The 69,392-nt window shown below is 54.3% G+C and overlaps 2 protein-coding genes and 2 long non-coding RNA genes across 5 annotated transcripts; all 4 read right to left on the bottom strand.

Moving 5' to 3' along the window:
* Positions 1–3,995: 3,995 nt before the first annotated feature.
* Positions 3,996–10,446, bottom strand: BPIFA1 (BPI fold containing family A member 1). Of its 2 annotated transcripts, XM_079126241.1 has the most exons (9): positions 10,404–10,446; positions 9,282–9,475; positions 8,963–9,122; positions 7,745–7,852; positions 7,272–7,421; positions 6,025–6,109; positions 5,378–5,441; positions 4,918–4,993; positions 3,996–4,151 (listed from the first exon to the last, which is right to left on the bottom strand). In XM_079126241.1, exons 2-8 carry the CDS (start codon positions 9,463–9,465, stop codon positions 4,953–4,955), a joined length of 792 nt encoding a protein of 263 aa, XP_078982367.1. In that variant the 5' UTR covers positions 9,466–9,475; positions 10,404–10,446; the 3' UTR covers positions 3,996–4,151; positions 4,918–4,952. The 2 variants fall into 2 exon arrangements, with proteins under 2 accessions (XP_078982367.1, XP_078982368.1); XM_079126242.1 differs by lacking the exons at positions 3,996–4,151; positions 4,918–4,993 and having other exon boundaries at positions 5,396–5,567.
* Positions 10,447–14,443: 3,997 nt separating this feature from the next.
* Positions 14,444–25,170, bottom strand: BPIFA3 (BPI fold containing family A member 3; the record flags this gene model as incomplete). Its single annotated transcript, XM_079129726.1, has 7 exons — positions 14,444–14,590; positions 15,057–15,131; positions 15,476–15,560; positions 16,466–16,615; positions 17,385–17,492; positions 19,160–19,310; positions 25,047–25,170. 7 exons carry the CDS (start codon positions 25,168–25,170, stop codon positions 14,444–14,446), a joined length of 840 nt encoding a protein of 279 aa, XP_078985852.1.
* A 14,246-nt stretch (positions 25,171–39,416) lies between these two features.
* Positions 39,417–43,174, bottom strand: LOC306654610. Its single transcript, XR_013761987.1, has 3 exons — positions 42,971–43,174; positions 40,598–40,687; positions 39,417–39,554 (listed from the first exon to the last, which is right to left on the bottom strand). It is a non-coding gene; the product is annotated as an uncharacterized lncRNA (long non-coding RNA).
* A 10,065-nt stretch (positions 43,175–53,239) lies between these two features.
* LOC306651798 lies at positions 53,240–57,313 on the bottom strand. Its single transcript, XR_013761210.1, has 4 exons — positions 57,197–57,313; positions 55,143–55,224; positions 53,818–53,854; positions 53,240–53,318 (listed from the first exon to the last, which is right to left on the bottom strand). It is a non-coding gene; the product is annotated as an uncharacterized lncRNA (long non-coding RNA).
* Positions 57,314–69,392: the final 12,079 nt, after the last annotated feature.

Here is a 69,392-nt window from a genome sequence, read left to right as displayed (position 1 = left end):
TACATTTCAGCCTGAAGGACTCCCTTTAGGGCATGTTCTCTAGTGTTAAAAGTTCTTTCTGTCCCCCCCCCCCCCCCCCCCCCCCGTGGAAATGCCTAGCCTTAACCTATGCTTTTGAAGGATAGTTTTGCTGGATATAGGATTCTTGGTTGACAGTCCTTTTCTCTTAGCATTTTGAATAAGACATTCAACTACCTTCTGGTGTCCAAGGTTTCTGATTAGAAATCAGCTGTTAATCTTATTGAGGTGTGTTCTTGTACTTGATGACTCATTTTTGTCCTATTGCTTCTGAGATTCTCATTGTTTTTTGTCAGTTTTCTTATAAATTATCTAAGTGGAAATTTCTTTGAATTTATTCTACTTGGAGTATGTTGAGGTTTTTGAAAGTACAGATTAATGTTTTAATCAAAACTGGAAAATTTGAGGCCATTATATCTTCCAAATGTTCTTTACTCACCCTTCTGTCTCTCCCCTCTTCTATGATTCCCATGATGTGTATGTTGGTGTGCTTGATAACCTTTGAATCTTTGTTCATTTATATCAATTTTTTTCTCTTCTTTCTGTTCTACAGACTGGAGAATATCAATTGATCTACCTCCAAGCTTGGTGATTCTTTTTTTGGCCTGTGAAAATCTGCTGTTTCATCTTTTTAGTGAATTTTTCACTCCAGTTACTGTACTTTTCAACTCCAGTGTTTCTGTTTGATTCTTTTTCAATTATTTCCGTTACTTTATAGATATTCTCTATTTTTTTTAGACATTATTCATTCAATTTTTAGACATGGTTTCAATTTTTAGACATGGTTTCTTAGACATATGTTCTCTGAACATTTTTTGGGGTGGGGGTACCAGGGATTGAACTGAGGGCCACTCAACCTCTGGGTCACATCCCCAGCCCTATTTTATATTTAGAGACAGGGTCTCACTGAGTTGCTTAGCACCTTGCTTTTGCTGAGGCTGGCTTTGAACTCCTGATCCTCCTGCCTCAGCCTCCTGAGTCACTGGAATTATAGGCATGTGCCATTGTGCTTGGCTCTCTGAACATATTTAAAATAGTAAATTTAAGTTCTTGTGTAGCAATTCCAACACCTGGGAGTCTTTGGGGACAGTTTTAATGGATAAGGGCCAGGTTTTCTTATTGGTTTGCATGTCTCACACCTTTTTGCTGAACACTGGATTTTTAAAAAATATAATGTGGCAATTGCCAGAAATTGGATTCTCCATCTTCTCCAGAGTTTGTTGTTGTTACTGGTTGTTGTAGTTTGTTTAGAGACTTTCCAGAATTAATTCAGTAAAGTCTGTATTCTTTGTCGTATGTGGCTTCTGTAGTATGTGCTTGGTTAGTTAAGCAGCCAACTAATGATTATGTTGAGAAAGGTGGTCTCCTGTGTGCGATCTTTCAATCTTCGGTTTAGTCTCATAAGAAAGAGACTTGGGCCTGAGATACCTCCTTACCACGTGACGAAGAGCCCACGTGGTCTGTGCATTGTGTGGTTATGGCTTTTCCTGTTTCAAACTCAATGCGTACTCCTTGGTTCTGCTTAAGTGTATGTATGGGTGTCATGGATGACGTCTGGGGGGCTGGAGGGCCCAGTGCAGGGAGCCCGCCTGCTCTGGCTGGGTTTCCTGAGGACCTCTGGGAGGACTGTTTTCTTGTAATGCCCAGCAACTGCTGGTGTTGAGAGCGAGACTGTGGAGGGGAAATTAGACAATGAAAGGGCACATGTGGACAAAGGCCAGGGAGGTCTTGTGCAGCTTGGCTGTGGTTTGTTTGATAAAGGGCCACTTTAGACCCAAATGCCTCAGGCAGAGTCATACAATTAGGGATGGGACCAAGGTGTAGGTCCCACCAGAGACCAGTGGCCCTGTACTCCTGTTGAGATAAGAAGGGAATCCAGGGGCATTCAGACTTTCTGGGAATTTTGGATACTGGTGTTTACATGATGATGTTCTTTGGGAAAATATTAGGGGAAAGATTAAACTGATGACCTTGGGGTGGGGTGGGGACAAATGCAGTGACCAAAGGTGTTTTTCTCCTTGTGGTGATCATGTGCTGGGGTGGGGCCCTTTGGGCCATTTTGGGTGCTGGTGACTGGTTCCCATTCCTGAGTGAGTCATAGGGCTGCCATTTGGCTGCTTGTGGCATAGAGTGTCACCATCTCCTGAGGAGGTATGTCCCCGCGTAGCTAAGGACAGAGCTGTGAGAGTGGGATGTGTCCCTTTGGCCTGACACCTAAGGTACTCAGACGCAGTGGGCGTCGCTTTGTTGACCCAGCACTTGCTGCAGCAGGGATGTTACAACCCCCTGGTCCCGATGGAGGGGTCCAGCTGGGCTGGCCCCCGAACGCTGAGGTTCTGCCTTCCACCCGGGGGTGCCAGACGCCATCACGGTCCCTGAGGCAGTGGCACGCCTGCTGGGGAGCGGGTGCTGTTCTTCAGTCAGCTGATTCCTTTCTCCCATCCCTGCGAGGACTGGGGACCAAGGCCAGGTGCACCCCAGGGCACTCGTCTGCAGGGAGACCTCAATTCCCCGGCAGGACGCCACCAGCAGGTGGGACTTGACCTTCAACAGGCCCCAGAGGAAGGAAGTTTTAGTCATCCATTACATCGATGACATTCTGAGAGTAGGGAGGCCCGAAAAACCGGTGGAGGTGGCTCTGGGCTTGTCACCAACACAATGACCAGCACTCATTCGGGCAAGGTGAATGCCAGGACTCAGCACAACGGCGTGATTCCTGGGGGCCCTCGGACAGGAAGCCAGCGGTCAAGCCGACGTTTATGGCCTCAGTGACGCCCACCAATGAAAAAGGGGGCCCCTCGTGGGTAGGCTTGTCTGGGAAGTGGGGGCAGCGTGCGCCCCTGGGTGTGCTTCCAGGCTCCTGGGTCAAGGTGACCTGCAGAGCTGCCGGTTTTGAACGGGTGCCTTGCAGCGCAGTCCCAGGAGGTGCTCACCCAGTCACGGCCCCGGCACTGCGGCCCAGGGAGACTGCAGGCGTCCGTGACCTCCACACAGGCCTCCTGGATTCTGTGGCAACAGGAAATGGCAACTGGGCTGCGTCAGCCCCTTGTTCTTCAGATGTGCGTGTTGGCAAGGTGGCCGCCAGGGGCACCCATTGAATGGCCACCCCCTGCTTGAGACTGGGCGCTGGTGCAGACCGACTGTCTTAGGCCGAGTGCCACGCGTAAGGTAGGACCTGGACAGCCTTGGCTCGGGTGCTCACAAACGCCACCAGCCTATTGGTCAGGTGCAACAGAGCTCCGTCACCAAATGGGAAGCAAAGCATCTGAGATGGCCCAGCCCGGACCCCTGGGGTCTCGGAAGCCTCCGTGAACACATAGCCGGTTTGCCAGACAGGTTGAGGGACCCAAAGGGGACCAAGATTCAAAGACGTAACCTGGCTCATTGATGGTTCTCCAAGACTAAAGGTCACTGGGTCCCCGGGGCCACAGCTGCCATCTGGCCATGACCGAGGCCACATCTTGCTACTGTTTGCTGACTCAGGCCATCTGGTCAGCTTAGCTACCTGGTCAGGAAAATGGCACCCGAATAACTGGACTCCCTCAGGATCCCCGTGTGGGGAGAGGACTATGGTGGCAATTTGCTCCCTAGAAGGGACAGATGTTTGCCACTCATGGATGCTCACAGCAAAGGATCCTTGAAAATGGAACATGAACAGAACTCTTGTGCTAATGCAAGCTGCACGGACAGGTGGCTGCCATTGCGTCAATGGATGGACAGGGAAGTGCCCCTCAGACACGGGAGTGGGCTGGGCCCAGCAGGTGATCCTGGAAGATGTTGAGATTAAGATGTGGCGCCATCTTGAGATTCTTGCTAGTGGGTCCAGATTGTTCAAAGAAAAGAAATTGGGTCTGGCATGTTGATCACACCAAGTCCGAGCTCTGTCGTACCTCCCAACCACCCAGGCCAGGGCCTTCCCAGCCTTCGAGCCCTCAGGTGATGCTGAAGAAGGAAAAGACACCCCGGTGCAGAAGATGAGCGATTTTATTTGGTGAGGAAGATGGGACGTTCTGCATGCCGGGGGCGGGGAAAGAGGGGGAGCAGGCTCCCTAGGAATGAGGCATCTTCTAGCGTAGGGGCCGGCCTTCCATGAGACCTGGGCAGGAGTGGGTGGACTGCAGCAAGGAATGGGTCTGTTGGGAGAAGAGCCCAGTCAGCAGGGAGACTCAAGGTCATTGACTGTTTTCTTTGGTACTGGGGATTGAACTCAGGGGCACTCAACCTCTGAGCCACATCCCTAGCCCTTTTTGGTACTTTATTTAGAGATAGGGTCTAGCTGAGTTGCTTGGCACCTTGCTGTTGCTGAGACTGGCTTTGAACCTCCCCTCCTCCTGCCTCAGCCTCCCGAGTCCCTGGGATTACAGGCAGGATCCACCATGCCCTGCTAAGGTCATTGACTCTTATTGCTATTGATCCATCAAGCTGACCCTCCAGAGGGACAGGAGGAGACTGAGAACCTGGGGCTAGAGGTTTGGCCTCAATCACAAGGGTGGTCCAAGCCTGGATCAGGGGATCCTTGTACATGTATTCGAGAGAGTGTGCGTCCATGTGCTCATGTGGACTTGAGTGTGTTGAGTCTGCATGTGTGTGCTCAGCTCTTGCCTCTTTCTTTTTTTGCTTTGTGACCGATGAGGGTGAGCAGTTCTGCTCCATCATGTGCTTCCCCCATGAGGCACTGCCTCACCATGGCAATGACTGTCAATCAATCATGGATTAGAAACTATGAAACTGTGGGTCAAAACAAACCTTTTGTCTTTATAAGTAATTACTTCAGGCATTTCATTACAGTGATGGAAAGCTGACTAATATAAATGTCATTTGTCCCAAGACTCCTGCTGCCTTCTACCAGAAGACTAGCAGACTGTTCCTAGATCATGTGGAGCAGAGAGCCATACTAACCAGCAGAGCAGAGAGCAGGTTCCTTCCTATAATGCCTAGATTTTCAAGACAAATTCCAGTCCATGGATCAGCTTGTCTAGAAAATGAAAAAACAAACAAACACACAAAAGAAAACTTCAGAGTCGTGGTTTCAAGGTGAAGGAATCCAGGAAGAGCCACATTCCTCTCGAGGTGGAGGGCCAGCAAGTGGGAGTTCTGGATTCTTGGCCATGCTCAGGCTGATAGGAAGAGGGACAGGCCCCCATCCACTGGCCAGTTCAACTAGTCTCAGTGTCAGGGTTAATGGGTGCAGACTTTCTACCTCAAAATTATCTGGATAGTTCAGGGAACAAAGAAACCCCAAACAGGGTAAGTTAAAATCAGAGGGGCCTAGCTGTCCTATGGCACACAGGGACAAAACCCCTTGGGGGACATTGCCGCTGTGGCAGAGGGGGAGAGAAAGCTCAGAAGCGGGACTTACCAACGATATCATGCACCAGGGTGACATCCAAGTGTTTGAGAACGCCATTGACCAGAGGGCACACCTGACCCACGGGCAGAAAGGGGAGTTAGGCCCGGGGCCCCTGTGGGGCACCTGGGAGCAGCCTTGTCTCATAGTGGATTCTCCGGGGAAGGTCCTCCATCACTTTTCTGTGTTTAAGTGTTTGGTTCTGAGCAGGTGTAGGGACGAATGTCACAGGCACATGAGGCAGAAGAGGAAACTAAAGGCATGAGGGACTTCGAGAAGTGTCCCGAATCTCACGCTGACGCGCATTCACTCTATGACGTCGCCTTTGTGGAGTGTTCTGGAAGGTGGTTTCTGGTCATAGGACACAGCGTAGCCTAGCCTGGAAGACTGCGGGTCTGCAGCCATAGAGGGCTGGTTGGGGAGCTTCCCAGGGCAGGGGCCAATCCATTTCAGCTGCAGTGTGGACAGACCCAGGGCCTGGTCCAGAGCTGAAGCCAGTCGATACATTTGGAGGGACAGAAAGAAACATGGACGGATGGAGCAGTGGACAGATAGATTGTTCTCCAGCCCAGGAACTCAGAGTAGCTCACCCCAGGACGCTTCTAGCCTGAGAACCTCTGAGGCCCACGGATCAGGGGGCCCCACTTCAGCCCGCTCACCTTGCCCTGCACCAGCTCAGGAAGGACTTTATTCAGGATCCCTGTGAGAGTGTCCACGAGGTCCTGAACAGGGAGGGAAGCAACTCTGGGAGAGAAAAAGTGTTGGTGAGACTCGGGGTTGGCTGGAGGAGTCTGCAGAGGACACTCTCAACACTCCAACCAGGCCCGCCACTCGTGCCACGGGCAGGCGAAGCAGGCTCCTACTGAGGGGGGCCAGGCCCTTCGGATGTGGAGGAGGAGCCCACAGTCCCAGGACACAGCAGATGTCCCACAGGAACATCAGAGGTTGGGCCATGCTCAGTCTGGAGTTAGGAGGACTCGTAAGATGACACGTGTGGAGTGCAAAACCTGTTCAGTAGACATTGGCCATGGAGGGACGACGCCTGAGTGCTGAGGGTGCTCTCAGGCTTCCCAGGTGACCCAGGACTGAAATAAGACCCTAGTGATGTTTCATGTCTATTTTAACCCTTAGTGGGACAAAGCACTGCCACACCTGTTACCTTGGTGGGTTTTATTGATAACCCCAGTGGAGTTCCACATTACAGATGAGCAAGCCGACACCCAAGCTGGAGAAGCGCCACTCAAGTTCAGAGGCCCTTCATCTCCCCCGGGCCCCCGTAATAAGTGGGGCTCAAACTCAGACTTCTCGTTGCCCAATCCAATGTAAAATTAGTCATGCTGGTTTAACAAGGGATAAGTGACTATTCTACCTATCTATTTATTTATCACTTTGTCCATATATCTATTCATCCATCCTTCCCTCCACCCATTTAACCAGCTAACCATCCATCTCTCTATTCATCATCCACACATCCATCCATCCACCCACTCACCCATCCATCCACTCACCTACCCCCCCACCCATCCATCTACCCACTCACCCACTCACCCACCCATCCATCTACCCACCCATCCACCCATTCACATATTCACTTACCCATTTTCCACCCACCTATCCATCCTGCCACCCATCCACCCATCCATCCACCCACCTATCCTTCCACCCACCCACCCATCCACCCATCTGCCCATCCACACATTCACCTACCCATTTATCCATCCACCTATACATCCACCTGCCCACCCACCCATCCATCCACCCACCCACCCATCCATCCATCCACCCATCTATTGTCCCATCTATCCTCTTCCTTATCCATTTTATCCCATCATTCCATCTTTTCAACCATCCATTCATCATTCTGCTGTGCTACTCCAGGGGAGAGAAGTCAGCCCTCTGGCCTTACCCATTAAGCAGGGAGATCCGCAGGCTGCCAGGGGAGTGGGTGCAGTCACCGAGAACCAGGTGGAGCCTTCCCTGACGGTCTTTCACAAACGTGAGATCTGCGGTGATGTTCAGCTTCACGTCCAGCTCCAATAGACTTCCCACCAGGGGCCTGGAGAGGGACAAGCCACCAGCATCTGGCCTACCACATTCCAAGTGGAGGGTGTTCTTTTCTTCTTCTCCTCAGGAGAGGCAGCCTCACCCCACTCCCGCTTGCCCAGGGCTGCACTCATCTCGCTGCCCAGGAGGAGACACCAGGGCTCAAAGAGGTCAGGTGAGTTTCTCATGCGACCCAGGGCTGCTCAGCATAATGGCAAATGAGCTGACGTGGCAGGCTCAGGTCTGTTACCCTCCCACACCCCTCTGTAGACCCCCCAGGGCCTTCAGGGACTCCCTTGGTGAGTTGCCCTTCCTTGCCCCTTGGGACCTACTCACGTATTCACTTTCAGTATCATGCCCAGCGGGATGGTGACGTAGAGCCGATGGCCGTCAGGGCTCTGCACAAGCCCGAGTTCCAACAGCTGAGGATTAGTGACCTTTATGCTGTTCAGGGAGCGACATTGGAGGGAGAAACATTAGCTCCCTGAGCCTCAAACCTGGACGCCACCTTTAACCCAAATTTACCCATCCCAGGGGAGAAGCTGCCCACTGGGACCACGGGAGAAATCACGGGTATCTTGCAGCCAAAGCCATATGGGTTCTGAGTGACATGCCACTTCTCCCGGCCACTGCCAAGACGGGACCCTGACGTAAACGGCACCCTCTTCACCTTTAGTCCGGGAGGGGACCGTGTCGGGCTCTTTGCCTGCTTGGTGCCAGCTCAGGGACTTACAAAGGAAGAGGCTGACTTCGTGGTTGACGGGAAGATGAATGGATGGAAATGTGGGTGGGTGGATGGCAGAGGAAGGGGGTAGATGAAGGAAAGGCGGGCGGGTGGGCTGGCTGGCTGGATGGATGGATGACAAAGTAAATCTGCACCAACATTTATGGGTAAGAATCACTCAGACTTAAGTCTGTCTCCTAGTCAGGGCGCCAGCTCTTGGTGGGCAGGAATCTTGGAAGTGGCTTTGACCCAGTCCTATCAAGTCCCCAGGCTGTGCTGGCTCACGGACTGAGCTTCTTGCTTAGTGAGCTCTTGGGCGTCTCAGGGGAAGCACCACATCAGATCTTCCCACGGACACCGCTTTGCTCTTTTAGTCACTCTGGTGACACAGTTGAGGCGGGCAGCTTACGCTCTCCTCCTCCATCAGAGGCCACTGTGTTCTAAGGGTTCCGCAGGTGGGGAGAAAGAGATGACCGCGGCGTAGTGGAAAAGGGCTGGGCTTTGAACGGGGCGGTTAGAGTAAGATTCCTTGCTCTGCATCTCATTGAGCGAGCACAGGTGTGTCCTGGTGCCTCAGTTTCCCCATCTGTGAACTGGGGATTATTACGCTGATTTTGAGGGCTGTCCTGAGGGTTATAGATGGTGCGGGAGCCCAGGCCATGCTTCAGGGATGGGGAGCCATTGCTGGTAGGCGAGGGCCAGTCTCCCTGCCAGACCGAGTCCTGGCTCCACGCTCAGGACACCACCCACTCCCTCCTTCAGGGCTGTCGCCAGGCTGGCGGATCTTCAGCTGCTTCTGGGGACCAGGGCCTTATTTTACGCCAACTCACTAGAGGATGTTGTTCAGGATGGGGATTGAGGAAGTGAGTTTCCCAAGCAGGCCTCCAAGCAGGCCCCCGGAAGTGCCTCCTCCAGTCTTCAGGATGTCCAAGAGCGGGAGGTTTTCCAGAGTGCTCAACAGACCCCCAGACAGCAGGCCATTGCTGAGAGCTGGAAAAGGGTAGGAGGGCCTCTGAGGGTCCTGTGTGACAGCTCCAGACCCTCAGACCCTCCCCCTGCTCAGCCGTGCCCCTTCTCTGACCAGAGGGCTGGATGCTCACGCACACACACACATGGACATGCATCTGAAAGAGCCCATCACAGACTTACCACCTGTCAAGCTTCCAGCAAGATCCGTGGGATTCGAGGGCAGGGCTGGAGTCACAGCCAAGGGCAGAGTCTGGTCCAGAGGCAAGGGCAGGCCCCGGCCCAGCGGCACGGGCAGGCCTGCAAGCTGGGCGGTGGCCTGGGCCAGCAGCCCACAGAAGACAACGAGGCCCCCAATTTGAAACATCTCTTGGTATCTGTGGACAGAAGGATGAGTCCAGTGTGGCACAAACATCAGAAGAATCTACCCACTGCCTGCCTAGTCCCCCTAGTGGGTGGGTTTCTCATCGTCTCCTCCCCAGAGCACCTGGGGGTGACCAGCACTAATGGCTAGCACTGCTGGGCATTCTCTCTGTGCCAGGTGACAGGTGGACGGCTCCACCCTTGGTGACCAATCTCATCTTCAGCTTCTCCTAAGACATGGGCCCTGATCACTTGCACAGGTGAGGAAACACAGATCTAGTAACCACAGGCAAGGTCACCAAGGTCACCAGTACACAGTTGAGAGAGGGTCTGAAGCCATCTCTGCCTGACCTCGAGGCCGATCTTTAAGTGATCAGATTCACTCAGCAGCTGGGCTTGCTTACATGGCTTGAATCATTGCCCCTCGGTCCAGCTCCTCACAGAAATTCCACCCCCTCCCTTTTTGCAGTATGGGTTGGAACCCAGGGCCTCGCACATGCTAGACCACGCTCCCCCTCGGAGCCCCACCCCAGCCCAGGTCCTGCTCTTCAGACCAGGCAAATGGAGAGGAATGGATCTACTTTGTCACCACCCTGGCTAAGGGGGTGGTTCTTTGGTCTGGTTTGTGGATACCCTTGCAAGTCACATAATATCAGAAGTCACCCAGCCCCCAGCACCTCAGTCCACACTGGCAACCTCGAGTTGATACTCCTGCCATAGAGCTCTTGATTTAGGGTGTGAATAGTGCCCATTTTATGAGCATTCCTGGTCCCTCAGGAAAGCAGAGGGGATGGCCATCCCCAGCCTCTGAGCTTGGCCAGTTGTTTCCAAGGTCCCCCACAGAATGACCCTAAATGCAATCTGCCGGTGTCCGCCCCAGAGTGAGGAAGTTGGCATCCCTGCCATCCAGAGCGGTGGACGGACAGGAGGGGCAGGCCTCACCTGGGCTTCTCAAAGTCTCAGCAGCTGTCCTGGTCTCCTCTTCCCTCTCCTTGTTGCTTCTGCCAAGGAGGCAGCCTCTTTTATAGCATGTGAATCAGGAAATGGGAGATTGGATGATGGGTTTCTAGATCATTCCGAATTCTCAGGGCTCTCCAAAATAAATAATTGCCAATCACATTAGCAGGTGAGTCAGTTGAGCAATTTGGTCCACAAGTTAAACAGAGAAAAACTTGAGATGGGAAGTTACTCAAGACTTTGTGGTTTCACGCATGGAGCCGAGGTTGGGGACCCCCGCTCCCAGGTGACCTGGAAGATCGTGTTTGGAACAATGGACGGGGCAGCCAGTTAGAGCCCAGGAGGGAGCTCAGTCTCCTCTCTTGACCCTTCTCCTTCCCTGGTCCGATTCTTTCTCTCCAGTTGGAGAACTCTTCCTCCTCCTGCAATGTCAAGGGCCAAACTGCAGCAGACTTACCCATCTCCCAATTCCGGGGTGGGGGTCTTCCATTTTCTGAGCCCCTAGGGCATGGTGGTAATGTGACTGTACATCCTCACCAGAACTGGGAGGGGAAGGTTACTGTTGCTCCTTTAGGGAGACCCAGTGGGGACACGTGACCCAGAGAGCTTGTGGCCGAGTTAGACTGGATAACAACAGCAATTAAAAAATGCTAGCAGCTAACACCTGCTGAGGTTTTGCCATGTGCTGGGGGCTTACGGCCCCGGTTGAAGGGGCAAGGGAGTTTTTACATGAGGAAATGGGGCTCAGAGTGTGAGGTTGACACGTCCAGAGTCGCCTAGTTGAGACGGGCATGACGTTCACACCCGGTCCCTTCTCTTATCCTTGTGCTGAGAGATAAAGATGCTGTCCCCACACTGTTGGCTGTTTGGACTGCCCACAGTCGTGAAGCCCATTGTCCCATGCTTCCCACTTTGATGTTCTGGAAAAGTCTCTTCAGGCTCCCAGGCCTGAGGAATCCTGCAGCATCTTAGTCTTGGGTCTTTCTGCTGCCCTTTCCCAAAAGAAGTTACGGGTATTTGTCTCTGCCACCTGGGCTTTGGGGACTTTGCAGATGGACAACCAGAGGCATGGAGAGGCTGAGGTCTTGGACCCGGAAAGCAGTTCTTGACCTGCAAAACCTACCCCCTTATGAGAAACGGAGAGCCTGCTGGAGCTCTGGAGCTCCTGTGCTGATCCCGCGGGGGACTGAGGCTCAGGGAGGGCAGTGGCCTGCCCAGCGGGGAGGAGGTGAAGTCCAACCGTTGTTTGCGGCTGTCCAGCTTCAGTACTTTTCAAGGGTGAGTTTGTGTGTCAGCCTCTGGTTCAGAAAGCACCTGCCCCTGCTCTCTGGAGTCCCCTGGGGGACTGTGGCATCAGACAGCTGGGTCCCAGGTGTGTGAGTCTGGGCAAGACACTTCCCTTCTCTCCTTCTCTTCGTACTTTTTCTTTAAAAATTTTTTTTGGTGGTAAAGACCCTTATCATGCGATCTGTCCTCTTAGCAGATTTTAAGTGCACAGGACATTGTTCACAGGTCTCTAGGACTGGGTCAGCGCTTCCCCTCTCTGAGCTGGGCTGCCTCGCCTCTGACACAGCTAACAACACCCACCTGGGCTACGGCAGGGTTAAAATTTGATGGAACAAATGTAGTCCCCACTTTGTGCCAGACAGAGTCAGTGCTGGGTAACGGGGCGAGGGGGTGGGAGAAGGTTCAAGGCACAGACGGGCAGGGCCTGGACAAATGTTCTGAACATCTGGAGCTGAATTTCTGCTTAGACCACCCCCGCCCCATGGTGGACCCCAGTCATCACACAGAGGTGCATTGATCGACAAGGGCTTCCAGGAGAAAATGTGATCAGCTGACGGCTCCGTGAAGCTTAAAATGAGAAGAAAACTCAAGAACCCCAGAGAGGCATCCCGAGGAAGGCCCTGAGCCAGCCCAGGAGGGGTCAGGAGGAACACACAAAGGCTGCCTGTGCCAGGGACCAGACAACCTCACTGGCCCAGCCCTCCCGTGTTTATCCTTTGGCTCATGAGCAGGAAGAACCCCACCAGCTGTCAAGGGGAATCGCTGGCGCTGAAGTTGCAAATCACCGACCAAGCGTTTCAGATTAGGGAGTTTTAATTGAAAGATGGAAACAAGAAGTTCTCTGGCCCTATTCTCATCTCTGAGCCGTTGATACTTCCTTGTTTGAACTTTCCAGTCCAACTGAACACCTATTTCCTCATTTTCCCGTGTGTGTGTGTGTGTGTGTGGGGGGGGTGTTGGGAGGGAGGGAGGGCAGACCCAAGGGGGAGCCACAGCAGCTAAGAGCCAGAGCTCTGGAATCTGCTTGTCCACAAGCCACGCGCTGTGTGACCCTGGGCAAGTGACTTCTGAGCCTCAGCGTTCTCATGCATCAAATGGGACAGCAGTGTTGTGTTTCATGGGTTACTGGGAGCTATTAATGAGATGCTAAAGCACACACCAGGTGCTTAATATGTGTGTTACTATTATTAATGTGTGGGTTATTTCCCCTTGATTTCTCCATCCTTGGATGGAGAAGGGTGGGAATCAATATAGATATAAATATATATGTATTTTTTTGGTACTGGGAAGTGAACCCAGGGGCACGCAACTACTGAGCCCCTTCCTCTGCCCTTTTTTTGTATTTTATTTAGAGACAGGGTCTCACTGAGTTGCTCAGGGCCTCACTAGGTTGCTGAGGCTGGCTTTGAACTCGGGATCCTCCTGCCTCAGCCTCCCGAGCTGCTGGGATTACAAGCATGCAGCACTGGCACCCTGCGGGAATCAATATTTAATAATTGAATAGACAATAGCCAAATAATTAGTAATGAATAAATGCCATTGATAAACATTTCCCACCCACCTAGCACATGCTAAGCCTGTTGCAGATGACTTTCCATGAACTCTTCACAGGCATCCTGAGTGAGAAATTATTAAAATATAAGATGCCTAAGAAAAACGCGCATGCTCGAATAGCGCAATGAGTGTCCAGGAACTGAACGCCGCTCCCTGTAACCAGCACCCGGTCAGGAGACAGTCTGTGACCGCAGCTCCAGAAGCTCTCCTGGTGGCTCACCCTGGCCCTGAGGAGACCACTATCCTGACCTTGAGTGTCATGGATTCGTGTTGCAGTTTTGGAGCTTCGTATCCTTGGGAGATGCGACCTTTCCTCTCTGTGTCTGGAGTCTTTCACCTAATTTTATGTTTATGAGGCTCATCCACGTGACTGTGAAGTTGTAGGTGGCTTCATGGCCATTGTCGGCATCAGAGAGCTGCTGTCCCGCCGGATAACTGTGGTTTGTTCCCTTTGTTGGCCGACATCAGGGGAGTGTGACTTCCGGGCAGCTGAGCGCTGGGCTCTGGGGTCAGGCGCAGCCTGCCCTTCGGTGCGCATGCGCATTCACTCCTGCTGGGGACGCAGCGCAGCGGAGCTACAGCCAGCCTCCCATGGGTAGCTGGCCTGAGTTCCCTCCCACCGGCTGCGTGCCCGGACTCGGGTCGCTCTTCCTCCTGCAAGAGTTTAATGACCACCTTGCAGATGGAGAGGCCCTAAAGGTAAAATGCGTTTTCCCAAGCAGAGCTAGTGGGTCCTGAGACCAGAGTCATCCACTCATTTAACCCCAAACCTGTGCTGAGCTCACACCGTGGGCGGCTGGGGACCCACTGGTCCTATGTCTTGTAGGGTCTGTACCCTCGAGGAACTCCTAGCGGGCTGAATCTGATTTGAACCCAGGTCTGTGTGGCGGTTTCTGCCTTTCCACGGTCACCCTTTCTCTATAATCTCCGCTTTGGAGGTCTCGCCGTCACATAATAGGTGCTCAGTGAATATGGGGTGAATGAGGGCGGGCGATCTCGGGCCCTCTGGCACTGAGTGAAGACGGCAGAAGACAGGGCCAGAGAGTTTCCTTTGCGCTTTCTGTGCCAATGAGCAAACCTACAGATATTTGTTTTCCCCGGCCACACAGAGGGGACAGTGCACCCTTCAGAGCTAGTTTATTGTGGAAGAGGACAGGATGTGCACAAGGCCTAAGGTCAAGTTTCTAGGGGCAGCAGAAGCCCCATGCTGACGGGGACTTCAGGTCCCGCAAGGTGGAGTCTCCTTCCAGTGGATGGCAGGCAGCTGGAAGACCCTGGAGCCTGGTCTTGCCTGCATTCACGATGGTCAAGTTGGTGAGCAGTGGCTTGTTCTGTAAGAAGACGGGGCAGACTCAGTCCCAATTGGCCCTCCCAACCCACACTGCAGGGGACTTCCCTCCACCCAGGCTGACAGGAGTATTCCGCCGCTTTTTCCAGATGACTCCTACTCATTCACTTCTTGCCCTCTACTTAGGAGACCAGACCTCCCTGGTGGCCAAGCTGAATATGGCTGCCTCCGCAGGAGCAGGGCTGGGCGGGGCTTGGGGCGGAGCCTGCACTCCCTCCTGGATTGGCTGGAGCTCTTGGGAGGAGCCAGAATCTGTGGTGTCTTGGAGGTTTGGGTGACTGGGCAGGGTTACCTGGTAGGGGTCCCCCCTTCTGTCCCAGCTCTCTTGGGGGCCCATAATGGTCCTCATAACAGGGTCAGCACACGCAGACACCCCTCGGCAGGCCTCTCGGGGGGTGCGGGGGCCCTTGTAATACTTGCCAATTCTGAGAAATCCTCCATGGATGGACCAGACAGTCAACCACGAGGCCCTTCAGCAGTTTCACATCCAGCTGTCTGAGGATCTCGCCCATCAGAGGACATACCTGGGCCACCAGCAGAGGGAGGGTCGGGCCAGGGGCTGGAAAGGAGCACTGGGCTCCTGTGACCTCCACTGGAGTTCCAGCAGGATGGTGGCAGCCTGGCTGTCACGCAGGGCCGTGCTCTGAAACCCCAGTTCTTGTGACGGCTCTGTGGGAGGGGCTGATGCTCCCCATGCCGGGAGGGGATGTGAGGCCCCCGGAGGCCGAGTCCGGTGCCCAAGGCCACACCGGTCACACTGAGATGTTTCATTGAGGTTTTCAGGTTTCTAGGTCGCTAGGTCACTTGCGTACCTGCCTGATCCCCAGATTCAAGGGTGCCCCGGTGCAAACGTGTTTCGCAGACTCACCTGACTTTCCACCAGGTGCGGGATGATTTTTTCCAGGTTATCTTTGAGGCTGTGGAGGAAGTGTTTCATCTTGGGTGGGATAGCCCTAGGAAGGGGGGTAGATCACAGAACAGAACAGGTCAATCCGGCATGCCACTGTCTGCGTAAGTATTGCTGTCAGCTATAGCCCAAGGGGAGCTCAGAGAGGTGATGTGACTCGCCCAGGGTCACACAGCAGGGAAGTGTAAATTCAGTTAGAACCACCTCAGGAAAGCACCTGGGAGTTCATGGTCTTTCTCTACGCTGTCCTCCCAAGAACATCCGGCATAATCTAGACATTCACTGAACATCAGATGAAGAAATGTGCAGACATTCTTTGAGCTACTAAGTGTCCAGCTTTCTGGAACGACAGATACATCATGGCACATCTTGCCCTCAAGGGACAATCTCTTGAGGATAGCAGACTTGGTCAGGCATTGAACTTCATTAAGGTCTAATTAAGCCCTAACTTTTGTCTTGTTCACCCCCGGGCCCTGGGCCTTAGGCATGGTGCCTGGCACAATTATAGATTCTCAGGAAATACTCAAATGATGAGCGATGGGGGGAGACTTTAGAGAAGACAGGAAAGGCACTGGAGGCAGTAGGGTTGGCATGTGCAAAGGCACTGTGGTAGGAAAATGCATGTTGTGGAGGAGTGGGTCCTTTCCAGAGCCTGGAGGGTGAAGGGCTGTAGAGTCAGGCAGGGGCCAGGGCAAGTGGGGTTCAAGTGACATCTGGGAGTTTGCTCTTCATCCTGAGGGTGTCAGAGAACCCGGGGAGGTTTCAAGCACTGGCTGGGGGTCTATGATCAGATTTCGGTCTTAGAAAATTCCTCGTGGAGAAGGGAGCAAAGGAGGAGAGGGACCCGTCAGGGCATGTGGCAAACGAGCCTGCCCTGAGGGGTGGCAGAGGTGTCACCGCACAGGGACTCGGGCGGAGGAGGTTGGGGAGGGAGGCTGCAGTGGGCCTCACTCGGTCAGGACTGTCGTGCGGACGCTGCTGGGCTCCACGAGGCACTGGCCCATCACCAGGTCCCTCCGGCCGTACTCGTCCTTCTCCAGCCAGAACTCCACCGTGAGGCTCATGTGTTCGTGCGTCTTCATGATGTTGTTGTTGAAGGGCCTGAGGGGGCGGGCAGGAAGGGAGGACACAGGGAGTGGACACAGGGAGTGGAGGGCACCCAGGAGCCAACAGGGGCCCGCCAGGTTGGCCAAGGCCAGCATGCCCACCGCCAGGCCTTCCTCTGGCCCTCCAGTCCTTCCACAAGACCAGGCCCAGTTAACTCCGGGGCCAGCGATCAAGAGCACGTTGGCTCTCAGCCAGGGACTTTGTCCCCGTTTGGTGCTGGGTGGGACCTGGGGCCTCCGCACGCTGGACACTTGCTTCCCCAGGGAGCCACAGTCCCAGCCCCAGGTGCCTGAAAAGTCCTCGGCAGACCAGTGTAGGAGCCTTCGAAAGTTCAAAAGTGGAGCGTTAATCTCCATTTTAAAAATCCTTCCCTCTTAGCTTGAGCCCCCCTTCCTTGGGGCAGCGGATGTGACAGGCTGGTGTGGACCAGAGGGTGGTGAGGGTGGATGAGGGGGCGATTCAAGTGGCCCTCCCCTCCCCTCTGCTTTTGTCAAGCCCCGGATGGTGAGCTCACATAGGTTTAAATGAGCAACCAACCTGCCTCCACTGAAAATGATTATCATTTCAGTTGGAAAAAATTAAGGCTCAGAGTGGAGTGACTTGCCCCAAGTCACACAGCATGTGTGTTCAGAAGCTGGAATGTGAATTCATATCAGAATGATCTGGATTTCCTAGGCTACCAAATCCCACCCACCGGAACCCCAGCTCCCGGTTCCCAGTGAGGACCACCAGCACCTTGCAGATGCCACTCTGTAGGACTCACAGTCTCAAGTCAATGTCGAATTCAAGTGAGATGTTCGCCAAGAACCACTCTTTATGGAAAGAAATCTGGATCCCGCCACAGTCCAGCTGAACATTGGTGATGTTGATACTGCACAGGCGAAGGGCAGAGATCCGAGCTGGTGAGGGGCCTCGGGGCAGGCAAAGCCTTGCCCTGCCGCCCCGGGTTTGGAATCAGAGCCTGTTGTAGCTGCTCTGGGGAATGAGCGGGGCGTGGAGCCCTGTTCCCAGAGCGCCCTGAGCAGTTCCATGCACATCTGGTTGGTGCCACCCACAGCCCAGCAGTGATGAGCTGCAGTCGGGACCCGCTCTGCTCTCCCCGCTTGGTGGAGGGCCCACCGCTCTGCCTGGAGCCCAGACCCTGGGGCTGACTGGCTTCTCTCTGCCCCTCACCCCATTCCACCCCCCGCAAAGTCACGTTGGCTGCGTTTGCAGAACACGTCTCTAGTCTGGCCACTGCTGGCGTTCCCTCGAGGTTCGGCCCCTCTTCCTGAGGAGGCTTCTCTTCCTCCTTGGGCTCCCTCTCCACGAGGCAGTCCGAGGGGGCCTCACCAGCCCCCCAGTATCCACGGAGTCTAGTGCTCTCGGACTCCCGGCCCTACAGGGTCTGTCCCTCCCTGTCGCCACAGCCTCGTCTCCTGTACCCACAGGACTCTCCTCAGCACATGAGTCCCTGTCCTACCTGGGCCCTTGGTGGCTACCGCCTGCTCGGCCACGTGCTCCCGTCACCAGCTCTTGTTGCTCCTTTCAGGTTTCTGCTCAAGGGCTACCTCCTGAGCAAGGTCCCCTGGTTCAGTCCCTCACTCACCTGCTAAATCCCACCTGCGCGGCACCACCCACTCCCTGAAATTAGTGATTTTCATCTGGTGGTCCATCTCAAGATCCCAAACAGCGGCCTCCCTCCACCTGGTCTGTAGATGCTTTCCCAGAACTCGGCCCAAGCCCTGGGACGTAGTAGATGCTCAGTGAACAAGGATTCATTGATTAAAGGGATGAATGACGGGAAGTGACCATGGCACCTATACCATCGGGAGGCCCTGCTGTCGACTACTGGTGCTCATTAAAATGGAGAGATTAAGTCACAGAGAAGGTGGCCCGAGGGCAGAGGACACTGCCCAGGTATTGCTGGTGAGCAGCCCTGAGAGTTGGAACCAGAGAAGCCTGCTTCTGCCTGAGGGAAGGAGTGACAATGGATGTGAGTGGGACAGGTCCCTTTCTGCCAGGTGAACTGAGGCGACTAAAGACCGAGTATCCGCGGCGTGCCCCAGAGAAGTTCACGCATGATTCTCCCAGCGTCCCCTGGAGGCAGGGACGATTATCGTACCCATTTTACCGATGAGGACTCAGGCTGAAGCTCAGAGTAGGCAAATGCTTTGCCCAGAGCCACACAGCTCTCAAGCACTGGAGTGGGGACTCAAGTGCCTGACAGAAGACCCAGCATCATTTGGCAACCCCGATGTTTGCCCAGGCTGGACCCTGGACCCATTTCACAAATGAGTCCAGAATGGCCAGGCAACGCCCCTGAGGTTGGTGGATTTAAATGCAGCACGTTTACTGCAGACCTGTCATGTTAGTTACCCTGCTCTGCCACCTCCCCAAACAGTCCCTTGCATGGGCCCCATGTCCCTGTCCTGGCCCTGGCCTGCTGCTACTGCCGCCTTCCCTTCTGTCCCTCCTATAGGCCTGTCCCCATCCTCCCGCTGCCCTCTGACCCCAGCGCCATGAAGGTTCCCAGCCCAGGACGGGATTCCGTCTCACCTGATCTCTTGCTGTTGCTGGATGTTCATGCCACCGATCAGCCAGCCCACCATCCCCGGGGCCATCTTCCCCGAGACATTCAGACTGTCCAAGAGGTGGATGTTCTGGATTCGGCCCTCTGCGTCGTGTTTCATGAGGCCCTGGGCAATAACTGGAAAAAGACAGGGGACCAGTGACATTGCACAGTGTCCTGGAAAAGTCGGGGGGGGGGGGTGTGGAGTTCGGAGGCCCGGCCATCGGCCTGCTGGGTGACAGGCTCAGTCATCCTCTGCCTGCTGAGTGAGGGGTTCCTGTCGCCCACGCCAGTCCACATCCTTTATCTGTGAAGTGACACTTTTCAAGACTGATGTCAGAGACAGACAAAAGCTGCAGGGGTCTCTCAGGTGCTGGCCGAGTGGAGGGCTTTCTGGGCCAGAGTCCACCTGCCCCGTGTCTGAGCCAGAGCAGAGCTGACCCCCTGGTGCAGATTGCAATCGGTGTTGGGTGAAGAAAACGACAGGGGGGTAAACGTGGGGAGAGTCACCGCACGTCACCTTGCGCCACCGTGGAATGAATCTCAGGAGCCTGCAGAGCTTCCGGCAGAAAAGAACGGATTCCCCAAGGAGGGACTTGTCCCAGCCGTGCACATGGCTCTAGAGCCTGCCCAGGATGGGCAGGCCCACTCAGGCCGCTCCACCTGCGTGGGTGTGGCACAGAGAACCCTGGGGAACCACAGCAGCTGTGCCCTGCCCCTCCTCCAGGGCCAGCCTGGGGCTCCTTCCCTGCCCCTGTCTGTCTGTCGCCTACACACAAGAGTGTCTGCAGTCACAAATCTGGGTTCAGATCCTGGCTCTGTCACTTCCCCGAGTCCTGCTCTGCTGTTTGCGTGGGAAGGGAAGGACTAACTCCGCCGCCCAGCGTCCTGGCCAGCAGCCCTGAGACCCTCACGCACTCCTCCGCCCGAGGTGTCCCCGAGCATCTCCCGGGTGCGCGGCACCAAGGACACATGCCTGCTAGTAGGAGAGACACACACTGAACATCTTCAAGGGAGCGTGGACTCTAGGGGGCTGGGACCCTTAGCAGTTCTCGTTAAGGGTGAGCGTGGCAGTCGGCAGGCACCCACAGCTGCGGACCCGATTCCTTCCCTCCCTCCCTCCCTCCTTCCTCCCCTCCTCGCTCCCTTCTTTCCCTCCTTCCCCTTCATCCATTTATCCACCCATCCATCCACTAACTACCCAGCATCCTATTCAGCCACCCACTCGTCCATCCGTCCATCCATCTCAACCCTGATTTGCTTCAGACGCTCCCTCCATTTCTGACCCACATGAGGCCATTGGTGACCTGAGTCCTCATCACCCGGGACTCACCCTTGGAAACCCTCTAAGGTTCAAAACTGGCGTGTGACCTGGACTAAGCGGAGGATCTTACGTCCCATGTTCAAGGGGAAGGGTTCCTTCTCCTGTTGGAAAGGAGCAAGACAGCCCACAGCTCCCGTGGCCACTGGCCATGCTGGGAACCGGCCTGGGGAGGAAGCGACGATGACGCAGAGCCGAGGCGTGGACGGAGTCCAGCCTGGATGGAAGCTTGGACCTGGAGCCCGTCCCAGATGACCTTCCGTTTTGTGAAATGACTTTTTGCATTGCTTACACCGGGTTGAGCTGGATTTCTGTTTCTAGGTACCCTGACAGGTTCACGGGGGCGACTGTGGTGAGCCACGCGTTCACGCTGGAGAAGCAGCTCGCACACGCTTTACTGGAGCCTCACAAAAACAGCCTTGTAAATTAACATCCGAACAGCACCTGCTGTACGGATGAGGATGTACCAAGGCTGCACACCAAGGTATTTGACAGTCTACGTGAAACAGACACACTTATGGCAAGTCATAAGATGGCACGTTTGGATGAGGGAACATAATCCAAAAATTCTAAGATTTTTTTTTTTTTTGTACCAGGGGTTGAGCCCAGGAATCCTTTACCACGGAGCCACCTCCCCAGTCCATTTTTAAATTTTTTATTTTGAGACAGGTTCTCACTAGGTTGCTGAGGCTGGCTTTGAACATGCAGTCCTCCTGCCTCAGCTCCTGAGCTGCTGGGATTATAGGTGTGTGCCACCGCATCCGGCAAGGAATTTCTTAAGAAATAGAAACAATGATTGAATATCTCATCTCACAAAAACTTCTTGCCCAAATGGTTGTATGGAAGAGTTTAACCAATTTTTTTTTTTGTTAAAAGGAAAGAAAGAAAAAAAGGAAGGAAGGAAGAAAATTAAAAAAGAAAAAGACACTAAATTCATTCTCTAAGGCCAGTAGAACTTGTCTAGCCTCAAGGACAGTACAAAGAAAAAAAATTGCAAAGTAGTTTTACATATGAAAAATTGTATTTAAATCCTAATTAAAGACTGGGAAGGACAGGGAGGATGGGAACAGAAAGAATTTAAACCAGAGGCATCAGAACACAGGTGGGAAGAATTAATACTGGTTTTTGTGATAAAGCAAGAGAAGTATTGGTTACAGCCATCTGTTTCAAAATACTAGAAAAGTATGAAACTTCCCAACATATAGATTTTTTTTTTCCTTTGGCAGTGCTGGGGGTTGAACCCAGGGCCTTGTGCTTGCAAGGCAAGCCCTCTACCAACTGAGCTACCTCCCCAGCCCTTCCCAACATGTAGAAATGATGAATGTTTGAGGAGATGGAAGTGTTTACTCCCCTGATTTTATCATTACACTTTATATACATATATGCATCATTGTACTATACTCTGTAATTGTGTACAAATACTACATCTCAATCCAACATTATAGTAAATGGATTTCTACTCTAAATAAAAAGAAAAAGAAGGAAATTTTCTAAAATTCTAAAACACCTATTAGGTAATAAAATCTGACAGTACTTTGTTATTCATTTCAGAGTTGCTGGGATGATTCAACAGCAGAAAATTGATTAATACAATTTATTACTTAAGGACTAGAGGGAAAACTGGTTATCGAATTCAGAAACACATGTTAAAGATCAAGACTGACATGATTAAGAAAAATTCCTAAAACCATGAATTTAAGAAACTCTGTTAATGCAATCAAAATTTTATTCCAAAAACCTGCAGAAAATATGCTGTGGTGTGGAGAATTCTAGATACATTCCCATTCCTACAGAAGGCCCTGGCTACGAGAAAAAGGTGCAGGAAGAAAAAGGGACCATGTGAAAACAGATAAAATTGTCACTGCAGGTGACAGAATTATCTGGAGAATCTAACTGAAGAAACAAGACAATTTATTTGAACCGTAAGAAGTCAGCAAGGCTTTTGTATATCGTTAATTTTTAAAAATCAAAAGTTTCCCCCCATCTTGACCTGCAGCAACAATGAGAAAACAGAAAATTAGCATTTACTGTGGCAAGAAAAACTACATATTGTCTCAGAATGAATTCAACAAATCATGCTCAAGACATTAGTAGGACTTTAAAATCCTATGATGGCACAGAAAGTAAAATTAAAAAAAAATTAAGTGGTATAATAAGTTAATGGCTGAGTGGCCAGGACCTCGGATGGCAAATTTTAATTCTAAATTAACCAACAAATTAAATGGAACCCTAATCAAATCTCCAGATCAATTTTTTTTAAGGAACTCAATACACTCTAAAATTCATTTGGAAGAATAAAATTCTATCAGCTAAAACTGCAGTCTCTGAAGTATTATGTTATCGATGTAGAAATGAATGTATGCAGACAACATAGAGAACCCGGAAGTGACTCTCACATTTGGGATCTGGTCTTTTAAGAGATGGGTGGGGAGCGCTGTCTCATTCTATGCACAGATTGGAGTTTGTTGTCTGCCTCACAACAGATATGCAGAGAGTCTGGGTGGGTTAACATCTCTAACACAAAAGGAAAACTACAAAGCTACAGAAAGACCCAGCCTGGTGGTGCATGCCAGTAATCCCAGCGGCTCGGGAGGCTGAGGCGGGAGGATCACAAATTCGAGGCCAGCCTCAGCAACTAGTGAGGCCCTGAGCAACTCAGCGAGACCCTGTCTCAAAATAAATAAATAAATAAATAAAATAAAGGGTGTGTGTGTGCTGGGGATGCGACTGAGTGTTTAAGTGCCCCTGGGTTCAATCCCCAGTACCAGAGAGAGAGAGAGAGAGAGAGAGAGAGAGAGAGAGAGAAACCGTAAGATGAGATATTGATGAGTTTGGAAATATTTCTGTTCAGGAAGCAAAGTTAATTGATGACTATGAGGAGAATGACAGTCAATCCTCTAGCCATGGTTTCACATCCAGATCCAATCAGCTGTGGAATGAAAATATTTGAAAAAAATAGTCTGTATTCAACTATTCTTTTTCTTGTTGTGGTTTCCTAAACAGTAGCAACTATTTACATAGTAAGGACAACTGTTTACAACTACCTGTGTACTGTCAATCATTTAAAATTTATTTATAGTATCTACATGGTACTAGGTTTTATAAGTAATTTAGAGGTATTTGACAGTATACAGGAGGCTGTGGGTAGGTTCTCTGCACATACTAGACCATTTTGTATAAAGGACTTGAGTGACTGCCGATTCTGTTATCTGCAGAGTCTGGTCCTGAAGTGATACCCCATGGGTGCTGAGGGACCTCTGTATTTGCAATGTTTAAGTCTAACAAGGGACCGATGGCAAGCATCTAGTAACATCTCACAATCAGAGAGGATTTTTAAAAAGATCAGGAAAGAAAATAGAAAGAGGAACAAGAGAACAACGGGGAATTCAAAAACATCAAAACCTTTACCAGAATCATGATGCGATGCTTGATCTTCCCGCGCCTGGCATAAAGCCAGGCAGAAACAATCAGACCTCACTTCCCACCTGTCACAGTGGCAGAGCGCTAGCAAGCCGGGCTCGTGCACTGAAATGCGTCTCCCTCTCCCCCCACAGCGACGATATTTGGAGAGAGGACCTTTAGAGAAGTGAATGAAGTTCACAGAGGCTGTAAGATCAACCCTCATCTGCGGGGGCTGGTGTCCTGGTAAGGGGAGGAAGAGACACCTTTGTCTGAAAGGCTGAGCAAGGACACATGAGGAAAGCAAGCATCTGCAAGCTGGCAAGGGAGGCTGCACCTGAATCAACCCTGCCAGCTCCTCGAACGTGGACTTCCAGCCTCTGGAACTGAGAAATACATGTCTGCTGCTGGAGCCCCTCCCCCAGGGCTGCCGCATCTGTTACGGTAACCCAGCAGCAGGCAGAGCTGGCTCCCCTCCAGCCGCAGGGCACGTGGGGGACAGGCATGCTCCTTTGTTACTGGAGCAAGGGTCGGGCAGTTCGGCTGGCCTAGAGGACTCCGGTTGTCAGGATGAAATCAAGCCTACCCTGCTCTAGGGTGCCAGCGTCTTCCTTCTGGACACCGCGGAGAAATTCTCCCCTGGGCTAACGGGATGTGGCCAAGGGCATTCATCTCAGTGCACTTGACCACAGTGAGAAGTTAGAGCCAACTCCGAGTCCACCCCTAGCGTGACCACCAAGTAGACTGAGCTGGAGGAGACCGAGGGACCTCTCTCCACCAGCTGAGGCCACACGGATGTCACCAGCACCGTACAGAGTGGAACCGTTAAAACCAGAAGGAGCTGCCCGGGCCGAGCAGTTTACCACCTGGACGCGTGCTATTCCAACACCCTGGTTGAACACCCTGCAGTGCCTACCAAGGCCACCAGGGGGCGGGGACGAGGGACCTGGGAGTGACGCCCTGTTCAGGGTGATATGCTACGAATTGACAAATGGATACTTCAAACTCCGATTTCTATACTTGAAGTCTAAGGGGGAAAAAAAGAAAAAATTAAGTGACCCGAGGTCACCGGGCAGTCAGCGGTGGGACCAGGCTCTGCCCTCCCACCCCTCTCCCCACTGTGGACAGCAGGCGGAGCCCAGGACGGAGCTTACTTCTGGCCAGGGTAGATTTGCTGTCTGTGTAGGCTGTGGCCAGGCCAGCCCGAGGCTGCTCCTGCAGTGCAAAGGGCCAGGCCAGCACTCCAAGGAGGACAAGGAGCCTCCAGAGTGGACTCATCTTGGTTCTGGGACCTGCAGGTGTCAAGAAGGGTCAGACGGGGCCCGGGAAGATGGCTGCGCGGGTGGCCACCAGGATGGATGGGCACATGGCTTTCTGTAGGAAGATGGCACCAGAGTTAGCCCCCAGCATGCTGTGGGGAGGTGGTACAGCGGACTCTGGCAGCTGTGCCCAGGGCTCGCTCACATGGCAAGCAGGTGGAACGCTGGGGGCAGCCAGGGCCCCCGCGGGGGGCTTGGTTGCCTGGAGACACCCATCAGAGCCCACTGTTGGGTCATCTCTCCCAGACCCGACACAGGAGGGGTGTTGGTGGCCCTTCAGTGAGGACATGAATGAGCGAGTGGGTGGGAGTGCTGACCCTCCACTGTCCAGCTGGACTAGGATTTTCTTCAGGGCGAGAAAATCAACCTCTCCTTGCCGCGGTTCTCGGTTCTGAGGACTCCAGCGCTAGTGAATGTTCTCGAGTGCCCGAATCCTTACCAAATGCCAAGCTTCTCAGTGGGCACAGGGTGTGTGTCCAATTGGTCCTACAGTGTCTGCCACGGGTGGCACGTGGGAGTACCAATGAATGCTTGGCACCGGTGACAGGATGGATGGGCAGATCTATCTTCCTGTGCGAGGTTCATTGGGGGAACAGAGAAGCTTGGGCCCTGGGGTGGGGAGGGGTGTCAGAGAAGTCAGTTCAAAGCCCTGTCCCCTCCCAAGGCTTGGCAGTCCACCCGGCGGTCCCAGTTCCAGCCCTTAGAAGTTGCTCCCAACTCCTTTCTCGTCCATACCTCAGGAGATCCCGCCCACTCTTCCAGAATCTGACCACATTGGGCAACTCCTCAGCCATCTTGGTCTGAATCATTGCAAATGGCCTGTTTCCCCAGGTGGGCCCTTGCCCCCCACAGCCCTTCCCTGCGCGGAGCCCGAGCAGTCATGACGACCTGGTTTGGACCTGCCCCTCCTCTGCTCAAAGGCTTCCTGTTACACCGGAGCACAATCCTCTGTGTGTGCCTTTCCCCGGCAGGACCGGTGCCCCCTGACCTCCCTCTCTTTGCTCCTGCCGACACAGGCCTGGGGACCTGGGCCCCACAGTCCCACTGTGGCAAAGGCCTCTGTTCCTGACCCTGTGCTCTCCAGTGGACACTGGGACATCGTCGGGTATGGAGGGTCCCACTCAGAGAGGAGACCACAACGTGCCCTTTGAAAATTTCCCAGAGGGCCTGGCGCCGTGTCGGGGTGACGTGCTCTGGTTCTGTAAGAGGCGCGGGGAACCTTAGCTCGGGTGTCGGCTTTCGGCTGGGAGGCCTGTTTCTCAGAACTCGCGCTCCACCTGGGGATGTTTGTAGAATATCGGTTACTTTCAAGTGTACTTCCCTAACCTTCCTGGTCTTGTGTAACCAACAAGAATTTTGTTATTTGCTGTCAATAAAATTGGAGAAGAGTGGGCACCAGTGAAAGGGACCCATCTGTTGTCCTTGAGCCCTCGGGCGCCTTGGCCCAGGGCTGGCTGTGCACCCTGCCTCACCACCGGGTTTCTCAGGGCCACAGCGTCTTGTGACACAATGACCAGAGGGTGGAGACTCCTGGATGCGTGACAGAAGAGCAGAGTTGAGGGACGCAGGGTTCTTGCTCAGGGGTGAGCCCTGAGTTGGGGCCAGCTCCCCGGGGTGCCTTGGAGTCACTCAGGTCAGGGTTCAGCTTCCACCTCTGCCCGTTGGCAGGCGTGGCGTCCAGGATAGCAGGACAGGATAGAAGTGCAGGCCCCAGGAGCGGGCGGAAAGGGACGTGCTTGCCCACCACGTTCTGAAGAGCTCCCTAGTCCTTGTTCCCCTTTCTCTGAAACTCAGCCTCTCCATCCACAAGCCAGGGTGGCTGGGGAAGGGTGCCCGGGACACAGGAAGTGTGCACACCCACAATACCAGGGGCTCGGGAGGCTGAGGCAGGAGGATCACAGTTCAAAACCAGCCTCAGTAACTTAGCAAGGCCCTTGACAACTCAGGGAGACCCTGTCTCTAAATAAAGTGTACAAAAAGGGCTGGGGATGTGGCTCAGGCGTTAAGTACCCACAAAAGTAATAATAATGATAATAATGAAAATAATTAATAATAATAATAGTAATAAAAAAGCGAAGGAGCCACCTCTATTAAGACGGTCACAGTGAGACCATGACTGTTGGGCCCGCCCAGGCAGGCAGAGATGACAGCGGGCAGATGGAATGGGCAGTGAAGATGTGATGGTCCTGGAAGGTGGACTCTGCTGTCATCTGTCACCAAGAAAAGGCACTAAAGCCATCGAGCACTAACTGTGTGGCGCTGCGGATGCTGAGGCCGTGGAGCGAGGCCAGGCAGAGTCTCTGTCCTCAGGCAGCTCACGTACCCACATGGAGTCTTCAACGTCCCCACGCCTGGGTGTGACTGTGAAGGGTGACCAGGCTGGGGCGTCTGGGGCAGGTCCACAGTTGCGGGTGTCAAGGAAGGGACCTCTCTGAGGACGTGGGGTGTGAGCAGACATTCCAGGGAAGGACCACGGCTGGCCAGCTTTGCTGACACTCGGGGAGCAGCAGGGAATGCTGGGTCCTCTGAGCTGGTGGAGGGTTGGCCCGATCGCTGTGCTAGGCCTGCTCTCTGCAGGATCTCATTTCATCCTCATGCCACACGGGCAAGGGGGCAGGACAGCGGCCTGAGCTGTCAGCCAGGCTCAGGTCCGCTGGCATCTCAGCAGGCTCTCTGCCCTCCCCAGAACTCTCTGATGTCATTTCCTCTGGACACTGGAGCGCAGCAGACCCTACACATGAGCAGTCTCCTTCAGCGTACCGGGTGGCTTTCCTTAAAACCAGCTTCTTTACCCTTTTGGGAAGTATTTGGAAAAAAAATAATGAAAACTCTTGTTTGTGTGTGTGTGTGTGTGTGTTTTTTTAAATGCACCTAGTTAAGAAATGTCACACACAGCGTTCGGATGTCCAAGGACCTCTGAAGGATGCCTGCTGACACAACGCTGACCTCTTTCCTTCTGGGCAATCTGCTTTCAAGGAGTTGGATGCGGATGAATTTATTGATCCATCGTCTATCGTTAGTTTCCGCGGCCCTGCTGGGTGCCAGGCACCGGGTGGGACTCCAGGCAACAACAGGCTCCCTGCTCTCTGGCCACTGGAGTCCAGCGAGGGAGTCGGAACGAGACGAGCAATAAATGAAACCATTGCAGATTGTATTAGGGGAAAAAGAGCAGCGTGGTGTTGGGGGCAATAGGGACGCCCTTTGTAGACCAGAGAGAGGGACAATCTCTCAGTCTGGGTGACGTCTGAGCAACATGCAGGACCAGGAGATGGACTTGAGGAGAGGGTGAGGCTGGGACAGAAGCCAAGCAGCCAGACCTGCAGGAAGGAAGTCAGAGGACCGTTGCTCATTCCCCATCAGCACCCTACTCTCCTCCCCAACCCCATCCTCGTCCTCCGGCCACCAGCTTCCGGCACTGCCAGGAGAGGCAGGAAGAATGGAGCCGGTCAGTGTGGTGCAGGATTTGAACCCAGGTTCCAGGAAGTTCAGTCTTGTTTCTAAATCACTTTGTTTACAGTCCTCGTTCTTCACCTCAGACCCCGTGAGCCTGTCCTGTCCAGTTGCATCCCCTCTTGTAGTCTACATAGGGTCTACGAAGGTCACCGAAGAGTCCATGGGACATGCATGGCACATACCAGAATGTGCACACTGCCCTGCAGTCGATCCCCTGGGCAGAGGGAGACCGCATCTCCCACAGCCATGAGCCCTCTGGACCACCAGGGGGCAGCAGCCACCCCAGCAAACAGTTGCTTGGCGGAGGTGTTCTCAGGGAGGACGGGAGGAGGGCCGGCCATTGACAGTGACCAGCCATTCAGAGCCTCTCCTGCCTTCAATGTCAGCCAGGAGGAAAGAGGAAATGTCGATGAGTCATCCTGAAAGTGACATCCAGCCTGAGTGGTTATTAATTCTTCAAACAACTTGGCTTCTCCTCTGCTTCCCATTTCCTTTCTCCAAGGGACAGAGCTCTCTCTGTCCAGCGTCTGCTCTTGGCACTTGGTCCATCTTTTATTAATTTTCTCTAACAGGTGTCACTCAAAATTGCTCAGTTTGCTTTTCTGCTCCTTCATTCTCATGGCCACTAAATTTCTCCATTTGGATCTTTCTCTGGGAATAGGGGGACTGTCCTTGGGGGAGGATGGGGTGACTCTGGGAGTGACATCCCCAACCTTCTGCTCAGTGTGTGGCAGGTCCCTGGCGGGGACATTCACCTCTCAGGGAGTCAGCAGGTCTTACTGAATGTCTCCATGTGCCACTTGGTGACCAAAGCAGGCAAAACCTCCCTGCCTTTACTGAGTCCACAGTCCAGCGGGGAGGACAGGCAAGGCATAGGTGATCTAGGAACTCCAGGATGATTCCATGGAGCCATGCGTACCACGAAGGAACTAAAATCAGAAAGGAGACGGGGCCTGGAGGGCAGGATGGGCTGGCCTGATTCCGTCTCAAAGCAGGGACACAGAGTCTAAGAGCCAGGGAGGCAAGGGCAGTGGAGTGTCCCAGCTGGTGTCTGGCCTGAGGCTGGAATGTTGCGGGAAGAACAAGAAAGCCAATGAGCCCAGAGCAAGTGGGGAAGGGGACGAGCAGTGGGGCAGGGGTCAGGTCTGTGCATGGGGACAGACCCCCTATTCCTCACAGGTCATGGTGAGGACCCTGAGTGTTATTCACGGACAGACACGGGTTTGAATTCTGATTGCTGATTCTTACTGGGGTGGCCTGGGCACATCCCTGTACTCTCTGACCCTTAGCTTTCTTGTGTCTCAAATGGAAGCCCAGAGTGATTCGGGATTCAAGATTCTTAGCTTTGTTTGAATTTTCCCAGACATTCCCGTTCCAAGTCTCATTGATGCCTTCACTTTTATTTTATTCTTTTTTGGTACCAGGGATTGAACCCAGGGGTAGTTAACCATGGAACCACACCCCAGCCTTATTTATTTATTTATTTACTTTTTATTTAGAGACAGGATCTCCCTAAGTTGCTTAGGGCCTTGAGAAGTTGCTGAGGCTGGCTTTGAACTTGTGATCCTCCTGCCTCAGCCTCCCAAGATGCTGGGATGACAGGCGTGCGCCATCATGCCCATCAACGCCTTCACTTTCACAAGAGTGACCCGATGAAGCTCTGGATATGACTTACACTGTGACTCTGGGTAACCCTCAAAATTACATCTCAGTTCTGACTTTCTGTGAGATCAGCCTTGCAACTAAAAGAAAGAGATGCTTCTTTGAGTATCGCTGTAGAAGCACTCTGGTTATTCTGGTGCCGTGCAGATTCACCCTTGCTTCTGTAAGAACTTCGGAAGTTCACGCAGAAGCAGCTGCCCCTCCCCTAGTCCACGTGGACCCCGGAGCGCCATGATGGTTTTGCGTAGCAGCCACCGGTTCTCCCAGATCAATGGCTGGGTGATGTTCAGGGGAACAGGAAGTTCAGAGGAATAGGGAGTTTCCTTCCCTCTTCCGTTGACCCTCTTACTTCCCTCTAGTAATGCCTGTTGGCAGACCCCAGAGAAGATAGATGGTCTGCAGAATCCCAGACCCAGCACGCAGTACAGAGAGATGGTTTGGGAACAAGAGACAAGAGATCAATAGCCAGTATCAAAGTGTAAGTGGAGTGGTGTATATAAGGTGCACAGGTGAGTGCAGGTGTGAACTGAGAAATTTTTCAGAAGGCCGTGACGGGGAGGAAAGAGAGGAGGAGGAGGAGCAGGTGGGAGGAGTTTGGGGTGGTCATCAAAGGCGCTGATTTTCCTATCAGCTGAGGAGCGTGAGCGCTGAACAGGAGTCCCCGGCAGTGGACACCCAGGAGGTTGTGTGAGACCCAGAGCGAGTTATTTTAAGGAGTTTGGGAGAAGAAGCCAGCTCACATGAACTCGAGCAGCGTGGGGAGGCGAGGACACAGAGGAAGTTGTGTAACTACCTACTTTTCAGAAAGACAAATGGGGGTTTAGGGACAAGAAAAGTTTTTTCCTATAAGGTGTCACTTTGTGGGTGAGACCAAAGTCCTCACTGCCCCGTGAGGAGACTGTGGCCCAGAGGACCGACCTGCCCAAAGTCACAGAGTCAGTCCAGAAAACATCCCAGACGAGGCAGGGAGCCTTGTTCCCTAGTTTTTGGGAAACTCCGTGCCAGAATGTTCATGGATTCCTGAGAAAAGGGATCAGTGACCCAGGCCTCTCCCAGACTTTGCCCTCATCATGGGACCTGGCACCCTCTGGTACCCTTGCCCCACCCACACGAGGCTGTGGAAGAAGGACAGTGTGCAGTTCAGAGCTGCAAAAGCATTTATTGCAGGAAGATCACGGGGAATCAGCATTTTCAGGGAAATAGCTTCTATACCCAGGGAAGCAGAGGGTGGTGGTGGGGGTGACGCGATTCCAGGTGACATGATCTAAGGCAGGCGGCAGCTGGAGGGTGGAGGACATTCTCACGAGGAGACCAGCAAGCAGGGCCTGAATCTGCGTGAGATAATCCCTCAGCCAACCTCATACCCTTTCCCAGCAGCTGTGGAGTCAGCGCCCGAGCCCCAGCCAGCCCGCCCGCCCGCCCGCCCGGCCCGGCGCGGCTGTCCCTCTCCATGGTGCTGAAACCCGTCCGGGTCTGACCGCCTTGGCTCCTAGGCCTGGGTATTTCCACGCAGCTTCTCTGGGCTCCCTCTCATGAACTAAGGTGGATCTTCCCGCCGTGACCCACTTCATGACCCAGGGGCCAAACACCGCCAGCTGCCCAAGTTCACCAAGAGATACATTTCGTACTTTTAATGCTGGCCATTCACAGACACTTACAAAACACTTCCTGTGCTAAACCAAACATGTCTGTGAGTTGAAGGTGGTGTGGAGGTCACAAATTTGGGACTTCTGTGACAAGTGGCACCCTGAATAGAGTGGTGGGGATAAAATGAGATGCTCTTGGTCTTTTGAAGTTTTGAAAGTGAGAAAGCTTACTAAGAGCTGGTACTTGCTGGCCACGTGTGGTCACTAGCACAGCTAGGTCAAACTGAAATGTGCTCTCAATATAAAATGCACATCTGATCAACTTGGCACAAAAACAGGCTGCAAAATATTTCATTAATGATTTTATATTGATTCCACGTTGAAGTGAGAATATCAGGGGTATATTGGGTAAATTAAAATATTACTAAATAAGACTAATACTAAATATTACTTCTGTTTCTTTTTTCCTCTTAAAATGTCTTCGCTGCAAAATTCACGTATGTCTCATGCTACACACCAAATGGTAGCACTGGTTTAGAGAATGACGTGACTAAGCGTCCAACCTAATGATTTAGGCGCAAGTATGCTGTCAATCATTCTGTTTCTTATGTCCCCATCATAGACTGTACCTCCTTAGTGGCTCAGTCTGTCCCATGTGCCCTTGTCCTCAGACGGCACATGTACAGAGCACTATGAACTCGTCCTTACTCCTCAAAGGAGGAGGGCTCCATCTGCCATGCCTCCTGTGACCAGTCCCTTAGCTTCCCTCTGGAGCAGGACCCTTTCCTGTCCCTGTGCACGTACACATGCTGTATCCTCTGCTTAAAAGGCCTTTTAGCCACTGAGGAACTTTCAACCACCCTTCAATCCCAGTTCAAATCCCGCCTTGTCGCGAGGCCTCCTGGAAGTCCCTGGGCGTGGCTGCTCACTCTTGCTTCTCCACCCACCCAGACCCTCAGTCGTAGCACCTGACTGCACATGACATTGTCTATTGACTTGTTTTAGCCCTTATTAGGCTGGTGGCTCTCGAGGGCAGGTGCCATGTGATCTGGGCACCTCAGATCAAATGGGGAATATGATAGAGTTCCTGACTCGTGAAGTTTAGATTCTAATGGAGAAGACGGAAAAGAAACCAGCAATATGGTAGAAGTCAGACAGCAATGACGGAAGAGAAATACCCCAGGGAAGGGCCTGGTGGGTGTGCTTCTTTTGAGACCACAAAGAGTGGCACCTGAGCAGAGGGTATTTGGCACAGAAGGCAAATAAATGCATGACAAATGAAATGAATCATGACCTCATTATAAAACCTCTCCCCAGCACCGCTCTGTACACACGTCTCCTGGAACTGAGCCTCCTCTGTGCTCCAGCTGCCTAGGCCTCCTTTCTTTGCTTCAGAAAGGAAAAGCCATTATTCCTGCCTCAGGGCCTTTGCACGTCTTCACTTTCTGCTTGTAATGTTTTTCTCCTGGGTCTTGGCACAACTCCTGCCTATTATTTAGGGCTTACCGGAAGTTCTCTTCCTCAAAGAACCTTCTGAATGACTATATTATTTTGCTGCTTCTCTTACTGCCACCGTCCTGTTACTCACATCCTCCTACTTCATTTTCTGCAAAACACCTGCCCCCCTCCGGAATTTAGTTGACTATATACTTATTTCCTTGCTCACTGTTAGTGTACTTAATTAGAATACCAACTCCAGGAGAGCAGAGTCCTTGCCTATCCTATTCGCTGTGTATCCCTAGCACCTAGAATAGTGTCTAGAATATAGTAGATGCTTAACTAAAATTTTATGAATGAATGAATGACACACAGCGACCATAAGACCAAGAGTCATCACTAAGGAATGGAAATATGCTCTGGTCTCTCACCTGATTGGTAGACTGTGGCTCCTTCACTTTGGGGATATTTAGTTGGTGTCTTGATCATGGTTTGGCTGCACAATTTTATCTAGAATAAAAAAAAAAAACAGAACCCTCATATAGTGGGGATGGGAGAAGATCAGAGAGGCCAAAGGAGTTTCTCCTGTTCCAGCGGGAGCAGAGCGTGGTTGGGGAATGAGCCAAAGGTGTGGATACAACTTCTCCTTTCTGATTTTTTTTTTAAAGTTTTTTTTTGGTGTGCTGGAGTCGAACACATGCGAGGCAAGCGCTCTATCAACCTGGGCAACTTTGTGAGAATCTGTCTCAAAACAAATCAAAAGGGTTTTGGGCGTAGCTCAGTGGTAGAGGGCTTTCCTAGCAAGTGCGAGGCCCTGAGTTCTGTCTCCAGCACCGCAAAAACCCAGAAAGGGAAAAGCTGTCGGTGAAGTGATCCAGCGCCCGCCCCAGCCTTCCGTCTCTGCCCCTTTGGGGACCCCACTGACCGCTCTGTTTTGAGGCACAACAATTGCCAACAGTGCGGGTCCTGTCGCTGAACCATGTGGGTTCTTTCTGGCTCTGCCACCTTCTTGGGTGAAAATATGGTCAACTACTTTATTTCCCAGAGGCTGTTTCCTCCTCTTTAACATATAGGGGGATGATTCCTGCTTTATGGAATTGCGTGGACTGACATCAAACCCTCCTAGTACCTGGCACACAGAGAAGCTCTTCATAAGCACTTAGCTTTCTTTGCTAGTCGTCCTTACTGAGTCGCGTCATCTTGGGAAAGTTGCTTGGAACTTTCTGGGCCTTGATCCCCTGATCGGTGCGTTGGGAACAGCCACTCCCTCCCAAGTGAATCGCTTCCAGGCGGCCACTCATCAGCGGGCACCGTGGAATGTGGTGGGGGGGGAGTGGCACTACAGCAGCCGGGGTCCCCACGGACACGGCCATCTCTCTAAAGGGGTGGCCCCGTAGAAGAGCGAGGGTGAGCTTCTGAGCTGCCCCTCTCCCGCTGTCTTTGGGCTAGCCTGGGAACCCAAGTTTTGAGAGCGCTAAGTCCACCAGGTCAAGTTTCCTTCGTCAGAAGCAGTGAGCTCCCTGTCGATGGAGGCGCGAGAGCAGAAGCCAGAAAATCGCTGTCTGGGCGAGTCCTTTAAGGGAACTTCAGAAACTGCAGCGCCTAGTGCTCAGCAGGATCGGTGACATTGAGGGAATCAAGGGAAGGTTTTTTGTTTGTTTGTTTGTTTGTTTGTTTTTTGGTATCAAGGATTGAGCCCAGGGGCACTTAACCACTGTGCACATCCCCAGTCCATTTTTTAAAAAAATTTTTTTAAGAGACACGGTCTTACTGAGTGGCTTAGGGCCTCCCTAAATTGCTGAGGCTGGCCTTGAACTTGTGATCCTCCTGCCTCAGCCTCCCAAGCTGCTGGGATCACAGGTGTGCCCACTGCACCCACCAGGTCTAGGTCTTTCAACCGGTCCCTTCTATTGTTTTGCAGATTCCTGAGATCCAATCTTGAATTTGTTGCTTTGGATTTTGGCAGACTTGCAAATTTTGGGTGTTTGGGGCAGAGACTGCTGGAAAGAGGCGGTTTCTGTCTGGGCTGAAACCAGGCCAATTTTCTGAAATATGCAAGAATCTGCATTTGAGAGGCCGGCAAAGGAGGAATCGGGCAGATTTTCTACCCCAGAGAAGTTTCTATTCATATGTCATATCATAGAATCATAGAATCAAGCATGTCCTTAGCAAGGAATGGGGTATCAATGGCGGGTACAGCACCATGCTTAACCCTGGTCTTAGTACCTCAGAAAATGACAGGTGTCTTTCTTAGGGTTTTTGTTTGTTTGCTTTTTGGTGCTGGGGATTGAACCCAGAGGCACCTAACCACTGAGCAGTACCTCCAGTCCTTTTTATTTTGAGACCGTTTCAGAGACTAGTGAAATTTCAGAGGCTGGCCTCCAGCTTGCAATCCTCCTGCCTCAGCCTCCCCAGTTGCACTGGTCGTGTGGTTGTTATCAAAGACTGTTCTACCTTAGCGAGGAAGAGATTTGGGGTCTAGGAGAAGCAGCAAGTGAGGAAATGAAAAGGGTGAAGAAGAAGTCTGAGTTCTTTCCTGTCCCTTGACACCTCCAGCACTTACATATTATTTCATTCACCACCTCCGAATTCAGACTGGAGAGAGCTCTGTCAATCACAGGACACATCTGAAAGGCAAGGTCATGGGCAAGAGTCGGGAGGGAGCTCTGCCAAGGCTCTCCCAAAGGGGCCATCAGGAAAGCCTTCCTGCGCCAGCCCGACCCAGGAGCCACTCAGGCAGGAAGGCTGTGGGGGCAGACTGCGACGGCCCCGTGTCAGCTCAGCCACTGGACTGCTGCATGACGGGTGAGGCAGGGGGCCCCTTTTGGAACCTTCCTTCAGTTTAAAAATGGAGATAATCACACGACCTAGAGTACGGGATTGTTCGGAGGGTGAGAGAGAAAATCCATGGGAGACGCTCAGCACAGGGTCTGTGCGCCATGGACGTCAAATATCGCTTGGTGATCATTTACGCACAGGCAAGGACCCTGGGTCTTGGGAACCCATCCACCCGCCTCTGGTCCCACAGACGCTGGTTTTTGTCTGTAAAGCACACGGCCAGGGCCTGAACCCACGCTCCACAGGGGCACTTCCTGTCTCCCTTGCCTCCTTCCCAGGTGACTTCCTCCCACCGCCCCTGGGTCTCCACTCAGAAGGGGAGGACGGGTCTGTGCGCTCACCACCTCTCCCACGTTCTGGGTGATCGTGTTTCTCAGGCTCCTCTCTATGCTGCTGAGAGCAAGATCCGACAGCAGGGGGACCCTAGGTGGAGGACGAAGGGAATCGGCAGGACTCATTGGCCTCTCCCCAGCTCTGCTTCCTCGGCATCGCTTCCTGGGTTCAGGGGCCCCAAGTGGCTTAAAGCCTGCTCCTGATTCCAGAGCGTTCCGTGAGCCAGCCTCCCTCTGCTGCTCCAACCTATCCACCCCGGGCTCCTTGTCACCTGTCCTTCTATTTAAACCCCCTGCCCTCCCAGCAGCGTGGGAGGCCGAGGCAGGAGAATCTGGAGGTCGAAGCCAGCCTCAGCCACTTAGCTGGGTCCTAAGTGACTTAGCGAGACCCTGTCTCAAAATAAAAAATAAAAAAGGACTGGGGATGAGGCCCAGTGGTTAAGCACCCCTGGGTTCAACCTCTGATACCTCCATTTCCCCTGGAAAAAAAGAATTTTAAAAAGAGATGATACATTTACAGGAAAAAAACTCAATCTCCAGTTAGGAAAAGGGTAACTCACAGGCTAAGAAGGGAAGGGTGAGATATTTGTTCTACTGGTCGTCAAGGGAACAAAGATAACAGCACCTGAGGAATTTCCCATGAAAAGCTATGCAGATAAGAATCACTGCCCTGGGTGTGTGGGGGTGAAGTGGCCGGTGCCAGCTGGCCACCGCTCTCTCGAGTGCCCCGTTAGTGGCGAGGCATTTGGTGAGTGATTTGGCAAAACCTGAAAACGTAAAAGCTGTAAAACTATCTACACTTTCTGAATAATCCAAACAACCCACGATAAGGAAGTAATTCTGTTTGTAGAAAAGTTTCCTATACCCAAATGCTCAGGATTACTAAGGATCGCAAAAAATTCATAAATAGTGTAAATGTCGGCTGAAGTCAGCCGAGGTCAGTCGAGGTCAGCCGAGGTCAGCTGAGGTCAGGCAAGTCTGCCTGCTTTTTCTTCGGTGCCCTGGGATGAACCTCTTTTCGTGTCCATGGAATGATGACTTTCGTAGCAAAAGTTTACAAGGACACAAAATTCTACCTGTCACGCGCACATCCCCAGATGCACAGAAAAGCCTGATTTTGTAGGGAGCTGTTCTGCTGGTGACATTTTCCAGGTGTCACCATCCTTCCGTCATTTCTGGGCACAGAAAGAAAGAACGAGACTCACGGGTTTTCAGCTTGGATCTGGACAAACTGAGGCAAGAGGCGGCAGTTCCCAATGACCAGTCTGTATCTGTCTTCTAGATCCTTCTCCAGGACAAGCTGGACTCTTATGTCGGCCCTCACGTGGAATGTGAAGGAGCTGAAGCGCTGCAGCCTGGGGAGGGAGGAGCGGGGCTGGCGGGAGAGGACCCCGGGCTCCCTAGACCTCCGTCTGTGTCCGGAACCCCCAAACCACCCTCAGAGATCTCCTCGTTGTTTAAAAGAGGCGACCGGAGGACCAGCCCGGCTCTTTCCAAGCTGTGTGTCCAGCCGGTGGCTAAGTCAGGTCTGCAGGCAGGACCCATAACTGCCACTGCCACCTCAGGCTCTGGGGACACAAAGGAAAAACTCAGTTCTGAGTGTGGCTCCGCATTAAAATGGAGAGACTGTCTGAGCTTGGAAAGAATCTTCTGGAGAACTCTGGAAACGCCCTATGCAGACCAGATAGATACCTGAGGGCCACACACAGTCCCCGGGGAGACCCCAGTCCAAGGAGCCAAAGGGCTTTGGGGTCTAGAGCAGACGCCGCATCCTCATGCTGAGCCACACTGGATTGGAGCTGAGTGGACTCCTGAACCCTGAGTCAGTGACTCTGGGGCTCTCTGGAGGGGCAGGAAAGAAACCTGCCGGCCCTTCTCCCCAGAAGGTCCTGGACGGGAAGCACTGCAGGGTCCTGCAGGGCCCCAGTATGCACCCGGGGGACCCAGGCCCAGAGAGGGCGGGTGTGGCCACCCTTTGGCTCTGCCGGCCTCCCCTGTCCTGGGAGGCTGAGACCACAGCGGTCACTTACTGAACCACCACACCAAACAGCAGTGGGATCCTCAGGTGGGCCTCGGTGCCGGCAGCGCTGATCTCCAGGGAAGCCTGAAGGAGCCGGGGGTCTTTCAGCAGGATCCTGGGTGAAGAAGCAACCCAGTGGGGGAGGCTGGACGGTGGGGTGGACCTCTCCTCGGCCCCGGCATGGGAACACGGCTTGGGGCTGGGGGCAGGGGTGTGGGACGGTAGGTCAGGGGGGCGCCGGAAGGGGGACGATGCTCAAATGCTTCCATCGCAGGGCTGATGGGTTTGCCCTGGGCTGGGTGTGGCCATGGCGGGTGTGGCTGATGGGCTCAGATGGGCCAGGCTGGTGGGGCCCAGGGAGGACAGTGGCACTAGCCACTGATGTGTGGGATCTGACCCGCCTGGGAGACCAGGGGCCCGGCTCGCCTGTGTTGCTGCGGCCAGGCTGACCCCAGGACTGGCTGGACACCCTCCCTGCTGTCCCCACATGATCACTGCTGTTGCTCTGTCACCTCTGACGGGGACTCACCAAGGATGGGGATCGGAAATTGTTTGACACTTATTATTTCACTGAACAGTCACGGCAGCCCTTTGGGGGTTGAGGCTGTGAGTCCCCATTTAATAGGAGCAGAAGTTGGGGTGCAGGGAGGGACGAGCTTGGAGGTGTCCCACAGTGGCCAGGGGATAGGACTCCGTGCCTCCCTCTGTCCTGGGCTAGCGTTTCCCACAACGGGGATCCCAGGCCACAAGGGCTGGAGGGGCTCTAGGTGAGGGAGGGTCTCTGGGGGGTCAGTGGACACGTGGGGACCGCCCCAACACACCCACAGACTAGGACAGCTGGGCCCAGGGCGCCTCGGGACCACTCACTCCACGTTGCCATTGGCGCTGGGCAGCAGACCACCCAGCAAGCCCTGGGGGCTGGAGTTCCTGTAGAAGGCCCTGTTCACCCATCTCTGGAAGTCGGTGGAGCCCACGGTGGCCAGAAAGCCAGCACTGATGAGACTTTCGGTCACTTCTGAAAATCAATCAATAGATAAAGTGAACGGGCCCCAAACCCAATGAGGCAGACGCCAGGATTCCTAGACCAGCCTGGACCGCAGGGGGTGCCCCACACGCCCTGGGGTCACCGAGTCTTTCTGGCTGCCCAGGGCTGAGTCCAGCTCCACACAGCCAGTCTGCAGGCTTCTTAGAGGCCCACCTGTACCTGAGACCCGCCCTGAGCTGGCATTCTAGCAGGGCGAGGGGACACAGTGACCCTGCAGTGGGCAGAGGCACGCAGGAGCCTGTCAGTGCTGGGAACCAGTCAGCACGGGCACCGGCTGGCCTTCAACGCCCCCATGTCCTGGCTCCCTGGCCGTGCCAGGCGCAAACTCTCCAGATTTTGGTTTGGGAGGAAACAAGTCCTCTGGGAAGGCTGGGATGGTTGGGGTGGTGAGGAGGAGCCACCTGGAGAGTCTCTGAGTATGGGGATGTTTCCAAAATAGTACAGAAAAAATTCAATATTTTAATCCCTGTGACAGACATGAAGTCAGTTGATGGTCAGTGTGGCCTTTGAGGGACATATGAAAGACGGGTGAGGAATCAGGAGTTCCAGGTGGAGACAGCAGTGTATGTGGGAGGTCCAAGAAGGTTTTTCTGCAGAGGTAACATGTGAGCAGAGATAAGACAGAAGGGAGGCAGCCATGATATAGTCAGGAAGAGCACTGCAGACAGGGGAACAGCGTGTGCAAAGGCCCTGGGGTGTGCCGAATGTGCTGCAGAGGTGACTGAGCCTGGAGGCAGGGGCGAGGGTAAGGCGGTAGAGAGTCGGGCGGGGGCCATTCCAGGCAGGGCTGGGTCATGGGTTCTGATAGATAAGCCAGGACAAGGAGACAGGGAAGATGGGCATCTTTGGGAAAGTGGATTAAATGAAGTGGCCACCAGGAGCGCTAATGATCAGCGGTGTTAACCAGGCATGATGCTAGTGAGAGGTTGACGGGCGCTTGTCCACGAACTGGACTTCAAGGAGAGGCTACGGGGTCTGCAGTCCAGGCCTAAGCCCAGGACGGGCTTTCTCACCATTGAGGTACTGCTGAGCTTCCAGGCAGGCGAAGAGCCCACAGAGGAGGAGGAGGACAAAGGAGACCTTCATCATCCTGGTTCAGGTGCCTGTGGGGAGCAGGGCAGAGAGAGCCAGCGGTGGGGTTACCTCTGCGGAGCCATGCAGACCCAGTCACTGCCCTCCGTCTGCAGATGGGCCCTGGAGGCTCGGAGTCGCCTTTCCTGATAGCAGAGAGCAGGAAGGGGACAGCCGGAGCTGCCGGGTCGCTTGCCCGAGGCCACACAGCCACAGTTACGCGGGAGCGCCGCACACCGCCACCGCTGGCGGAGCTGCGTGACCTCGCACTCAGGACAAGGGACTCTGGATCCCACGTCTTCCCAGGCACGGTCTGTCACTCCTGTCCTCATTGGTGGCCGTGGGTGGCTTCAGAGACAGACGGCCCGGAGGGAGCCCCAGCCCTGCCATCCATTCGCTGGACAACCTGGGCGGCTCCGCCTCCTGGGCCTTGGTTTCCTCGCCTGGAAACCGACGCTACCGAGCCGGCCCCAGCCTCCGCGCCAGCACCTAGCCCAGCACCCTCGCGGGAAGGGCTCCTCGCGCCGCCGGCCTGCTGGGGGTCCCGGTTTTCATGAGAGGCACGTGTGGTTTCTAGGGTTTGGTGGGAGCTTGGAATCGGGCTGGGTCAAGGGCGGGTCTGGAGTCCCGGGAGACCCCGTCCCGTGGGCACCGCGTCGGATCCGATGGGGCTTCACGCTCAAGATGTGCGTGAGGCTGTGGGCGTGGCCGCCGGGACTTCAGCCAGACGGCAGTGCCAGTGTCCCTTCGTGGGACCTGAGGCCACCAGGGAGCGGCTGAGAGGGGCGATCCCCTTCAGGCACCTGAGCCGGCTCCCGGTCACCATTCCTGGTCACGCATCCAACTTGGATCAGAATTCGATTTGGGGATCCGTTTTCCGGCAGGTGGAAAAAGCCAAAAATATATGTGAAAAGAAAGAAGTGAGCCCTTGGGCCTCTGCTGAGCTTCTTTCAGAAGTTTTTCTTGGCATAGATATTCAGCCTCGTGAGTCTATGGCCAGGACGGTCCTTCCCGCTGGTCCGTCCCCTCTGGAATCCCCTGTCCCCAGCCGCGTCACCGCCAGGACCGGGCTCCCACCCTGTCTGCACATGTCCCAGGGCACTGGGCTGGCGTTCACTTTGTCAGTCTCCTCCTCTGTTACCTTTGGTTTCACGTTTTTATTTTTCCTGGGATAAATGTGCTTCCATGTTTTCATTGGCTCGCCTGCCACGTTAAAGTCCCAGGACCCACTTTCCGGGACTGACCGTCTTGGGGCTGTGGTGCAGTGTGCCGCCATTCCCGGGAGGGACCCCTCGCCCTCCCGGAGCCCCACACAGGTAGACACACAGTCCCGAGAAGTCGAGCTTCAGGCCCCCCATGGAGCTCTGGTTAGGAGCCTGCAGGAGAGTCTGCCGTGTCCACCAGGAAAGAGGGCCGCCTAGAAGAGCAACCCAGGACGGTGAAGAGCGGCTAGGCGGGAGTGCTTTGAAAGGCTCCTGAGAAAAGGGTGCATTGGAGGGGAGCACCATCTCTACCCGAAAATGCCCATGGGGAGGTGGAGTCCAAGCAAAGGAGGCCAGCCTCACTGGGTGAGGCAATAGAGAGGGGACCTGAGGTCTCCAGAGTGACTGGGACTGAAGGGACAAAATCCCATAGACATGCAAATTCAAATTTCTCCTCCCTTTCTGCCTCTGATGGTGCCCTTGGAATATGCACAGACTAACAGAGTCTGAAGAAGAGCGGGTGGTCAGAGTGTGGGGCACTACACAAAGTCCTCACAACAGCCCTATCCTAGGAGATAGATATTGATGCATTTATTCTAAAGAGCAGGACCGGGAAGCTTGGAGAGCTGAGGGCATTTGCCCATTCTTTTCTCTTGCTATACAGAGCTGCTTTATGTTTGAGGGCAGAAATGTGCCTAATAAAGAACCTGTCTGTCCCAATTATCTTTGCAACCAGGCATGTTCGAAGGAAACAAAAATTGAAGTTGTAGGTTGGGGTTTTTTAAAGTTCCTTAAAGTGGTTGACCCAACTGGGAAGTTTAGGTTTCTGTCTTCCTCTCCTTCTTTTGCCTGGTTAGATATAAGATGTGATGGTTGGATCTCAGCAGTTATTTTATCAGCATGAAGATGAAAGTCACAACCTGGGGGTAGCAGAGGGAAGAGTGGGCAGGATCCTTCAGCCTACCTCTGGACTTATTATTAAAGTCATGTTTCAAGTTCTGTGCTAGAACAAAGTACAATTTTAGCAAGCCACATTTACTAACAGGTTTAGTCTGGTTCAGCCTCTGATTTAAGAAAAGGTGGGCTGGAGAGAAAGCCTCAATGCTACGTTACCTGGATCTCACCGGTGAGCTGTCTTGATGCCCTTGGTCTCTGTTGGCTGATTCCTACCAGACTCTGCAACGGGATGAGCTTTATAAATGGTGAGTGACCCCGGTCCTGGGGGAGACGTGGCACCAGGTGACGGACAGCTGGGAACTGCCGGGAAGCCCTCCATCTCACCACGTCCATCCAACAGCTCCAAAGCAAACATTCCTGCACCAGGGAGCTGGGGCGCTAAGGAAGCAGGGACTCTCCAGCACCCCCAAAGCAAACAGGGCGGCCGAGCGCCTGGCGAGTGTCAACAGTGCATCCGAATCTGCCATCAGGAGGGTCATGACCTGGAGAGGTCGGAGGGCGTGGAGAGCCGTGGGAGGGGCCGTGGGCCGGGGTCCTGCTCGTCTGCAGTGAACCAGGTCCAGTGCCACCTTTGGTCACACCGCAGCCTGCGACCACGACACCAATCATCAGGTCACCAGCGCCTCGTGTTAGAGCAGAGAGGCTGCCTCCTGGCGGGGGTGGGTGACGGCTCCGTGTCCCACCAGAAGGCGGAGGACCCGCTGTTGATGCTCCAGCGAGCTGGGACCCCAGGCCAGCCTTAATCTGGAAACTGTCTCAAGGTGAGTGCCGTGGTCTTGAAACGTGTGTCCTCCATCCCAGGCTGGACCTCGGACCTGAGGGGGCGGCGCTGGGCCCCGGGGGGGGGGGTTCGGGGTGATAGCATCGTGACACTCCCACCCTCACGAACAGGACGGGGGACTTCTAAAAACAGGCCTCAGGAGGCTGCCTGGCCCTCCGCTCCTCCTCTGCCCTGCGAGGACACAGCATCTGCCCCTTTCCGCCCTCCCGTCCCTTCTTCCAGGTGAGAACACTGTGACCAGCTGTCGTCTGAGACACCCAGAGTGAGCCCTGACCAAACTCCACACAGCTCGCACTTGACCTTGAACGTCCCCACTGGCAGGGCCGTAGGCAGCAAACGTCTGCTGGGTGTACGTTACCCAGTGCAGGGCGTTTCGTTACAGCGGCAAGAACAGACTGAGACCACGTGCAGTTCAGAGGGCTCGAGTGATCCGTGTTGATAAGGCACATTTTCAAAATAGAGAAACATACCAAGAAAACAAGGTCCTTCAAGTCTTCCTTCTGTGTGACAATACAGACATGGACTCAGAGACTGGCCAGCTAACCGTTCTGTCCATTCCATCCTTGGAACTTTCTTGTCTGCCCCATAATCACCTACCATTCTGGACAAAGACTGGACTGTCCCACAGAAGCCCAGCTGAGGGGGACCTTGTCATGCTGATCTCTAACCAATCATCCCAAAGGCAGCCCAAGTCCCCTGACGCCAACCTCTTGTTTCCCTGATGTACCCTCTCCCTCCTGCCCCAGGACCTTTGCTTGAGCTGCTCTTAAAGCTCGCCTGGAAGACAGCAAAGGTCCCATGAAGCTGTGTTCAAAGAATGGATGAATGAAAGACCCATTCTTTGAGGGCTTGCTCTAACCTGTTACTGAGGGAAACCTAAATGAACCCTCTAGTTCCACTGGCTTTTAGTTGATTTTAAAAGTCATTAATTTTGGAGGCCACACAGCATACCACTGGCTTGGTGTAGATGTCCCCTTTGGCTGAAGCTGCCACGTGGGTTAAAACTGTTCTGTGAAATTTGCATTTCACTATCTCGTCCAGAGAAAGTTGCTTTTCCATTATTTGCCCTGCTCTCTGGGGGACAGTGACCTTTGCTGTCTTCCCCTATTCTGTGGTGAAAGATGCTTTTTGTATCCTCATGATGAACTACGGAGTCTGCTGTTCCCAAGAAAAGGAACTAAAAGGACGTGAGTCATCAGACTTTCAACTTATTTATTTGGCACCAGGGATTGAACTCAGAGACATTCAACCACTGAGCCACATCCCCAGCCCTATTTAGTATTTTATTTAGAGACAGGGTCTCACTGAGTTGCTTAGCGCATCACTGTTGCTGAGGCTGGCTTTGAACTCGCAATCCTCCTGCCTCAGCCTCCTGAGCCACAGGGATTACAGGCGTGTGCCACCAGCTATGACTTTTTAATCCGTAACTTTTCTTTAGAAGTACAGAACCCAGGACAGCCTCAGAAAGCAGGCCACCCGAGATTTGTAGCTATCCTGGCACCTGCCTAGGTCTCCCCTAAGGAGGATGGCTTATTAAGGGGCAGGAACCCCCTCTTCCCGCCTTGATTGCCTCTGGGGCTCCTTCCCCCTCACCCTGACCCCGGAGTGGGTGCGTCACAGGCTGCTCTGCGGTCACCGCCTCACCCTTCCCAAGAAGCTGTTACAGATGAGTGACTCTTGGACCCCAAAGCTGCAGGTTTGTCCTGCAACCCCGGGTCAGAGGCTGGGCGCTTCGCGGCCCATTCCTCAGCTCCCTGGAGCACCGGGCGTGTTGGGTCCCACACCTCGTCTCCTTCCGGCCTCTCCAGATCTGCGCTCCGACACCCGCGGGTCAGGCGAAGGGGCTGCGCAGAGACGCTGGGCAGCAGCCGCGGGCTCCTAAGGGAACCAGGATCCCGACCGCGGCGCAGACGGGAGGCCAAGCCCAGGCCCCTACCGCGGCCACTGAGGGCTGGGCTCCCGCAGCCCCCCACCCCGGGTGCGGCCGCCCTGCCCACGTCCTGCTTGCTGAGCGAGGGCGCGGAGGCCGCGGAGGCCGCGGAGGCCGAGGCCGGGCTCTGGGACACCCTGAGGCTCCGCCCCGGAAGCCGTCGCTCTTCACCGACTTTTTTAGGGTCACAGCAGCTCCAGGCAGGGAGGCCAGAGGGCGCCGGGTGCCGACGCCCCACTGCCCAGTCCCGCCCAGCGAGGCACGTCCGCTCGCCCCAGTCCCGCGCTCCGGGCGCCGTCTCGGTGCTGTCGGGCTGCGGCTCTGGCCGCACGTGGAGGAGACGCGTCCTCACGATGTCCTGTGAGGCTTCCATGCTGCTCCCCGGCCCCTGGCCACCACCGATCCAGACTGTCCCCGTCCCCACAGTGCTGCCCCAGCCGGATCCTGAGATGTGGGGGTCCTCGGCCCTCGTCCGGCACCTGGTCACGCACGGTCAGCTTCCCCTGCGGGCGCCCCTCTCCCGTGGCTGGACAGCACCCCGGGCCACGTGTGCCACCTGTTTATCTGGCCGGCTGAAGGCCGCCTTGGCTGCTTCCAGGTGGTCAGCATCATGAACCGAGTTGTGGCAAGCGTCCCCGTGTGGACACAGGCTCCCACTCGGCTGGGTAAATTCCAGGGGGCTGTTGATGGACACACGGGAAGACGCTCCGGAAGTTTCCGCCGCGTCCTGGTCTGGATTCACAGCTGCCATTGTGAGCAAGGCGGCTCCTGCTGGGGCCACGTGGACGCCAGGGGTCGGATGGATGGGCGGCTGTTAAGAGGACAGTCAGGACAAATGTTGACTCTGCCTTCCACCCGGGAGAGGCGCCAAAGGGAATGGCTCCTTCCCACTTCTGGAACAAAGGGAGGCCTTTTCTCCTTCCTTCCTCTCGCTCCCTCCCGAGCAGAGGAGGATGGCGCTGGGGCTCTGGAGCCTGGCCAGGGGCCTTGGGTGGCTGGCCTGACTGTGCGGCTCCTCTTCTCCCCAGAAGTCACCCTCGGCCTTGGTCTGCAGTCCAGCTGCCCACCCAACCGTTTCCCCCTGGGTTGGACTTTCCAGTCTCTCACCTGGACCAGCCTTGGCCTCTGTCACCCTCGGCCCACCTGCCCCAGCACCTCCCAGAGGGGACTTCCTGAAACTGAGAGCTGAGCTGGTCTCTCCCCTGCTCAGAAGCCTTCTTTGGTTCCCTAGTGCCTAGACCAATGTTCTCACTGTGTAACCTCGGGGTGTGGGAGGGCTCCCCCAAATCCTTCTCAGGGGTCTGTCAAGTCAAAATGAAGACTAATCAATCCTGATAGATTGTTCCCCTTGCCCCCTTCCTTGTCACGCCAGTGTGGGGCAGAATTTTCTAGATGCGACCCTGCAGGTAATCAGACACGCCCGAAGAGGAGGCCGGCCTGAGGATCCAGTCTTCAGTCATGCAGGGGCCTCAGGGATTTAAGAAAAAAAAAAAAAAAAAAAAAAGGTACACCAGAGACCTTCTCACTAGTGATGTTTTTGGAGCAGAGAGCTATTTCTTAACAGAAAGATGCCGCTTTAAACGTAATGAGTTCATTATTATTTTAAGATCGTGAATAGGCAGCGTAAAGTTTCTCTCTCCATCTCTTTTATGTCGGGTATCAGTAAAGGGAACCCACGTGTACAAAAGCTCCCAGCGTCCTCGGCTTGGAGAACGTGCCCAGAAGGAGATCTGGGCCCTGGGGCCTGGAGGGGGGTTCTGAGCCACGCGGTGGCGTCCAGGCCCTCGCTTCTCACCCTGGTGGGCTCCCGCAGCCTCTGGGGCTGAGCCTCAACTCCGGGCCTTTGCTCATCTGGTGATGTCTTCTTTTTCTCCCTCTCCCCTGCCCCGGGTGGGGACTGAGGCAGGGCCTCATGCCTGCCAGGCCAGCTCCCTACATGAGCTGCTCCCCAACCTCACCAGGTCCCTTCTGCTTGGGTGCCCTCTCTTCCTTCTCTGCCCGTCACCCTTTCAATTTCCACTCCATTAGCACCTCCTCCAGGAAGCCCTCTCTGACTGCTTTCCCTCCAGCTTGGGACAAAAGCTCCTCCTCTGAATTCCGTTTCTCAGTGTTTATTGTCTCTTCATAAACCCATCCCTCCACCCCAGGAGGCTGTGAGCCTTCGTGATGGTGGCCACAAGTCCGGCCCCCCCTCCTTCCAGCCCCCGCCTCAGGGAGAAGCACAAAGCAGGAGTCCTCCATGCTGGGACTTCCTGTCACCCCGAAATGCCAGCACAGGGCCTGCCTCAGCTGGGAACGCCAGCGCCTTCCTGCTTTTTGGAGATGTATTTTATTTTTTGCATAAACACTAACACAAAAGTGAGAGACTCTTAACAGGCCGAATTTCAGTCAAAATTCAGTATCCCTTCTCAGGTTTTTAAAAAATATTTCGCATACTTGTGATTCCAGTTAAGGACAGTTCTAAGACCTGCATTATCACCCAGCTGGAAAACACAATATTTTCTGTCCTTTTAAACACTCAGAAAATAGTCTGCACCATTGACTCCCCTAATTTGTGACCCGTGACTTTTCCTGCGATAAAATTGATTCTTCTCCCATTCAAAGAGCAAATGCTTTTAAAACGCATCCACCTATTGGCAAAGGTGGGGTAGAAAGTGTACTCTCTCGTCCCAGTGTCAATAGAAAGATCCGGCTTGGTAAATAATTTCGAGACGTGTTCCCGAGGTCACGAAATGTCCCACGGTGCAGAGTTAACAGTTCTGATCCCGAGATGTAATCCCGAAGAAATTGTGCAAACACTGGAGATCCACGTGAACGGGCAGTGTTTGTTTAGCTGCATGGAGCCTTCGAAGGAGCCTGCCCTGGAGTTTGGTGCTATTTCTAGAAGATTCCATATTCTTTCTTCCCACGCATTCTCTTATGGTGGACATTCTCCTGCCCCTCAGAGCTTCCCCACCTCCCCCCAAACCTCCTTCAGGGGATGTCACCACCTCCAGGAAGCGCTCGCCCCTGCTTTGAGGTCTGGGCCTAGTGGCAAGAAGCAGGTGCTGGTCCAGGGGTGCCGGGTGGGCAGAGGGGAGGCCACGCCCCTCCCTTCTCCTGGCCCCTCCCCCCCTGGGCCGCATCAGCACCAGAGGATCTGGGTGGCTGTTTAGTCAGCTTTTGTGTCTCTGACCAGAAATACCCAGTGGGAGCAACTTAAGAGAGGAAAAGTTCATTCGGGGCCCACAGCTAGAGAGGTCTCGGTCCACCGCCTGCCCCCTCCACCGCTCTAGGCCCAAGCGAGGCAGAGCATCATGGCTTCCTGGTTCAGGGTGGCCAGGAGGCAGAGAGAAGGGAGGGAAGGGGTCACAGGGAAGGGGACCCACCTGCCCTGCTCTGCGCCACCTGCCTGTAGTTCCCACCGGGGAGTCCATTCCAGCTGGGACCAGGGGGCGGCTCCCGGCCTCTAATGGTTTACCTCTGAATGTCCCTGCCCTCACGAGCTCCTGGGGACACCTCATCCAAACCTGGGCAGTGGCCTTGGCCCCACCTCAGTCTCCACACGCCCGGGGCCGGTTGCTGGTCCCTAACAGGACCCTGGCTCCCCGCATCACCCCGCTCATCCAGGTCGGCTGACCTGGAGATGGCGTCTGCTCGTGCAGGTCCGAGAAGGGGGTGGTGTTCAGGTCAGCCTGCACCCGCTCGGTCGCCCCGGCTCAGAGCCCGTGTGTGCCTGGCATCTGCTCCTGGGCACCTGGGCTGCTGAGGAGAGGGAGCACCAGCCTTGGGGCTCGAAGGCCCCTGTGGCCAGAGCCGAGCTTCCCGAGGGCCATCTCTACACACAGACGACAAGGCTGACCCACCACGGTTTTGTCTCGGCCCGTTTGCTGTTGCTGTATCAAAATGCCGGAGACTGGGTGGTTGACGTGGAGAGTGGCTTAGCGGCTACAGCTGGGCAAGCCGGGAGGTCCAGGGTGCTCACACTGACAGGGGCCGGCCTTCCTGCTGCGTCCTGACCTGGAGGACCCAGGGCAAACGTGCCAGCCCAACTCTTCTCCCTCCTCATCAAGCCCCTAAAGCCACCGTGGGGGCCTCACCTTGATCTCACCTAACCCCACGACCTCCTGAGACCCCACCCCTAAACACCGTTACCAGATGAACTTTGGGGAACACATTCAAATCACGGCAACCTGAGCCAGGAAATGCAGTGTCTTCTCCTTTTAAGAAACATGAAGAAGTCCCTGCTTCACTGGGAGCTGACCCGTGAGCAGTCTCGAAGGTGGAGGAGGATTTAGCCAGCAGGGACCTAGGCGTGGCCCCGACCTGAGCTGGGATCCTCCCTGAACTTTGAGCAGCTCCTGCATATTTTCTGAGGGGAGGTTGTCACAGAATACAGCCAGAAAGGGCCGCTGGCTCCTGTCTCTGGGCTGGCAGGGGATGAACAGGAGGCTGACCATTTTTTTTTTCCCCTTTGGGGGTGCTGGGGATCGAACCCAGGGCCTTGTGCTTGACAGGCAAGCACTTTACCAACTGAGCTATCTCCCCAGCCCAGAATGCTGACTTTTGCATGGCCAGGTCAGCCTCTGGCCGGCCTCTCCTCTCTGAGCCCGTCTTTGCCACAGTTACCCAAAGGACTGGTCACAGAACCCTCAGTAAAAGTCGGAGCTCAGCGAGATCCAGACGGAAAGTTCCCCTGCATGATTCCCCCACACCTGTCATCCTCCGCCGGCCGAGTCCGTGTTGCCAGGGCCTTCGTCAGTGCCTGAGGGGTTGGTAGCATCCCTGGCCTCCACCTGCCAGATGCCAGTGCCACCCCCAACTCTGTCCAACTTGTGAAAACTGAGAATAGTTACCAACCTTGCCAGATGTCCCCAGGGGGACAAAGACCACCAGTCTATGACAGTGCTGGGTGTGGGGGACAAACTGAGTGAAAGTTTGCTCTTTTCCTTCCCCTTCAACTCCGGAAGGAATGTTAACTTCTGCCTCGTGGCATTAGAAGGGCCCTCAGGGATCACTGTGCCCATAGGAACATAGGGCACAGAGAGGGGAAGTTAGCGGCCTACTGCCACACAGCATGTCCTTGGTAGAATGAGGTACATCAACAGAGACGAGCCAGTCATGCTTAGAGTGCAAAACACAGTGGTCTGATCAGCACGTTCAGTCCTTCCTGGGACCCTGAGGGGAGCAGGCAGAACCACTGTGGTGGATGCGCCTACATCTGGGTCTAGGCCAGCTGCTCCAGGGGTTCCCGTGTCTAGGAGCAGAGAAGAGGGAATCCCAGGAGGAAGAGGAGGGACCCCCTTCCTTTTTAAGCACAAAGTGGACTTTGTACCTCCCATGCCATTGGCCAGACCTCAGTCAGGTGACAATGTCCAGCCGTAAGGAAGTCTGGGAGATGTCACCGTGCTGGGAGGCGATGTGCCCTGCTGAAACTCAGGAAGGGAAGAGCAAGCAGTCTTACCTTGCAGAGACAGGACAGAAGGCCCAGAGAGCCCTGGCCATGATTCTCTGTGTGAGTCCTTCCATCAGTCGATCAACAAACGCAGGACAGGCAGTCTCAACAGTAGTCTTGCGTCAGCCATGGAGGCTGACATTCATGCGGGCTCACCGGATGCAGTCCTGGTTAAACATCCCTGCTTCCCCAGGGGGTGTGAGGAAACTGATTTTCCCCAGCTGCGACTTGTCCAAATCACAGGGCTAGCAAGGGCAGGGCTGCCTGCGTTGCCCATCTCCCCGCTCCTCCGTCTCGCCCGGTACCAGGCAGCTTGCTCTCCAAACATCAGGAGGGTTCGGGGGAGGTGGGGCGGCCGGTCCCAGGTCCCTCTGTGCTAACCCAGGGTTCAAAGGGCCCTGAGGTGACAAAGCCCCACGAGGCTGCCTTCCTCAAAGGGGAGGCCCTTGCTGAATCAGCAGCCGGGGACAGGCCCCAGTGTGGCCTTGGCCAGTCCAAACCCGAGTGTCCCGAGGAGCGAGAGCTGACCCTCCTCCCAGAGCCATGCAGAGCCGTGAACTGTCTGCTCTTCTAAACGGGAGAGGTTCCCGGGGTCGGATCCCCGCCTGAAAGGAGAGGCCATGTCGGGCATCGGCGCGTGGCCCAGGTCGCCGCCCTGCAGGGCTCAGCGAGGTGTGAGGAAGGGGCAGGGTCCCCTCCCCGAAGCACAGAGGGGACACCAGGCCAGGCATGGGGTGAGGCAGGGCGGGGGACAGTCTCCAGGGGCCAGGACGCGGCCCAGCTGGGCTGGCAGGGGAGGTACCCACGGGACCAGGGGCTGTGGAGTCAGCTCTCCCAGCCGGGGGCATGTCCAGGGTCCCACGGCCGTGGGCTCGGGTCCCCTCCCCGTGTAGCCTGATGGGTCACTCTGCCCCATGTGCCTGTGTCCCCTCCCAGGACGGGGTCCGCTGAGGAGCGGGGGATGAGGCAGGGACCCAGGTGCTCGAGCAGCGTGGCGCCGTCTGTGTTGCCCAGGCTGTGCCCAGGTGGGCTGCGTTCTGGGTGGCAGAGCCCACGGGCCGGAGGCCGTGGGCAGCCCGGCCCCCGTGAACCCGGGCCCTTCAGAGGGCAGGGGGCTCAGGCGAGGCCAGCCACAGCCTCGTCACTGCCCTGGGCTCCTGAGTCCTGGCAGGCTAGTGTCCCCAGCCCTCCCGAGTCCTCAGGGCCCTGGGGAGGACGGAGGAGCATGCTGGCTGGGGTCGTCTGCAGAGCGGAATCGTCCACGCCCCTGCTGGCTGGCCAGGTGCTCACTACCCACCTGTTGAGCGTGACTGGATCTGGTCCTCCAGCCCGCATGGCCCTGTGGCCGTGTCCCGCCCTCTCCGTGCCCCAGCGTCCCCGTTTGTAACACAGAAGTTCGGGTGGGTCCCTCATGTCCTTCCAGCTCTGGATTCAGCTGCAACCCTGACTCCCCACCCCAACCAACACCCCGGGAGAGACTTCAAGGGGCCACACCAGAGGTGCCAAAAGGGACTTTTATTGTCGAGCCAGGGTCACAGGGGTAGAGGCCACTGTCCCGTCGTGAGGAGGAGCGTCAGACGGCGGCTCAGCCTTTCACTCTGGCTGGATGGTGGCAGCACCATCCCAGAGAGGAGAGGTCGTAAGGTTAGGCCATCCCGAGTCAACCTGGAATGACACCCACAGCAGGTCAGGACGTTCATGGCCCCAGTAGCGACGGAACCTGCTGTTGCTGGACATTCGAGGGGACCCAAGCTGGCCTGGCTCCACGGGCCCAGGTGTCTCCCACTCGGCCTGCATGGTCTTGGTCTTGGTGAGAGGAGTGGCCCTGTGCCAGGGCCTTTCTCTGGCGCTCGGGGCTGACCCATCCTCACTCCTTTCGCCTCTTTTGGGCACAAAGGCAGATGTGAGAAGACTGAGCAGAGCCCTTGACTGGAGCCAGGGTCAGGGGCAGCACATGGATCAGGATCCTGGGTCAGTCCAAGGTCAGGATCAGGGCTCAGTCTCTGACTAAAGTTGGGGCTCAGTCAATAACTGGCGTGAAGGTTTGGTCTGTAACTAGGATCCAGGTTCAGTTTGGAGAAGCCAGAATCAGAGTTAGGTCTGGGTGTGTGACCAAGGCTCAGGGCCCAGTGTCATCTGAATTAGGACACGCCTGGGGCCGGGGTCAGGCCTCTCTAGGTGAGATGAGGGCTCAGTCTGCTGCTGCAGAAAGAAGGGAGCCCAGCCTGGCTTCTGTTCTGCGGCAGGTCCCTGGGCCTGGGGCAGGGCTGCCCTCACCTGCAGGCGGGCACCAGGGCACTGTTCCTTGTCCTGCCTCTTCAGACGTTAGCGTTCTGGTTAGTTGAATCCTGAGATCCAACTGAAGAAATGAAATGAGTAACAGGCCTCAGTCCCCGTCACCAGCCCCAATTGCCACCACGCTGCAGTGGGTCAGTCAGACAGCTGGGGGAACTCAGGCATGTGACACCACCTCTCTGACCTCAGCAGGTTCATCTGCAAAGTGGGCAGGATGACAAGCCTGCTCCAGAGAGCGGCTGTGAGGACCCACTGGGTCAGCTCAGGCCGTGGCTGCCTCAGGGACTGGGCTGGTGGCCGCCTCCTAGACAAGCCACCTACAGTGGCTTTCTTTGCCCACTTCTACAGCCCAGCAACACCAACACCGGCTGCATCTGGTGACCTCAAGGTCAAGGAGAGCCCCCAAGTGTCAGGAAGAGGAGCCGCAGCCCCAGGCCTCGTTCAGGATGGCCGGCTGGTCCTCAAGCTTCCCCAGAGACCCCTGACCAGACCTGCCCGGGGCAGGCAGAGCGGCACACCTGCCGTGGAAACCTCCCACCCCGGCCAAGACTCACGGTTGACACCTAGATTGTTGAGGAGGGCACTGATCACCGGGCATACCTGAGGGCCAGAGAGAGTAAGGGGGTCAGATGCATCAACTGGGAGCACCACCCAGGGACAGGCTCACTGACCCTTAGGGGTCTAGAACAATGGGATCCTAGTAGCCTAAAATTTGTGAACCCCAGGGAGCTGAGATCCCAAAACCTTGTAATGTGAGAATTCTAGGACCTCAAGAATCTAGGACCAAGAGTGCTAGGCTCCCTGACCCTGGAGCCTCGCAGGGCCCCGGGCCGCCCTGGGACAGCAGACTTCTCATGCCCTCCTGCATCTACGGTCCCTGCAGATTCCCACCCTGCAGGTCTGGGCTGGGGCACGAGGTCGGGCATTTCTAACGTGCCCAGGCGCGAGGATCATCCTCAGAGCACGGAGGCTTCGGCTCAGGGAGTCCCAGAGCCTCCTGCAGGATTGCTCTCTTCTGAACCCAGATTCCTGGGCCCCTTTCCAGAAAGATTGATTCAGAGTCTGTGGAATTTTGGGCCCAGGAATCCTATGCAGGGTACATTGGGTTTTAGATGATGCACAGCTGGAAAAAAATAAACCATTCTTTATGTGTGTGTTTATTTTTTCCACTAATTAGATAATAAGATACATGATATTGCTTTTCTTTTATTATAGGGGTATAAAGTTTCCTTTTAAAAATAAATGCATTTAGGGTTGGGGGTGTAGCTCAGAGGTGAAGTGCCTGCCTCACAGGTGTGAGGCACTGGGTTTGATCCTCAGCACCACATACAAAGAAATAAAATAAAGGTTTAAAGAATAAATGAGGAAATAAATACATTTAGATCTGGGTGTAGTGGCACAGTCCTGTAATCCCAGCAACTTGGGAGGCTGAGGCAGGAGGATCGCAAGTATGAGGCCAGCCTCAGTCACTTAGCGAGGCCCTAGGCAACTTAGCAAGACCCTGTCTCAATATAAAAACAGCAACAACAACAACATAAAGGGCTGGGGGTGTAACTCAGTGGTAAAATATCCCTGAGTTACATCCCCAGTCCAAAAGAAAATGCACTTAATTTACTTCTTTAGGTAAAAGTGGGTTGATTAAAGGGGAACATGGGCTAAAAGGCATTTTCTAGTGTGTGGATATAGCAAATGGCTCCAGTTTGGGACCCAGTCATCTCAGCTGATGTCAGAACACTGCCTCTGTCCCCCAGGGAGAGTCACAGAGGAGGAAGCACCAGCTGAGTTCCCAAGGAGGGGCTTGCACCCCAGAGGAAGCAGCGCCCCAAATGCAGCCAGGTCCGCCAGTGCCGCTGGCTTCGCCCCGCCAGGCCTGGCTCCGGGGACTCACCTCCTGCTTCAGTAATAAGGACACGGTTTTTTCCAGGAGATCAGTCACACTGTCCAAAACCCTGTTGATGATTTGGCTTCGTCTGGAAAAGACAGGAAACTGGTAAAGCCCAGGCAAGGGCGTGGGTCAGCCAGTGGGTCACCCTGAGGTCTCCTTGAGGTCACCTTGTGGACCCTGGACCTGGAGATGCCTTTCTAACCCAGAGAGAGTCCCCATCCAGCCAGCTGTTCACCCAGCGCCTCAGGAGATCCTCAGCGCAGCCCTGAGACCTCATTCACTCACTCATTCACCCCTTCTGTACAGAGCACCAGCTGTATGCGCCAAGCACCTAACTGGGCCCCGAGGATCAGGATGAGCCCAGCTCCAACAGCCGCTAACCTGGCCGCTAAACAAGTCTCGCCCAGGTGGCCCCCACCTTCAACCCTCAATGTGACTGTCACCTCCTGGGGCAGCCCTCACAGACTACTTGTCTCCAGGAGGGTTTGGCTACCTGTTCTGTGCAGGACTCGTTGGTTTCCTTGAGAGTCCTTTATTGGTATACTGAAGCTTGTCTGCCTGCCCCTCCCTCAGGGTGAGTTCCCTGAGAACTGGGACCTTGTCTGTCCTTGCCCATCCATTTTCCAGAGCTTAGAACAGTGCTTGCCTGGCCAAGAGCCGATGCTCAGTGTAATTTTTGGCTAAAAGAATGAAAAAGTCAATGCACACATATACATGACAACCTGTGACAAGTTTTCTGAAGGGCGAGAGGGGACCCTCATGAGAGAGAATAGGAAGAATCTTGCTAAGATCCTGAAGCATGAGAAGGCACCTTGAGGTGGAGTGAGAGAGAAGGCATAGAGCAATCCAAGCAAAGGTCCTGTGGCAGGAAAAAGTCAGCATGTCTGGAGCAGGCTGAGGTTGAGCCTAGATGGTGTAGAGTCTACACGGCCATGACAGTGCATCCAAAGTGCAAAGTGCACAGAGGATTTGGAACAGCAGAGTGTGCCATTTTACAGATGTGGACGCAGAGTGGCAGGTTGAATTTCCTGGGGCTGCTTGGCAAGGCAGCATCATGCAGGGCTCAGGCCTCTGGATTTGCAACCTGGCATTTCTAGCTAACATCCAGCTGTGGGGCTTTTCTTTGGATTTAGGGGTTCTTTGGGCAACCTGTGATCAGATTCCTTGGTAGGGGGAGGGTGGGGTGACCTCCGGTCATGGCCATCAGGATTGAGAGCCAAGGACCCAACCTTGTTCCTGGCCATGACCCTGGCCCCAACCCTCAGCTTATAGACTGTTTATCTCCCCCAACCACCAGCCAAGATTACCCCTTTTCTGTTACCCTTTTGTCTGGGCCAAATCTGCTTTTTTAAGCACACAATTTAAGATGTAGATTTTGTGGATTAGCAGGGAACAATGATTTAAATAGAGAGGATTAAGGTTTCAAGATCTCATTTCAGTAATTTTCTAGTGGGTGGAGGAATGATTTGGGGACAATGTGAATCAGAGCCATTTAGGTGTTTATTCCCTCCCTCCCAACGAGAAGCAATTTTAATTTTATCATGACTGAGGGACATTACATAATGATAAAGGGTCAATTCTCCAAGAAGACCTGACAATCTTAAACACATATGCACCTACCAACAGAGTTTTAAAGGTATAAAGCAAACACAGACTTGAAAGGCAAAGTAGGCAAATTCATGATTATGGTTGGAGAGCTCAACACTCCTGCCTTGGTGATGGAAAGAACTGGTCAGCAGAGTCAGCACGGGATTTATGATTATGGAAAGCTGTCATTCCAGGCTCTGGGCTAACGTTTGTATTTTCTCATCTGTTTATCTCAGAAACTTATGAGCAGGGATCATTATCACCCCAGTTTACAGATGTGAAAATAGAGGTTTAGGGAGCTCAGGTTGGTCATTAAGTTACAAATTAGAGGCGAAGCGACCTTTGAATCCAGGCCAGTCTGATTCCAGAGCCTGAACTCCCTCCCCACCCTATGCCACCCCCTTGTGTTGGCTGAAGTTATGGTCCTCAAGCCCCTGAGAGCCCAGCCCCGCTGAGGGGGCAGCCCTTACCTGCCCAGCAGGGAGAGTGAGATGCTGGCTGGGTCACTGGTGCACTCTTCCAGGACCTCAATGACGAGGCCGGACTCGGCATCAATATTAAGCCTAATTCCAGTCAGGAGGTCCAAGTTGACCTTCAGATTGACCACCTGGCCAAGGACAGGCCTGCAGGAAACACAAGTCACAGAGATCAGAGGTCTGGGAGGCCCTCAGGTTGCCCACTGGGACTCTCCTACCTGTGTGCATATTTTCCGGGTTTACGGACATGGTCTGGGCACCGGCAGCCGGGCCATATTCTTCATGGGATTTGCACGTTTGTGTGAGGGCTTTTTCTCTGGGCCATGGTGGGTTCCCAGGTAGGGGATCCGTCCACCCACCACGCACTGCCTCTCTCAGAGCTGACTGGACTCTATACTCACAGGACCGCAGTGACATTAGCAGTGACCGGGATCCTCAGGGTGATGTCTTGGCCGTCACTGGATACATTAGCTGCGTGGATTGCCAGGATGGAGAGCCCGCCAATTTGCACACTGCTCAAAATTCACGATTCACCCTTGTTATTCCTCCTGACAGTCATTTACTGAGAACTTCACTATGATAGCAAGACGGGCATGTGGCCCTGTCAACTTTGACCCTTGAGATCTCACTGTGGTCCTGTTCAAAAGTCTGCTTCTCTGGATTTTAGGGCACAGCAGCCTGAGGCTCAGGCTGAAGTGACCTCCCCTGACCCCCACCCAGGGAACAATAAGTGAGCCAGAAGTTGAATCCAGAACTGTCTGCCATCCAAATTCCACGTCCCAAGCTGCTACCTGGGACTAAGAGGTATGGGATTCCCTTTCCCTGAAGGGGATTTGGACTTTTCTCTCTAGCTGCATTTATGGAAAAACAGTCTTGTTCTTTGCAAAAGGGACTTTAGGCACCAGGAAACAGGTGGAGGACAATAAATAGAACCTTCTCACCTTAACCCTGAAATTATAGGATGTGGGAACCCAAGTCCCCAGGGTGCCCAGGCTGGCCCTGCAGTCCCCCATCTGCCTTGCTCAAGCACTGGAGGGCCTGGCCTCAGATCACCTGGTCTCTGTTGGAGGAGAACCAGGCCGTCCTTCTGTCCTTGACTGTTTTTAAACTGACCTCCCCAAAGATAAGTATTCCCCTTCATTAGAGAGAAGAACACCATGAAACACCAACGCACTTCAGTAGCCTCTCCTGAGCAGAGAGCAAACTGTCCACCACCGTCTGGGCATTTTTGGTCAATTCCCGAACTGTGGATTCCTGAAGCGCAGCCACGTTAGAGTTCAGTGTCTGAAGGACATCTGTAAAAGTCAATCACCATTTACCTGATGAGGCAGTTACTATGCTCGGGGACCAGACAAGAATGTTCACTTGTGTTATTTATTCCATTCAATCTGTATAACAGTTCAACAAGAGAGGTATTGTTATCCCCTCAGTTTATAGATGAGGAAACGAAGTTTCAAAAAGGTTAACAAATAGGTCATGTCACCTCCAGGGAACCCCTTGTTTCTTCCATGCTGCCTCCAAACTAACAGAGACTGATCATTTATCCACAGAGCCATCAATCAGTTGGCCGGGCAATTGATATTGATTTTTTACCCCTGTTACTAGGGGCAACTTGGGGGCATAGGGCTCTAAGTGAGATATGATCATGGAAGTTTGAAAAACTAGGTCAAACAAAACAAGAGAATAACCTAAGAAGTGGGAAATCTAAGTTAAAGGGGAAAAAATATGGCTGCAACCCATCAGAGTGGCAGATAGAGGTCACAGAATGACAGTTTCTTAGTAGACCTGGGAACAATAATTTATACAGGAGCAAGAGAGCAAAGTGTCATAATACAAGGTCTCCAGAGTATAGAGGGATGAGACAGAGTAGATCACATGATAGATGTTGAATGGTACATATGAAAATAATTAAGGATAAATATGTAGAAAATAATTCAAATGACAAACAGCAAAGCAATTACTAACTCAAGCAAAAATGGAAGGCTATACAAAGAAAAGAGATGTAATTATAGTACTTCGAGATGGCTCTGCCTTGGACCACATCTACCTAGTTAGACAATGCAGAGAAATGCCAATTTAAATGAAACTGGGGACATAACTACATCTGGTTACATAGCTCACTAGGTGACCTTGATCCAGACACTTGTATCTGTGGGCCTCAGTTTTACCAGTTGGGAGATTAGAAAATGGGTCCTTTCTGCATCTTTGAAAGTTGTCTAAGCCTTGACAAAGTTTGGAAGGCAACCATTTGCAGAAGTTACCTGCTCCTGTAAAAATTGTTTGTCAGTGTGTTGTTAGTGTTTCCAAAAGATAAAAAAGTTATTTTAATAAGTCAACATAAAATGGAGGTATGATTCAATATAAAGGTAGACTTAGGTTTACAGATGTCTGGACTGAGTAGGGCTGATTTCCTTAAATTCTTAGTTAATTAACACAAATTCATAAGCAAAGGTCAAATGACCCAACAGGAAAATATGCTAAGAATATGAACAAAATGTTTATGTTCAAATAAATTAATGAATAGCAAATGTATAAAAAAGGGGAGGACTTTTTATAATTAAAGTAATGCAGAGTGAAATAAGTGATGATCGTTCTTTTGTGAGCCTGGCAAAGCATTTAAACTTGTCCAGACCTAGTGCTGGCAAGGGAGTGTGAGAAAAGAAACTCTCATAGACTCTCAGAAAGTGTTCACGAGGGGGATTATTTGTCAGCCTCTACCATTATTTAAAATGTGCATCTTTTTTGAACCTTGGAAATCCCAATTTTAGGAATGTATTGTATGCATAGACTGGCAAAACATTATCAGGATATACTAGTAAAAGGATATTTGTAGCATTGTTTCTAGAAAAATAAGTGAACCAGCCAGGAATTAACTAGCCACCTTTCTCAGCAAACCACTTATAAAGGGCACCTCCTGGGGGCAGCCTCTGGTATTGCAGGCATAGGGTTTTGGAGGCTAAGTTCCGCGTTGCACTAAATGTTACCCATTGACTCACCTTCAAGTACATTTTCAATAGTCTGAAGTCCACTCTGAAGAAGAGGATTCACATTCTCCAAAATATCATTCAGGTCACTGCCAACATTCTGAAGAAGGGATGCTGAGGCCCCAGTGAGCAGGCCACACAGGAGAACGAGTTTCCAAAGCTGAAACATCTTTTGTTGTGACACCTGGACAGTCATGGGAGGGACAAGAGTGAGAACTGCCAGAAAAAAAAAAAAAAGGGATTTTCAATGAACACTGTTGCCGTTACACTGGATCTTCCTTGAGGACAGCTGTGGTCATCTCCTGGTTTATAGATGGGCAGACAAGGTCAGGATGTTAGAGAAACCCACTCAGAGAGGCAGGGCTGGAGTCTGAAGTCCGATGTGACTCCAGGGTCCGAGTCCCTACTCTTACACACATGGGCTTCTTTTGCACACGTACTTACCCGAAATGCCTTCTCTTCTTTGTTTCGTCATCTAAGTCCGTCGGGTTTTAATAAGACATCACACCCTCTGTGAAGCCTCCTCTGGCCTCTTCCCAGAGCCTGGTTCCACCCCATCACCTGGCTGCCTTTGTTCTCTAATTGGGATCCAGGGTACCAATTATGTCTGCCTTTCCTTCCAGACTGTGAGCTCTTTCAGGGAAGAACTGTGACTTATGTCCCTGTTGGGTTCCCAGACCCCAGCAAAAGGTCTATACCTACCACAGTAAAATAAGTGAACACACATTTGTTGCCTAAAGTGTACACTGATCAATGGACGCCACCTCATGTCCGTGCCCTGCCCGTTCGCTGACACCTCTCAGGAGCTATGGCTCTCTAAAGTTGTCGTATTTGAAATATTGCTAGTCCAAGCAGCTCCATCCCTCTGTCTCTTGTCCCCAACACCGGCTGAAGATGCCCAGGGGGAGAGTCACTGGGGGAAGGCCCGCCACTCACAGGTTTGGAGGATGCTCACGAAGCTCACTCCCCTGCACGGTCTCCGGGGATCCTGCCGGCCAATGGCGGACCTTATATAGGGATGCCAGGGTAGGAAGCGAGCCCTGGTTCCGGGCCCATCCAGGGAGACTCCAAAGAAAATAACCCAGAAGGAGCCAAGACGCTCCAACACAAAGGTCACTCAGGATGCTCGAGTTGCAGTGAGGGACTCGGGGAAGCCGCTGCCAAGTCCAAGACCAGGACCTCACAGAGGGTGGAGGCTGCCAAGGAGGCAGCAGGTGTGGCGGGGCCGGGAGGAGGACCCGTGGGGCCCACCAGCCTGCCTCTGCCTTCGTGTGGAAACCGGGTCTCAGAGCGGTGAAGCCTGGTCCCCTGCCTCCCAGGCCCTGTGGCCTCTCTGACGGCCGAACCAAGCTCAGCGTGAACATTGGCGGGTCAGGCAGTTCACCACCACCACCCTGCCCCGCAGCCGGCTTGCTCCCTCTGGATACTAGAACATTCTTCCTGAGAGTGAACGTGTTCCCCCCAGGTGTGGTCATCAGCAAGGGTCAGAAAGGTCAAGTGCCTTGCAGAGGCTGCCTATCCAGTCAGGAAGAGCCCCCAGCCTCATGGCTGGTGTCCCTTGGCCCTGCTACCAATACAACAGCCAGAGGGCCTCAAGCCCGAGGCCCCGGCCATGGCTCTGGGCCTGTGTCGCCCGCCCCCTGCCTGTCCAGGCCCTTGCTCTACCTCCTCCTCCCCATCCCCCGCTGGCCCTTTGCCGTTCCAGGAAGATGTCCGCCTCTCCCTCCTGGGCTCTCGGCCCTGGCTGTCCTCCCTCCTGGTGACTTCTCCCCTGCTCCCGCCCCAGCTCTCTCTGGCTCCCGGGCTCATCTCCTCAGATGCCTCCCTGCTTGCCTAGCTGAGGTGACCCTTCCCGGCCATGCCCACCTTGGCCCTGCTGGCTTCCTGCAGGGCTGGCACAGGAGGCTTTTCCAGCTTGGGGCAGCCCCTGCCTACAGGGTCTGGGGTGCCGGCCTGTCCCTGGAATCCTCCGGGTCTCTCCCTGGGGCATCCCTTAGAGCCAGCCCCTTGCTGGGGAGGGCCGAGCCACATCCCCCGCGGTGCTGAGCAGCGTGGAGGGGCTGCTGGGTCCCGTGCTGCTGGACAGCCCTGCGCTGCGAGGCCGGACCCTGAGCTCTGGGGCGCAGGGAGCCCGCCATTCTTCCCGCCTCTGCTCTCCTTCCCCCAGGCCGCCTGTCCTTTGCCTTTCTCACCCTCTCCACCTCCCGAGAGCAGGGGCTGGGAGCCGTTTCTCACACAGACCACCCAGCACAAAGCCAGCGTCTCCCATGGGCCTTAGCCACCTCCCGACCGAGCTCTGAGGGACACTAACTAAAGCTCTGGTCCCCTTGGGCGCTGGCCCCAGCAGGTGGCACCTCAGTACAGAGGTGGTAAAGCAGGCCAAGGACCCTACTGCCTCCCAGGAAGCTGGACGGCCGCTTCCCAAGGAGCCACGCTCTCCAGGTCACACAGCACCCCTGGCCCCAGGGACATGGGGACAGAGCTCGGCCAGGCCCCGTCAGGGCCCCTTCTGCTAGAGCGTGAGGGTCTCCCAAGCACGGCCCACACCACGCAAGGCCTGCCAGAGTGCGGAGAGGCCATGACCCCTCTTCCTCTGGATCCTACAATTGAGCGTCTGTGGAATTCTGGAACTCACCGTGCTTACACGTTCGAGTTCACACACCCGAGAGTCTGCAAAATCCAGACAGCACAGCCTCGACTCCCGTGGAGAGAGCAGGGGCCCCTCTGCACTGCAATCCGGGTGTGTCACACAGCGCCATCTCGGCCTGACCAGTAGGAATAGAAACCTCTCGACTCGCAAAGGGAACCTTGGGTCTCCAGGGAAAACCTGGGTTCTGTTTCATCCTTAAAGGCTTCAGATAGAACCGACAAAGCCCCCCAGAGCATAAGGTTGATGCTAAGGAAATGGGGCAACATTTATTTTTGAGGGGATGATGGAACGATACATATAATTTGGGAGCCTGGATCCAGCAATGCCTGAAGCCGTATCTAACTGCTAGAATTTTCAGCTCCAATAAAATTCCTCCTGGCTCCTTCTTAGTCTTGAACCTGTGTGTGGAATGGCAGCCACGGCAGCCCGACCCCTGGACCCAGAGGGGCCTCCTGCCTGCCGAAGGCCATGCATGGGTCACACAGCCACCCTGGAACCGTGGCAGAAACCGAGGTGTGGGGGCTTGTCATGTCACCTCCTTGCTGGGAGGTGCAGAAGCCTGTGTCCCTGGCGGGAGAAGGACTCACAAGACTGCACGGTGACCTTGACCTGATTACTTCCTCCTTTCATTGCTGCTTCTTCTTCTTACTTTTAGTTTTGCTGGGATTTTCTACTCTGGACAACGCCCTAAACACACAAGTGAGCCAAACCCCCAAAACGGGTGGAACGAAATCACTTAGGAGAAAGGTTTTAAGTTCAGAAGTGTGGGTCGCATCCCTAGATAACTTGGCGGGGGGCTCTGGGCTGGAGCCCGTGTACAGGCTGCCCCGGGGCAGGTGACCAGGGATGGCAGCAGCTGGGCCCAGGACTCACAGGTGCTTCGGCCCCGAGTGCCGAGCGTGGACCCCACCAGCCTCCAACCCCGGCTCAGCTGGAGCCGCCCCTCGGCGCCACGGCTCAGGGTCGCAGGCCTGTACCGCGTGGCCTGCGGAAGCTCAGATCCACCCGAGGGGACAGGCGATAGGGACAGCTGCTGTTTATTTGTCCCCAGGTGCTTTTCCTGCTCCATTGGTCTCACCCCTGGGCACCCTGGCAGCGGGTATTATGGCCCCTATTTTGTTGCTGAGGAGGATGAGGCTCAGTGGGGAGGGGCCTTGCTCAGGCCTCAGACCGGGAAGGCGGGGGCTGGGGAGTGAAGCGAGGTCTGCGCCCACTTCAGAGTGAGAATCGCTGTTCCAGGGCGCGGCCTCCTGGGGGCAGCACTGTCGCCTTCTTCTGTCCCCGGGGAGTGCAGCACTGTCGCCTTCTTCTGTCCCCGGGGAGTGCAGGCCGGTGCCTGGCAGCTGTTTTGTGCCTGACACTGGGCTTGACGCCGTAGCTGTGCGTTTGTCGGCCAGTCCGCACGGTGACTCTGAGGCAGGATTGCAGAGTCTTGTTTTCCAGCTGAGGAAACTGAGGCTCAGAGGGGGGAGGTGGCGCGCCAAGGCCTCCCAGGGGCAGAAGGGAGGCATTCGGCCCGAGGGAGGATCTTCCACCCACCCAGGCGGAGGCCAGCTGGCAGGGCGGCAGAACCTGAAGCTTGAAGATCCTGTTCTGGCTGCTGTTATTTGACTTGGTCGTGCTGCCTGCTGCTCTGGGCCTGTGTCAATGGGGACAGCACTTGACCTCATCAGGCTGGGCAGGACTGGCCCAGAGCTCAGGGGTCTCAGGGCCCCTGCCCCTCTGCTCACCCCCTGCACCTCAGCAAGGGCCTGTGGGCCTGTCTTCCGTGTGCACATGACCAGGTCAAAGGAGGCAAAGCCCCGTGGCTCTAGCTAGATTTCCTGGAGCTGAGCGTGGCTCACACTGGACACCGAGCAGGCGGTGGGCAAGAGCTCAGCCCACCGGAGCCACGCAGGGCCCTGGCTGTGGCCGGGACCCGTCCTTAGAGCGCTCCCCTGACCACCTGGCTCCGGGCCTCAGTTGCCTCATCTGTAAAGTGGGGTGAAAGCCCCTGCAAGGGGATCTCAGTGGTGTGTGGACAGACCGGAGCCTGGGGGCCCTGAGGGGCTGGTCAGCGCCTGGCCCTGGCTGGGGCAGGACAGGGTTCGAATCCTCCCTCGCCGGTTTCTGCCTGTGTCACCCTGAAGCCTGGCTGGGTGCCTGCTCGGTACCCGGAGGACAGTGGTGATGGAGTTGTATTGGCGTCAGCACAGGGGCGCTCGGTGGGGGTCGGGAGCGGGGCCGGGGCCCTCTGAGCCCAGGCCAGCTGGCCTGAGTCATCCCAGAAAGAGCAGCGGAGACAGGTCCCTGCAGGCCCCTCCTCCCTGACCCTCCCAGGACAGGAAGTCTCCTCGCATGGAAGGTGCCTGTCTCTCAGGGACAAAGGCCCCAGCCCCACGGGGGTCCTGCGATGAATTTCTGTTTGAAAATCTCCAATGAGGCATTAAGGATTAGCTGTCCCTGGCCTAGGACATCCTACCCCCTGGTGTGACGCTAATCCCCAGCCCACAGCTTCCTGGTCCCACTCACTGACCCAGCCTTTAAATAACTGGTATCTTTTTTTAAAACACGACTCAGCTGCATGGCTAGGGACTAGGGACTAGGAAGGGACTAGGAAGTCATCCAGACTATTGAGACCAGAGAGGGTGAGTCATAGGTCTGAGGCCACACAGAAATTGGGGCTGGGTTGGGCTGAGGCTCAGGGCTGCTGACCGTAGCTCTGAGGCTCTGGCCCTCAGATTTCCCTTCTTCCGGACGACAGAAGCCACCCAGCCCTTCCCCATCTGGTAGCAGACACAAACCTGCACCCCATCCTACCCAGCAAATGAAATTTCTTTTTTTGTTATTAAAAAAACAAATAAACAAACAAAAAACCAAAGTCTTGTCATTGTCTGCTTTTGAAATCAGTCAGGTACAAAATCATCCAGCTTACAGTAAGTCCTAGCTTCTCACACTTGACCCAGCCACCAGGGAATCTTTGCATATAAGAAAATAACACGTGTGTTCAAAACCCTGCGTCTACACAACGACCAACAGGACCATCGATCTGACTGTGCTGCGTCAGCATCTGAAGACTTTAATTAAGTTTCCGGCAGTTCCCTTGGTGTTCTGCCCTCTTTTTTTTTGGAGGTGACACGTTTTATCTCAGCACTGAGATATCGCCCTCAGATCTTGTCCCTAGAAAATGGGGCATGGCCTCCCATAGACCCGTGGGCAGAGGATCGTGCCCACCCTTGGCTGTGGTCTCCTTCCTCCTGTCCCCCGGAACTATTATTGAACCCAGGGGCACTCAGCCACTGAGCCATCCCTAGTCCAATTTTGTATTTTATTTAGAGACAGGGTCTCAATGAGCTGCTTAGGGCCTCACTTTTGCTGAGGCTGGCTTTGAACTCTCTATCCTCCTGCCTCAGCCTCCCGAGCTGCTGGGATTACAGGCATGGGCCACCACGTCCTGCAGAACTTCCTCTCTTGCTGCTCTGACTAACACAGAGCCCAGCCTCAATAAGGCCCTTGGTCAGCACTGAACTGGGCCGAACTGAGAAGCTGGGCTCCTGACACCGTGGGGCTGGTAGAGGCGGATCACCCCCAGGGCAGACGTTGGCAGAATCCTGAACCTGGGAGCAACTGATGTATTTATCTTGCTGGAGGTTTTGTAATCGGGATTTAAAGGCTTTTTAGCTGTGTCACTCTGGGCAAGTCACACGGCTTCTCTGAGCCTCCTTTTCCTCATTTGCAAGCAGCCACCAGGACAGCCCACCAGAGGAAGCTGGCTGGAGAGGGCAGCCCAGTGCCTGGCACAGCGGGAGTGCTCGGGGTGAGCGCTTGGCAACACCTGGCCAGGCAGGATGGACGGCAGGCAACAGGGCCGGATCTATGTGCAGGCCCTGCCACTCACCGGCTGTGTGATTCTGGACAAGGCAAATCACCTCTCTGATCTGCTCTCTCCTCCTCTCTAAAATCAGTGCCCCTCCTGGCCAGGAGGGACTGGGGCTGCATCGAAGAGGAGCGATGAGAAGACTTCTGGAACATACTGTGGTGGCCACTCAATTAAGAGGGGGAAGAAAGGCCCCCGGAGAAAACCCCAGCCTCCGTCTTTCCCTGTGGTCTCCTCACAGGACTCATTGTGGATCTCAAGGCCTGGACTCCCTGTCTCTGCTGGTCACCCCCACGGCCTCCTGTCTGGTCTCCAAACTTTGTTTGCATGGAATCTTCCTGACACCAACAGCCAGGCCCGGAGAGGTGATGTGGCTGCAGTTTCTCCCTGTCCTTCAGAGCACCTTCTGTGAAGCCTCCATTGACTCACCTGACCCGCCCTCCTTGCATGCACACACACACATCACAGTTACCGACTCTGGGTGGCTAAGCTCTGTTGGGCTTCATGGCTTATGTCCCATCATGGCTTACAGAGAAGGAACTGAAATGTGTTTGTCAATTGCATTTGTCAAAATCCTCTGGGTTTAATTGAAGTAGAAAATACAACCCGACTGTCTTAAGTGTGAAAGGGAGTCATTGGGCCCGTGTAACTCAAAGGTCTGTGCGTTTCAGGCACGGCTGAATCCAGGAGTCTGGAGGAACTCATCAGGACTGTGTTCCTCTCCATGACTTGGCTCTGCTTTCTTCTGTGCTGGCTTCATTCTCAAACCGACTCAGCTTCAAAAGATGGCAGAGAAGGCCATCCACAGCTCCAGGCCCACCCCTGTTCCTAACATCTCTTCAAAAGTCCTTGAACTGATTTCCATGGATCCTGCTGAGGTTACACACTGAGCTTGAAATTAATCACAGTGGCCAGGGTGAAGGAAGACACTTGTCCAACTAAAAACATTATCCCTGCAGAGCAGGCAGAGGCAGGGTGGTCAGAGGGCTGGGAGGGGGGCCAGGGAGCAAGGTCGCGGGGAGAGAACTGCTTTCAGGGAGGAGGGGTAGAGTCTGTGCTCTTGCCAAAAAAGATGAGGCTGTTGGGTGCAGTGGCTCGCGGAGGCTGAGGCAGGAGGATCACAAGTTCAAAGCCAGCCTCAGCAACTTAGCAAGACCCTGAGCAACTCAGCAAGACCCTGTCTTTAAATAAAATATAAAAAAGGGCTGGGGATGTGGCTCAGAAGTTAAGTGCCGCTGGGTTCAATCCCTGGTGCCAAAAAGAAAAAAAAGAAAGAAAAGAAAGGAACAGAGGAGGCTGACCAGGGCCCACTGACCTCCTCCAGGTGTTCCATGAGGACCTGCTGAGGTTTTCCTGTTGGGGTCAACAGGAAACGGGACAAGTGGCAGGGGGCATGTCGGAAGCAAGCCTGCTGCTCGGAGGCTGGGCAGAGCATCAGCCGCCTTGGCCTTGCCGGCCTCCCAGCCCAGGTCCTCTGCCCTTGAACCTGCAGTGTACCATTGAGAAGCACAGCTCCAGGGGATGCTGGCAGCAGAGGCGGAGGGAGGCGCTGGAGGCTGGGACTGTTCCCCTCCGAGCAGGGAGGCCGGAGCATTGGAAAACATGGCGGGCAGAGGTGGGGGAGTGTTTTATTTAACTTTCTGTTCACGGGGTGAAACGCCATCGGTGTTTAGCAGGACACGGTATCGGGTCTGCGCAAGCCAGATTCCCATCAGATGTGTGTGACCTGGCTGCGCTCATGGCCGAAAAGAATGCGTCACGGTGCAGTGACTCCCTGGGGCCTCCCGCGGCTAGCCCTTTGGTTGTGGGAGGCTGCAGCCTCCTTCCCTGCCTGCTGCTGGGTCCTCAGAGACTCTGGAGAGGACATGAAGGCCAGCTCCGCTCACCTCTCCGTCCCCAGGCCTGCAGGGGCCACAGGATGTTACAAAGACAGTCCCCACAAAAAGAGGCTGAGAAAGCAAAGGCCGTCCTGTGTGTCACTGGCCACAGGCCTGGGTCGTTGGGCTCAGAGCCAGAGGGGACCGAGCTCGTCCTCTCCTTCAAGGCCTGAGTCCCAATCCCAGCCGCGTCCAGGCAGTGGCCTCCTGGGTGACACTGCTTCCCCCAGGTCTGTCGGAGAGCCAGGGGGAGCTGCAGGAGCCCCACTGCACAACGCCACCCCTTGCAGCGCCAGCAGGGAAGCCGAGGCCAGAGCTGGGGTCCACAAGGGCCAGTGGGGAGCCCCAGGCCCCAACACCCGGCTCTTGCAGCTCCCACCTCCTGCCACAGAGCAGGGTCTGAGGTTCGGCTCTGAGTCCTTCTAGCTGTGTGCAGGTGGGCAGGCCGTTCACCTCGCTGTGCCTCGGTTTCCTCATCTGTCAGGGACACTAAGAGCCACCCGCTGGGGCAGGCGTGAGGTCCCCGTGAAATGGCCCGTGGCTGGACAGACTGCAAATGCACAAATGGTCACTATTCTTAGCCCTGTTTTTGGACAGAAAGACTGAGGCACAGTGAGGCTGTGTCCTTGGCCACCAAAGAACGGGACTCCAACCCAAGAATTCTGTCTCCCTAGCCCAAGTTGACTCAGACCACCACTCTGAGCCTCAGTCTCCTCATCTTTGGAGAAGAGAGACCCATACTGCTGAGTTTGAGAGATGACTGAAAATTAAAGGAGCTCATGAAAGTCAGGTGCCCGGCCTAGTGCCCAGCAGAAAAACCACT

This window comes from Sciurus vulgaris (assembly GCF_902686455.1).
Source record: "Sciurus vulgaris genome assembly, chromosome: 2".
NCBI classification, from domain to species: domain Eukaryota; kingdom Metazoa; phylum Chordata; class Mammalia; order Rodentia; family Sciuridae; genus Sciurus; species Sciurus vulgaris.
Note: the sequence above shows the minus strand (reverse complement) of the source record. Positions and strands in the feature narration are given on the sequence as shown.

Coding starts and splice junctions, on each gene's coding strand:
- BPIFA1 (XM_079126241.1), bottom strand. CDS start 9,465: ATGTTTCAAATTGGGGGCCTCGTTGTCTTCTGTGGGCTGCTGGCCCAG. Junction 7,853..8,962: donor ATCCTGAACAACATCCTCTA/GTGAGTTGGCGT, acceptor CTCCCTGAACAG/CATAAAGGTCACTAATCCTC. Junction 6,110..7,271: donor CGGATCTCCCTGCTTAATGG/GTAAGGCCAGAG, acceptor TTTCTCTCCCAG/AGTTGCTTCCCTCCCTGTTC.